The sequence below is a fragment of the Dipteris shenzhenensis genome, chromosome 23 (assembly GCF_047967505.1).
Source record: "Dipteris shenzhenensis isolate YYH24624 ecotype China chromosome 23, Dip_SZ_1.0, whole genome shotgun sequence".
Taxonomy (NCBI): domain Eukaryota; kingdom Viridiplantae; phylum Streptophyta; class Polypodiopsida; order Gleicheniales; family Dipteridaceae; genus Dipteris; species Dipteris shenzhenensis.
The window spans coordinates 52,010,517-52,082,605 of NC_141618.1; the positions used below are offsets into that span (position 1 = coordinate 52,010,517).

General features: G+C 41.8%; 1 protein-coding gene across 2 annotated transcripts; it reads right to left on the bottom strand.

Moving 5' to 3' along the window:
- Positions 1-16,506: 16,506 nt before the first annotated feature.
- Positions 16,507-59,597, bottom strand: LOC147887527 (uncharacterized). 2 transcript variants are annotated; one of them, XM_087394448.1, is made up of 12 exons: positions 59,275-59,597; positions 57,841-59,157; positions 55,189-55,293; positions 55,037-55,105; positions 52,832-52,950; positions 52,581-52,748; positions 51,925-52,038; positions 18,457-19,104; positions 17,977-18,346; positions 17,777-17,812; positions 17,408-17,670; positions 16,507-17,261 (listed from the first exon to the last, which is right to left on the bottom strand). In XM_087394448.1, the coding sequence occupies exons 1-12, from the start codon at positions 59,579-59,581 to the stop codon at positions 16,707-16,709; spliced, it is 4,071 nt and encodes a 1,356-aa protein (XP_087250574.1). In that variant the 5' UTR covers positions 59,582-59,597; the 3' UTR covers positions 16,507-16,706. The 2 variants fall into 2 exon arrangements, with proteins under 2 accessions (XP_087250574.1, XP_087250573.1); XM_087394447.1 differs by having other exon boundaries at positions 57,841-59,160.
- Positions 59,598-72,089: the final 12,492 nt, after the last annotated feature.

Here is a 72,089-nt window from a genome sequence, read left to right on the forward strand (position 1 = left end):
TGTATGATCATGGTCCTTTATGTGGACGACCTTGTCATAACAGGGAACCATGAAGAGAAGATCTCATAGACAAAGCATTTGCTAGGAAGAGAGTTTGAAATGACAGACCTAGGACTGATGCATTTCTATTTGGGGATTGAAGTTTGGCAAGAGCCAAACAGATCTTCATTTCACAACTAAAGTATGCTAGAGAGATACTGAAGGCATTTGCCATGGCTAAGTGCAAGACAGTTGGCACCCCTATGGAGGTTGACGTGAAGCTCTCAAATGAGGATTCATCACCACTGATGGACGAAGCGAAGTACAGAAGGCTTGTGGGCAGTTTGATTTACTTGTGCAACACACGACCGGACATCAGCTTTGTGACTGGTGTACTAAGCAAGTTTTCCAATAAGCCCCGGGAGAACCATTGGAGGGCAGGGATGCAGGTGCTAAAATACATCAAAGGCACACTTGATTATGGCATCATCTATACCAAGGGAAACATCTTGACTGGATTCTGTGACTCGGATTGGGCAGGAGATGTGGACAGTAGAAGATCAATGACAGGTTACTGTTTCTCACTCAGATCTGGAGCTGTGTCATGGCTCAGCAAGAAGCAACCTACAGTTGCTCTTTCTTCTACCAAGGTTGAGTACAAATCAGCATGCTTTGCTTCTTGCAAGGCAGTGTGGTTGAGGAGGATTTTAGGGGACATGGGTGTAGTGCAGAACAAGCCTACGCAGTTATCATGTGACAATTAGAGTTGCATGGCGATTGCAAAGAACCCTGTGTTCCACGCTCACACAAAACACATTGAGATTCAATATCACTTTGTACGCGAGCTCATCATGGATGGAGAGGTCGACTTGGCATACTGTCTGACTACAGAGCATCATGGATGGAGAGGTCGACTTGGCATACTGTCTGACTACAGAGAATGCTGCGGACATCTTCATGAAGGCTCTTGGAAGAAACTTGCTAGAGAGGCATCTTCATCGACTTGGCATTGGGCCGAAAAAGTAAGTTCACTTGCAGGTGGACATTGAGGGGGGGTGTTAGATATCAATGCTCCACTCTTGTGTAACTACACGAACTACACGGGAACCAGCTAACTCTACTTGTAAGCCCCCCATATGAGGAGAAGGCATTCGAGTAGCTTAGTTATCTGGTAGGTCCTGGTTTGGACACCAGATGGGAGCCATGTGTGGCCTGATGGCTGGACGGAGTTGGCATACTGCCAACTAGGCTACATGCAAGTGCAGGAAGGCATCCCATGACTGCTGACCGCACTGAGGGTAGATGGAGCATTTCCCGGAGCAGCCCACTCTCCGGTTGTAGGGCTCGTTTGGAGCCCCAAATGATCCCGGATGGCTCTGGGCCAAATGGTAACCATAGGTCTGTTGCTCTATTTTGTGCCACGGTTCTATTGTGTGGTCGGTGGCCTGACCCCCAGTCGACCATTTTGGGCGAACTAGTTTGGTCACCCAATTGGGTCTAATTGACTACTAGTGGTGGCTATATAAGGGCAAGCCCGTGAAGCCCATTTCATCACTGGCTATAGCAACCCTGATTCCTTAGCATCCAGCCTCCATCCTCTACTGTTTCCAGATCACCATCGAAGCTTCTTTCATAGGAGCGCAAGGTTGGGAGGCAACGCCATCTATTGTATTAGATCTATAGTAATCAAAATTTTGATTCTCCATACTATCTACATTTCTCTCTTGTGTACGAGATCCTCTTATCTGTTGAGCACATAAGTTGTATTGTTTTCTTACAGAAAGCATGGGGGGAGTTGCACATTATGCATTACATTGTAATCTTATCACCATCATAGCACTTGATTTATAAAAAGTTTTTGTTGTTGAAATGATGCTTGTCATGTTTGCAACATATTATTTATGCACACGGACAATGGTTTGTACAAAATTGGGGCCCTTTTTCCATTTGGAATACACAAGGCATGCAGAACTTGCACTATAGAGCCAAGGCAGCCTACTTCAAGAACTCAAGGCATGGTGGTGGTGTCACTCATAGCAATGCATTGCATGAGATGTTCGACTGGTTTTTTAGATGTTTACTAGGTAGGACTTTGAAGTCTGAAAATGCAAAGGCATCAAAACTTGCAAAAGCAATTCAAATTGTATCAAAGAATAGAAGCCATAGTGCTTGGAAAGCATCCATAGGGAGTCAAGGAGTCACACATTGGTTGCAAGCTAGAGTGAGAGAAGGGAGCAGATGGATCCAACCAGCAACAATAGAAACTATGGTGTAATTATATATAGTTATGAAATGAATATCTTGCTTATTTTGGCCACAATTTGTATACTCACTCTTGGAATCCAGGGTCTGTGTGAGGTAAGGAGGTTGGGGAAGGTGGGGACACAGTGAAGGAGGGGGAAGAGAAGGGAGGGGCATGGGGTTGGGTAAAGGGGGGGGTAGCAAGGGTAGGGGGGAGGGGGGTGACGGCGGGATGGGGGGTACGAGGGAGGGTGACAGGGGCAGGCGAGGGAAGTAGGGGCCCCAACAGGGGGAGGGCGATGAGGGTTGGGGGGGTTGGGAGGCATTAGGGTAGGAGTGGGGGGCACGATGAAACCCTAAACATAATTAAAAGGGATGTCAAAACATGATGGGCCTATATAAAGTTCCTAACTCTCATTATTCGATGGCACGAGTGAAGAACACTGCTACACCCACAGGATGCCGCCTCCACCCTTCCTCCTCTAGCTCCATCCCCTCCATGGCATGTGTGCACATGAACCTCTCCAGGTCCGGTGGCACCTCATCAAACTCTCGTGAGCCCTCCCCCAACTCTCATGAGACCTCCCTGAAGTCTCATGAGACCTCCCACAACTCTCATGAGCCCTCCCCGAACTCTCATGAGCCCACTCCCTAGTCTCATGATCCTTCTCCTCCGTAGTCTCGTGACCACTCCCTCATGTCTGGTGAGCCCTCTCCCAAGTCTCGTGAGCCCATTCCCTAGTCTTGTGAGTCTTCTCCTCCTCCCAAGTCCTGTGAGCCCACTCCCAAGTCCCAAGAGCATGAGCCTTCCCCTTCCCATGAGAGGACTCCCCCGATTGATTAAAATGTGTTTAAAAACCTCTCGATATCAAGAGGCTTTCAAATAGGGGTCAATAGACTGTAAGAAAGGGCACAATCTTCCCTCTCGCAGTGATAGCACCTGTCGTGGACATGGTTCCTGTGCCCATGCACAGGGTAAAGCAAACGCCAAGGAAGCCCCATCCCAAAAAAGATGAAAGCTCAAGTCATCCCCAAGAGGGGGATTCGGAGGAGGATCAATGTAGAGAAGAGTAGCGCAAGAAGTTCAAGGCAGACAAGAGACCGTGGAGCCATGTTTGGGTACCTATACAGCCTCTGCCAAGAGTCAAGAAGCCATATAGAGCAAAGCAAGGAGCGAGGGCCCTAAGGGAGATCCGATAGATACAGAAGACCACCGACAACCTAATCTCGTGTGCTCCCTTCCAATGTGTGGTACGAGAGATAGCACAGGGCTACAAGGACAATGTACGATTCAGCACAGGAGCTATGGGGGCACTCTAGGAGGCTGCAGAGCAAGTCACCATCACTTTGTTCAAGGATGCCAACTTGTGTGCCATCCATACAAAGCGCGTCACCATCATGGACAAGGACATGGCTCTGGCAAAGCGGCTATGGATGGACCCAAGTTTGAAGCCCTAGAATCTCTTGGAGCCCACCCTTAGGACTTAGACTACCCTTTCCCTTGAAGGCATAGTCTTGTATCTGAGGCCCAAGGGGCGATCTTTTTTAATAAAATATATCTATATTTTTAGACTATTGCATTGTTGGAAATTCTCCATATTTATGACTGAAGCTACACTTCATTTTAATGTAACTTTTGAATTCTATCAATTCTTGCAGGAATTTCACCATGGCGGAGAAGACAAAAGTGCGAGGAGCCCGAAATGCCCTAAACCCACCACGGCACAAATTTGGGCATTCTAGCAAGTCCAAAATGCCCAAATTTGTGCCATGGCAGGTTTAGGCATTCTAGGCTCCTCGCAACATCTCGGACACTTTTAACTTCTGTGCCATGGTGAAATTCCTCTAGGATTTGATAAAAATGAATTTTGGATACCCAGAATTGGTGAAAATCATACTAAATTGGCTAGAAATGCATTAAATTAACACAATTAAAAAGGATGGAGAAAATATATCATCAACGACTTAACAAAAATACAATGGAATAAATATTATGAATTCATGACGAGCAACAATGAATTAAAACAAATAAGAGAGACAATGTAGTCATTAAAGTCATGTATCCATTGGAATATATGTTTATAGTTACAAGAGGCCTCATAGGCTATCTTTCTTCTTAGCTAGTTCGAGTACATTGATAATAGGGGTCTTTGAATCCCCTAGCATACTCCTAGATATAAACCTAGCCACAATAGCACTAAGATCCTCCTCTCCTGCTACCAAAGACATAGTTGTGGGACTGATCTGTAATCCTCGATCCAACCCATTGATCTGCATCAAGTATGGATTATATACAATAGCATAGGTGCATGCTGAAACACTGAGTCTCCCCAGGTTTTGATATAATTGAACCTAATGATGTCCACTACACTGGGGCAGGGATGCACTGATGCATAGGCATCCTCGTTGAGATGAAGAATGACCTGCCGATCGAAAGAGGTGGTGATCGCTATATCCAAGGATGGTTGCAATGCGGCATGACTAAGTCAATGCTGGAATGTCCTATAGATTGATATACTAATCTAAACTACTCATGGAATCTATGTCTAAGGATGTGATGAGCTCCATATTAGAGGTGGAAGTATCAGCGATGGATACTAGAATGAAATCACCTAAGGAGATGAATGTGCCGTGGCATGTATCTCTGCATGCAGCTAGAGATGTGAGTGCCTCGTACTGAGAACTTACCTCTTGAATAACTTGATCACTGGTGAACTCTTGTTGCGTGTCTGCATCTTGTGTGACAGTAAATGGAGCCAGATCCATGCATGAATGTGATGGTTGTTATGTGTCTGCATCTGGTGTGATAGTAAATGAAGCCAAATCCATGCATGAACGTGATGGTTGTACATCACTGGAATCTTTCAATGGAAGATGCCTCATGGAAGGAGGGCTTGACACTCATGAAGAGACTAGCAGCACCATTAGCTCTAATACCATGATAGAGGAGGTGAGAAAGGGAGAGAGAGAGGAGTGCACATGATATAGCTACCTATACACTTAGAAGTTGTTGAACATGAACATGATGATATATATGTGAACCCCTTAGGGTTAAGGTTAGGGTTTGCCCCTAGTGCCCTAGAGGTATGGTGCAATTTACACCATCCTCAACAATTGTGCTTGGTAATCCTTGGTTGTCAAGGGCAAGAATGAAGCTGACTAATTTCTATTTGGGACCTTTTATTGGATTGCTAGTGTTCTCTTTCTCATTTGGAGTGTTTTTATACTGGCTTAGAAGCCTAAGGAAACCTTCGTTTTAAAGCTCTATGCTCTGTTTCTCTTTTCAAAGTTGAATATGTACAAATTATATGTCGATAATATAAAACAACTTACTTTTGCCAAAAAAAGAGAGAGAATACTACCATCAATGTGAGAAAAGTTACGAAGAGATTGCAAAGTGGAATCTAATAGATCAATATAGAAGATTTGTAAGGAACATAGAATATGTCTCAAAATCATCGCAATGTGATAAGGGAGTCCAGAGTCAAATGAAGGGGTTCTAATCGCATTGTAGTGATGGAATAGTGAATCTTAATATTACATGCAAATACGCAATTGCTTTCAAAAACGATGGTGTACATAATGGGAGTACATTGCATGCCAATTCATTATTGATTTCTATAAAAAATGAGGGTGTATGATGCATGCAAATTCATCATTGATTGTTGCAGCCATACTAAGTAATCATTCATTCATAGGCATGCAAAGAATGAGATAGAGCCCCAGCTCTTCCATCTAACTTCTACACTCTTTCCTCCCACCATTGCAAACTCCATCCTCTTCCATGACCTCCTTTACATGTGTGACACTGATCTCTATGTGCTCCACCCTCTTTCACGCTTCCTCTCCCTCACATATGTGACTTCCCTAAGAAAACATGCGTGCCTCAAGATCTATGAAGCGCTCTAAGGTGGATGAAACCTATGTGAAAACATGATGAAGAGCGTGCTCATGACATGTACCGCAAGTCAATTAGGTTCCAAGATAGGTTAGCTTGGACTTATAAATAGAATCTTGAGTGAGTGTGCATTTCTCTCTTGTACTCAACAATACATGATAGGCCTCTTATATAGAGAGTGCCCTTTGAATAGTCAACCATGTGGGATCCTCTCATCCACATCTCTCCTTGTGGATGTCCTCAATCCACATCTCCACATCATCTAGTCCACATCCTAGGGTGGCTACTTTAATTCTTTCCTATACCATACCTTAGCCTTTAATCTATGTGCTCATGGCACCATATCTCAACACCTCCCCTTGGTGCCATGATCCATTGGCTATTGCAAGGTGGTCATATGTGAGTTACAAATCCATCACCTCCCCTTAGTGCTTGCATTGCTAATTAAGGTGGTCAAGTGTGGCTTTTACATGTCAATATCTCCCCTGGGTGATTTCATAGCTACTCTCAGGTGGTCATGTGCCTTAATGCTTTATGTGTGGATGCCATGTTCTGTGCTATGGTCATCTCATGCACTTGTGCTTCTAGCAGGCTTATGATAGCGATGTGTGCATTCATGCTTTGATTTGTCATTTGTTGCAAAGGTCTTACCAATTGATTTCTTTCAATATTGGCAGTGTCTAATTGCTAACAATGATTCTGATTAGACAAGCGTGTAGAGCTAAAAAAGGCGATCACTTTTTCTTTTTGGAGCATGTGCAAATTCTTCTTGGATTGGAAGTTACACCTTGTCAAAATTTTGATTGACAAATGGGGCCATTGATGACATGGAATGGGGATTCATATGTTGCACTCACATTGTGCTTTAGCAAGAAGCTGTGTGCTTAGGTGGCACTTAGTGATGTGGCACAACTTTGAACAAATTGAAACTGAACCAACCAGGAAACTGAACCAAACCCTGTGTAACCTAACCAAACTCTTTGAACTCAAGGTTAGCTAAACTTAACCATAGTGCTAACCTGGGTTAAGATCTATCTACCACATGGCAAGAAACTCACCATGCGTATGAACCATAGGTTAACTTCACCTAACCCTGGTTAGATGCTATCTACCACATGTCAGGCAAGGGGGTTGCCACGTGTCCTAAGGTCAAGCCTTAGTGATCTTTGCAGGGAGTTGGGTTGCAGAGGCTTCATTGACGATGATGAGAGGAGCATGAAGAGCGACAATGAAAGTGGAAGGTTCCAGCCGTCGAAGGAGAGGCTATGGCAATGATGTAGAGCCCGTCGGATGGTGGACTGACTGCTACGGAGATGGCTAGCGAGCTTAGGCTATTGGAGAGGCTAGTCATCAGGCGTGTTTAAGAACTGGTGTTGTGGAAGCGTATTCGTGCAGGGTCATTTAGAGTGATGGTAGATGGTAGGTTGCATTATGTTGTGGGAGCTGCAGCCTGGGCATAGATCCATTGATGTTGTGCGGCTGGAGTCATTGGCAACTATGGAGTTGTGAGCAAGGTGGGCTTGTAGCCATTTGGAAGCATTTATGGTGGTCGTGGGCATTTGCTACTCCCAAGAGGCCATTGCATGCACGCTGTGTGGTTGTGCAAGTGCAGCCTGTTGGAGAGCAACTTGGCTCGTCGGATTGTGGAGCGTGGTGCTGAGGTAGGAGGTCCGTTGGCTGGATGGAGCTTTGGAGTTTCTGTTGCAAGGAGATAGAGCTCTTAGTGGTAGTAAAGGTCGTGAGGCTAGTTTGTAGCAGAAGGGCTGTTGTAGCAGGTGGCAGAAGCACTGGAGGCATCACTGTTAATGAGTAGACAAGGCGTTTGGCAAAGGAGCTTATCGTGGGAGCCGCTTTGTGCTTCATAGTTGTAGTTGGCAGTGCGCGTAGCTTGCTGGCTCAATTGAGCGTTAACTTGGATGCATGAGCAGGCATTGAAGGCGTTGTGGTCACTAAGGTGGAGGTCACCTTTGTTGGCTGTCTTTTGAATACAGTAGAGCTTGTAGTCAAGGTTTGTAGGGTAGGGTAGGACTGAGAAAACCTTCTCTCTCTCACACACAATGAAAGATTTCTCTCTCTTTCAGATCTTTTTTTCTCACAAATCTCAAAGCTCTCCCTCTCACACAATATAAATCTTTAGAAACCTCTCTCAAAGAATATGAAACTCTCTCACATGAGTAGGAATCTCTCTCTTTCTAAGGAATGACAGAAATAACTTTATGTGCCACAATGAACCTGCCAACTTACACATCCATTGATGTTACAATAAGAGTGACTTGTCTCTATCAAATGGACAGAATTTTTTTCTCAACGGAAGTCAAGATCACTCAAGAGAAACTCTTGATCTAAAACTAAAAAACTAACCTAGGAGAACTCATGAGTTCCTAGGGCATGCATATAACTAATCTAGGATACTAGACCTAAGCTTTGATACCATGAGAAAACATGCATGCCTCAGGATCTATGAAGTGCTCTAAGGTGGATGGAACCTATGTGGAAACTTGATGAAGAGAGTGACATGTACCGCAAGTCAATTAGGTTCCAAGATAGATTAGCTTGGACTCATAAACAAAATCTTGAGTGAGTGTACATTTCTCTCTTGTACTCAACAATACATGATAGGCCTCTTATATAGAAACTGCCCTTTGAATAGTCAACCATGTATGAGATCTAAATCAAAACTATATATCAGTACATCCCCTTTGGAAGCAAAAGGTTAAAGTAGTTGCTCTTTCAAAAAGTGCAATAATTTCATCCAAAGTCATGAGTGGAATGTTGAGAGCTATGGTGCCATGTGCACAAGAAAAGGTATCAGTTAAGGTATGAAGGCAAGAGTGCTGCACGGCAAGGAGGCGTTCTCACAAATGTGAGCAACAATACAAGTATGTACCCCATTCCTATAAAAGAGAGGTCATTTTCATGCAATCAAATATGCAAGCTCTCAAGTCTCTCTACCCTTTCTTCTTGTCTTCTTGCGTTTGCATCCTCATATCTTGTCACCCATCTTTTCATCACATCACTATTAAGCACACAATAGAGGTTGATACTATTATGCGACTCCGTGTCTATTACTTTGTTGCATCCTTTCCCTTGAGGCACAATTGAGGTCATCCTTAGGTCTTCATCATCTCTCCATAGTCGTGGGAGAGAGCTATTCACATCAACAAGAAACTCAGAAATATATACAAGTGACTCTTGTACCAACCAACCCTCGGCCATGCTACCTTTGGGTCTTGCATTTTGTCTCACGAAGCCCTTCAAGGTCTTCATGAAGCGCTCGAGGAAGAACAACCATCGTGCATATATAGTATCGCATATAGCAATCTCATCCACCAAATGCACTATAAGATGTAGTTGGCTTATGAGAATAGAACGTGGAAATGTCTCCTCCACTAAACAAACCACCTCCACTGACATAACTCGAGCATTCTCAAGCGTGGTGGAATCTATTTCCTTTGAGCTCACATACCTAGAAATGAAAAAGTACACCATATTAGCAATATGAACACCTTGCATGGAGCATTGATACACATCATATTTTGTATCATATAAAGTACCTCACAAGCTCGCCCATCTTGTAAATACAATCTTTCACGTCCTTCGATGCACTACGAGAAATGCTAGTACGTAGTATGAACTGAACCCACGAGGAGGTGGTTGATTAGTTGCTTATTATTATTCACTCACAAATTTGAAAGGAAAAAGATATTATGCACATAAAATACTTACTTGGAGCATCTTGTGCCAATCATGAGATTTCAAGCCATATAACTGCTCTACACCTCTTTTCTTGCTCTTTGTAAAGGCTCCCTTCAAACACCTCATGCATCCAGTGGGAGTATGAATTGTAGTAATAGCGCACTTCACCGCCGCCATCTCTAGATTTAATAACCTCCACAATGCATGAGGTAAAAAAGCATGCCCATTTGGTCTCTCTTGTGGCCAAGCTGTTGGGATATCTCAAGGTGTATGCCTCAGGCACACCTTATGTTTCTATGTGTGAGTGCTAGAGGCACAGTTAGGTGCCCACAAGCACAATTAGGTGGTGGAAGAGCCACATAGGATGATTGAGAGAATCTAGGAGCAGATTGAGGAGATGATTATGGAGCTCTGAAGTCATCAGTGATGTCAGTGAGCATGTATGAGGTGCCTACTTAAGGACCTCACTCTTCTTCATTCTACAAGCAAGTAATGCAAGTATTCTGAGTTTGTGTCCACTCTTTCTTTTCCTTTCAGCTTACCAACATGGTATCAGAGCCCTTTGATTCCCCTTGAGCCCATTTCTGCCACATCATCATCATCTTCTTCATCTTCTTCTTCTCCATTTTCCTCTTTCTTCCCAAAATCATTGAGAGCTTGGTTCTCCACCTACAAACGACCATTGCCCAAACCCTCTGAGCTGGAAACTCCTCTAGTATGGGCAAACTTCCACCTGCAAGCAATTGAAGAAAAAATGTCTGTGGTGGCTGCCATTCCCCAAACAGCACATTTTTTGCCATTTCTTCTACTGCTTAATACTCCCTGCCTGCTCTGCCATTGCCTGAGCCCTATTAGGAGTAGATGGGCGACCTCAAGACGAAGATTTAGAGCCATTTTTCAGCTCATTTGGTTCAGTAACGAGGGAGAAATCGTCAAAACTCAGGTTCAGACTGTAGCAACTCCCCCGGGCAAAAGTGCGCACCATTTCGTCCAACCTCTGTGCTGGACCCTCTCTGGTATATGAGCTTTCTTTTGCTTTAGAAAGCCCTCTTTTCCTTGCTTTGAAGAGTGAGCTACAAGCCCTCCAAGTTCAGCCTTTTAGTTTTGATAGTTTTGGACAAGTTTTTGAAGATGATGCTACATAAAATGCTACTCTAGCATTTCTAGTTTTTTGAAACTTTCAATAACTTCAGTACAAGTATGGCTTCAGTTTTGTTTTGAATTGCTAGACCTGGTTTTGATTGGAAAGTATTCATTTTAGCCACTTCTATGAAGCATGTAAGAAGAAGCATCATTGATTGAATATTGGTCACTAGTCTTTGCTACATAAAGTGCTCATATTTTGGAAGTCTTTCAGTTATTTTTTGCCTTGTAAGAGAGATAGACATTGCCCAATATCTAGGTTAGACCCTCTCATGGCTACCCTATTGAATCTAGAGAAGTTCAATGGAAAGGGCTTCCACACATGGCAGATGAAGGTGAAATTTGCATTGATGAGGGAGAACTTATGGGGACTTGTCAAATCGACTCCTACCGCTTCTTATACGGCCTCCAATGCTGGAGAATCCTCAACTCCGACATGACCGGCAAGGGATCCAGCTAGAGAAGAAAAAGCATATGGTATCATTGCTCTTGCTTTAGGAGATGATTATATTCACCATATCTCTGACTTGGAGTCTTCTTCAGAAGCTTGACATGATTTTTGGTGCTAGCTCTCACATCTCTAAACTATCACTTAAAATCTCTTTCTTTGAATTGAAGATGGCTAGTGGTACTACTTTGGCAGCTCATGTCAACTATATGCAGAGTCTTATGACTCAATTAGCTTCTATCAACTCTCCTATTACTCCAGATGATGCTATGGCAGTGTTACTTAAGAGTATGCCTGAAGATTATGATCACATAGTTAGCACTTTGAAAAATCTTCCTAATCCTAATCTTGAAGGTATTATCTCTGCTCTCCAAGAAGAAGAAAGGCATATGGAGCTCAGGAAAGGCAATGACACTGTTTATGTTGTAAAAGTCGAGAAGAGCAAGTATACCCCTTGCAATCACTGTGGAAAGACAAATCACCTTTTAAAGGACTGCTTCAAAATTAATCCATGCAAGCACTGTGGCAAGAACAACCATAATGAGAAGTTTTACAGAGCTAAAGCAAAGACAGAAAATGCAAATCTACTTTCAGTTGATAAGCCTCCACAAGATGAGGCATCCTTTGAAGATTATGCATTTTAAACATCTCTATGTATGCTCCAAATCTCTCTTTTTATGTCAAGGTACTCAGCCTGGATAGTCCTCCAAAATGAATGAAAATAAACTATTGTGTTTTGTGTGTTTTGTAAACACCTCTGGTCACCTTATGATGTAGGCCATGTGTATGTTTTGCTCCATGGCACCTCCTGCAGACATTGTGTGCATGTACATGCAGGGGAGATAACCATTGGAAGGTCTTTTTGTATCCCTTTTGTTTACCTTACACCCATGGGAACCCTTGCTAGCATGAGAACCTAGCCATAGATTTATCCTTGACCACCATGAGATGGCATGAGAAACTATGAGACTAGATGTATCCTTGACATAGCCTGAGGCATTCCCTTGAGGGGGGGTTTGTTGGGATATCTCAAGGTGTATGCCTCAGGCACACCTTATGTTTCTATGTGTGAGTGCTAGAGGCACAGTTAGGTGCCCACAAGCATAGTTAGGTGGTGGAAGAGCCACATAGGATGATTGAGAGAATCTAGGAGCAGATTGAGGAGATGATTGTGGAGCTCTGAAGTCATCAGTAATGTCATTGAGCATGTATGAGGTGCCTACTTAAGGACCTCACTCTTCTTCATTCTACAAGCAAGTAATGCAAGTATTCTGAGTTTGTGTCCACTCTTTCCTTTCCTTTCAGCTTACCAACACAAGCTTCACGCATCCTCCCTATGGTACATAGATCCTCCCTTATGCCTATGGAATCTCGTGTCCCATTCAAATGCTCCCAAATGGTAGATGCCACATTCTTGAAGATATGCATGGGATCAAGCAGGTGATTGATCTTGAGGTGGGACCAATATGGTAAACGATAAAATATGGAGTATCTAAACAAAAGCTGGTGTTAGCGGGCAATCTTTATTTCCAGCCAATATAGCACACAATAGTTACAAACCCTTACCGACTCATGCCAAGTGGTGGAGGAATCGTGCAACCGTCCCAAATTCTCATCCAATCTCCCGTAGTGAGTGATTGTTGGAGGACTTCATTCCAAGGGGCAACATATCTAGGATGATCAGGTGGGAGAAATCGATGGTGATTCTCATAGATGACCTTATTCAATGCGCTTGCTCGTGAGGCAACTAGCGAGGGACCACAAACAGGACATGCATGGTAACCCGATGTAGTGAGACCTGAACAATAGATGCAATTAAGACTTGAAGTTAGGTTCACGGTGCCACATCGGTTGCCTACTCATAATTAAAAGTGCAATGCTTACCTGAACACTCGCCATAGCCTGGAAAGTCATGCATCATCCACATCAAGACTGCTTTGCAGTTGAAGTCTCATGACGAGGGACGCCTGCTCACATCATGTACCTCGATACCTCTCCAAAGTATCTCTAGCTCGTTAATCAAAGGCTCCAAATAAACATCAAGATTTTTGACTTTATGTTTCCCTGCAATTAGAAGGGACAGCATAACATGTCCTTTCTTAATAGCCATAGAGGGTGGAAGATTATAATTCACCAATATCACTAGCCATACACTGTAAGAGGTGCTTTTGAGACCAAATGGGCTCACACCATCCATACCCAATCCAAGTCTCAAGCTCCTAGGTTCTTCCTTGAAGCTTAGCCATGTGTCTTCAATATGCTTTCACACAGGAGAGTTTGCGGGAGTTCTCCACTTGCCATTGGTTGATTGATGGGAGGAATGCCATGACATGAGCTCTGCAATGGATTTGCACTTGAACATATGTTGGATGTGAGGGATTATGGAAAAATGTCGCAGAACCTTATGAGGCACATCCAAAGTTTTGAGATCTGGTCTATATCTTGCCTCTCCACAAGTAGGGCACTCTCTTGCATCCTTATGTAGTCCACGAAACAAAACGCAATCATTGACGCATGCATGGATGCACTTGTAATCTAATCCTCCAAGGGAGGTCACATGTTGCCTTGCCATATCTCTTGAGGTCGGTAATTTATTCTCCCTTGGAAGCATTTTACACAATAGCCTACACGTGAAGACCATAAATGAGGAAAAGCATTCGAGTAATTGACCCACTAGCATAATTCACCATGTTTGCAAAATAGACTTTAAAGCTTACTTGAGTAATGCATTCAAACTTGCATTGCTCCATGGTTTGCAAGTTTAGTAACTCAAGGGAGGCACGTAGAATAGAGAATGTGCACCCCTCAAATAGTGGAGTCGATGCTGCGGTAAACAGATCGTCCTGCTCCATGCTATCATCCCTCCCTTCGGATTGATGGACACATAAATCCTGCACCATATCATCAAACACCTCCTTCATGGCTTCATGAGGTAATGGTGGAGGGCTAGTATCACCATCACTCCATGCATCCGTAATGGTCCCTCCTGAAGATTGATTTTTCATACATTGATATATGTTGTCCCTTGTTTACAGGCCCTGCACAAGAAGACGAGGAAGGAGGTAGAGAAGGGAGTGCAGAAGGGAACGTGGAAGGGAGCGAGGACATGGAGAACTTAGATTAGTCGTAGAAGTAGTGCTAGCTACTTCTTTTGTACTTAAAGCCACTAGCTTGTCTTCATGCCTCTTGTATATACACTCTTATTTTTTATACTTGAAGCCACATGACGTGGCTTAGCTTCGTGCTATATGTACATACAAGCACTTTTTGAGCTTTCAATTTTCTTGTGCAACGTTCTATCAATTAATGCCTTGTGAACTAACCGTTTTGGAGTTGTAATGTTTTATTTGGAATTGTAATTGTCGGCTATAGACGTGCTTGCAAGAGTGCTAATTAAAATGCGGTTGGCTGTAAGAATTGAATTACACAATATGGAAATAGGATTCCTCTAACTACATAGCATACACAACATACGCAGCATTCTGTAAATTTAAAAAATATTATGTAGCGCGTCTATCAGTGCGTTTATAAACGCCTCTATATACACGTCTGTCTGTTTGAGGAGCATCTATTTACGCGTTTATAAAAGCATCTATAAGACCGTTTATAAATGCGTCTATACATGCGTTTAACAATGCATCTATCTGTTTTTTAAATTTTCTAACAAAGCATCTATATGCGCATCTATATGCGCGTTTGTCTACTATATAGACGCGCTATTAGACGTGGGTCTCTAGACACGCAAATAGACGTGCAAATAGATGCACCCATAAGTTTTTTTTAAAGTTCAGTAAACGCGTCTGTGTGCACATCTGTAGGTGCTTTGTCTTATTGTGCATCCTCTCTAACAAGAGACAGGATTGATTTTGATAATGTTTGCTCATCACTCATCGAGTGTGTGTTGAGAACAACATGAGTAGGACAATGAGATCTAGACCACTACACTAGTATCATAAGGAACAAATAGCCCTGATATTGCTTCTGCCATATATGAAAGATAAAGTTATTCACAACCTCCTTACACCTAGAACATTCTCTCATTCCAAAAAGTTCTACAACTATGTCATAAAAGTAGACATTATGAGTTTGATTGATACGCCAAGATATATGACTAGGAGCATGGTTCATCTTGGAATGTAGATGCTGAACCATTAACACAACAATGCTCTAGCATGCACTATTACACACTAATTGTATCTCATGAATATATATATTCTCTTAAGAAATGGCCGATGGCCACCTATGTGACAAATTTTATATTATGATTTTCAACATTAAATAGAAGCACATCTGAAATAGTAAGCATGATTGTAGAACGTGCCAATTCATCTACACTTTCCGTTTGTCTGGGGGTGTTGGCGCTATCTATAGCCTAGAGCTATATAGCTTACCCTAAAGCTAGCCAAGGCCTCACCTATATAATCTGTGAGATATGGTGAATATACATGACTTCTCGAAGCAATCATTTGTGTCTTCATTGTCTCTTTCAAGCTCCCTCTCCTCCTCTATCTCTCTCCTCTTGCAAGTAGTTCTCATCAATAAACAAATGTTATATTTACACACACACTAGTTACACTTCCTTATGTGGACACTTCTAAGGGGCTTAGCACATGGGAAGAAATAGGATGGGAATGGGAAAAAGTGGTCCCATGCTATTTCTATCCTATTTCCATCCCACCATGTGCTAGCAAAAAAAGAACTAGGGATGGGTTTAGGAGGAAGAGGACACATGGCATCATTTCATGTGTTTAGGAGGTGGGGACCACATGGGGACAAGGACACATGGCATCATTTCATGTGTTTTTAAATCCCTAAAAAGGGGGAACCCATAATGGTTGCCAAGCCTAAAGGCCATGGGCTAGGATGGGAGAAAAAGTGGCTAGTAATGATGACAAAAAGATTCCCATCCTAAACCCATGCTAGCCCCATCCATGTGCTAAGACCCTAAGTAACAAAGGAGTGTATGTGCACATGAAACCCCCTCTAAAAACTTACAAGAACCTTGTTTACCTAAACAAACATTTTTAAAAAAGAATTCAATTAGAAAGCCCAATATGTCAATACATTTATGTAAATTTACCTTAAATTTTTGAATGAGAAGACGTCTCCATTTGAACCCACCCGGTACATTTATATATTTCTCCATTAAAATCCAAGGTAAGAGGGGCACAAGAGCTCGTGAAAAAGTACATAAGTTACATATATATGTATATATTTGTCCATTCGAACCCAAGGTGGTGTATGTAGAGTTTGATATATGTGAAGGGGTATGCTAGGTACTAAGGTGATGAAAATTAGTAATTAGTCTAAAGTGTAAGGGACTTGGAGGAAGCCGGCCTTGCAATCAAACCGAAAATGCTGAAAGGCTTGGATACCTTGCATGGTCACGTCATATTCACCCACCTTGAAAGCCTTCACCATTCTATTCCACTCTCTCTTCGACCTCACCCTTCTTCTTCCTGCTGCATTAAGGCTTATGCTTCCTACTTCTTCCGTTGCATCATCTCCAGCTTCTGTTCCCACATCATCTCCTGCTCGTTCGTCTTCCTGCTTCTCCAGCTCCTTGTCTTCCGCAGTTTCATATACCATAGAGCCAAATATCTTCTTTTGCCTTCTCCTCACAATCCTTCTGAGCGACGGGTACAACTTGTTCACCAACTCCCAGAATTCTGCATCACTTTGGTCTTCCAATTTTTTCCCGAACAGATCTGGGTTCTGTTCCAGTTCTTTTACAGTCTCCTGGTCACGTCGAGATTGAGATGAGCGTTCGCGATATCGCCATCTCGCTTCAACTCCGCCCTCACTGTTCAGTAGAAAGTTGACATCGGCTGGTATTTTGACTAAATCGGACCAATGCTGCAAAATTACACGAATATTTTCACATCAGCCACTCGGGGATTGAAAAAGCCGTGAGCAGAGTGAAGAGAGGCGCATGTTGTCGTTCTATGTGTTCTTAATAAACTCTCACAATCCCCTGATAGAAATTATGAGCATGAAACTACCTGGATAATATCATCCATTAACTCCCTCCATTGCCAGCAAAAGAATACCCATACTATCAATTGCCTTTTCCATCCTTTCAAGGTCGTCGTACGAGTTGGATGAGTCATGATACTCCGCACCAGACGGTGGTAATTCAAGAGTATCTTCCATGCTCGAGGGCTCCGATAATCCCCATATGCATGCTTTGCTAAGTGCTGGAATACTTCGACCTCACCGCTGGAATAATTTGTATCCAACACACTTATATTCATAGCTTTCCAGTCTGCAGGAATCCATTAGAGACGCGTCAACAGTACAGGATACCGAACACTCTAACTTCAATAAAGTAGGGATTTACAACACAGATTTTGAGGGTGTCGTGTAAGCACCTTTGTTCCATTCCTCAACTGGTCGCACCGAAGGCCCTGCGAAAACCATCGATGTCTTAGGAATCTTTGCTTTGAATATCAGTAAAGTTCGTTTAGGTTAGCGGTGTTGCACCTCTGCGGCACATGCAATGCTCTTGTCTTTGCTGCAAATAGTTGTTGGATACTGCTGCAATATATTAGATATATTACGATCCTCTTACCTTCCAGAGCTGGTGATGGCGGTAGCTCGCAGCAGACGTCAATAAGTTCAGTTGGCGGACTGCTCTTGGGGGTCACAGGGTTTGACGGGTTAGTCTGTGGTTCATGTTTGTCTGAAATATCCGAAGCCCTTCTAGGATTATTCAATTTCCTATCGACGGCTGGATCATTGAGCTCCTTCTTGAGGAACTTTTCATTGAGATGCTCCTTGAGGAATTTTTTCCTCAGCTCACGGATGCCTGGGTCAGGTAACACAATAGGTATTTGAATTAACTGACGTAGGAACTTCTCCCCAGCGACAATATCCTTGTCGATCGCCACCACGGCATTTATGTCGCATGAGGCCAGGATTAGGTTCAATGGAGCTAGGAGCTGAAACAAAACTGCAAGCTTAGTTACGCATTCATCTAAATGCATGTAAATTGAAAAGTAGTATTAGTAGAATTTCAGCTAAACCAACGAACAATTGACAAGAAGGGAACCTCCTCTTTGCTTCTGTCGAGATTGTCTATGAACACCAGGACTCGGAGATGGCCTTGTGACGGGATCCGTTTTAAGCACTCTGTTGCTTCCCCGTCATCAGTGTCAATTCCGACGAAAGCTATTGGCGTCCTCCAGAAGAAAGCAATCACTTTCCAAAACCAGAAATGGGACGGCTGCTTACACATTTGTTTCTTCACAAAATTGATGTCTCGGATTACCTCATGCTGATAGCCTAATTTCGACTGATGATCTGGCAATTGTGTCTGTGCAAGCAACTGTTGACTCACGGGCTTCACCACACCCATAATTCTCGATAGAACAACCCAGAAGACAGCAAATAGGCTGACCGGCAGGGATCCATACTTGAAATTGGCGAGCAGAGGGCTTGATGGTAAGGACAACAGTTTCCAAATTGCCCAAGCAATAAATCCACCAAGTAATACAGTCATTATAACGGGAAGGATAAGCTCCAGAAAGATTTCACGCGGCTTCATCAGGAATGAGTAGACCCAGCAGATTCGTAGCAATTGGGCAGTAGTCATGCAACTCTCCATCTCCTTTAAAATTTCAACCGCTAGGCCAGCCCACGCCTCGTCCTTGTTTTCATAGTGCCAAGCATCGTAACGGACTGTCAGCACACATGGTATCTGTTGAATAATCCGTTTGTTAGTTCGGATTTGGATTACGTAATTACAACCTTCTCTCAACAGCTATATTTTCAGCTGCCTTAAGCTTTACGATTGCTATCTCTTCTATACATTAAGGAGAGGATGATTGGAAGAAAATGGACCATTAGATTTAATAATATGAATGTGGGACGTTAGATCCAAACCAGTTAAGTTACGCGTGCATCTCCTTCTTGCTTGCAGACCCAAAATTTGAATTGTTGCCCATTTTGGCACATTGAATGTGGATAGAACAATCCAGTGTATCTGATGAGGATTCAACTAGTGGCAAATAGGGGTGATGCTAAATGCAGATCACCCAAGCTTCAAGAAAATCACGAGCGGGTGAGGGAGCGGTGCCACGTCCCCATGTCACTTGCATGTACTTGTCAAAATGGATTTTTGCAATAACATCAGAGCTTAGGCTGGTGGTGAGGACTATTCTCCGCGGGCGTGGAGGTCTTGGGTTCAAAACCTGGTTCTCGCTCGAGCACATGGAGATATCTCGGTACATGGAGTCATCCTAGCACATGGAGACATTTTTGGATGAGGACATCCTTGGCACTTAGTTTTTTTAAAGGGCTTATAGCCGCAGGAAGTGTAGCTCATCCGGTGTTTTTCGGGCCGGGAAAATGGGACCCATCGAGACAAGGTCATATAGGACAAGCTTGGGTGATCTAGATTTATCCTCGCCTGGCAAGTAGATGATTAACTTCGCCTTCCTTTCTCTTGCCTCGAAGGTAGTGGACTCACATGTGGGTAAGATCGGGGCAGTGGTAATGACAGTAGGCTGGGTGGACTCAAGAGTGGGTAAGATCGGGATTGTGGCAACGACAGTAGGCTGGGCACTAGTAGGGTGGAGGATCCACTTGTGACTTTAATAGTCGGGGTTGGGGTGGCAACGTGGTTGGAGATCTGTTGCCTGAGGATAATCTTCACCTTGGTGCATTTGTCATTTTTGAAGTGAGCCCACCTTTCAGCTGACCTGGACTTGCGGATGGGACCTCATGCAGTCTCAACAGAGCGAGAACAGAGCTCACAAAACGGGGCACCCAATGTGTTCTTTCATTCACCTTGCAGTGAATTTTTCTTCACCCCCGCCCTAACAATCAAAGGTTTCACTGCCTCATCACATTTATTGCCGCATCGTCGAATCAAATCTGAGAATGATACAAGTAGTGGCATTATCTAGATTTATGCTGGTTTATGAGAACGCTCTTTTACCTAGCCACATCTCAAGCGATTGCATAGGAGAAGCCATTGGTTTGCATTGCGCAAGGAAGTTAGAGGTAAGGGTATGCATATCGTACAGGTTCCTACCGGCCAGCACCATGGCAAAGCCTGTAAGAAGCTATCGGGACTTTCATCCTGTCTCCATTGTCTCTTGGCCTCCATCATTCCCTCAAGGTCGAGCCCATTAGTTTTAGCGTTTCACATATTTCCTCATCGTCGTGTCTTGCTCAAGCTCTAGCTCTTTTATCTGCCTTATGGATTCCAAGCATTCACAAGAGCTCTTTGGGCTCTAAGGGAAAATGACATAAAATTTGAGAGACATCCATAACAGGAATGTATCTCAATGTTGTAAGGGCTTCCATACCTGCAGTAGACATATGTCCAAGTTTGGCATACCATAAACTAATTGATGGCTGCTTACTAATCATAAGCATCTTATCCTGGACACCTGATACATGCAATGCATAAGAGAATCCAACCTGTGATCCTCTAGCCATAACCAGATTGCCTCTAGCAATCTTCCATGCATGATCACCCAAAGAGACATGATAACCTGCCTCAACCAACTGTTCACTACTGATCTTGCTTGTAGCAAGTCCTAGTATATGTCTAACCCTCTGTAGAATAAGAATAGAGCCACTAGGCATAACAAGGTGGATATCCCCATAACCATAGAGATCCATAGAATGATCAATGCCCATCAAACCACTCTCCACAATGCATTCTTCATATGCATTGAACCATGACCTATGAGGGGTCATATGACATGAAGCACATGGATCTAACATCTAATCACCAAGAATGGGTACATCAGTGGCCAAGGAGGTGTCAGACATAGACAAAAGAATGCCTTCATCACTGCTACTGTCAGTGGAAACCGTGGCATCCACGCCTTGAAGCTCAACATGCTTCTTCTCCTTCTTCCTGTCATTCTTAACCTTGCTCTTCTTCTTGTATTTTCTCAGCCATTTCCAGCAATATTTTTTCATGTGGCCATACTTTCCATAATAGAAACATCTAACACAAGTCCTGCAGCTTACACCGGATCAACTTACTTCCAAAAGCAAAGTTGTAGTATTTCTGTGAACTACAACTTTCCAGTTTGGCACAAAGTGCAATTTCGCACCAGGAAAGAGATATTCAGTCCTGAAAATGACTGTTTTGTCATAAAAACAGCAACAGCAGCTTGCTTGTATGTTTGCTGCCCTTTACAGCACTCATCTGCTCCGGCAAAACAGCCCCAAAAATGGTCAAAATACATCCAGCAGATCACCCCATATGGCAACTGCAACACCAACAAAATGGCAAGTACAATACCCAACCAAATCAGCCCCGAGAATGCTCCCAGATTAGCAATAAAATAGCCCAAAAGCACTGGCAAAACAGCCCCGAAATGTGCTCCAAACAATGCTAATCTGACATGATCTCAATACATCACCGTACCACCGTATGTATCCCAAATAGGCAAATAACCATGCATCCAACGAACTGTCAATGCATCTCAACCAGGCATGTACCACTGTCAAAGATATACAGTTTGCAAAATGGCTGTCTGCACACTGATCATCGAACTGTCCCTATTTTGGACAGTAAATAACTCTGTACTGTAAACTCGGATGACCGAGCTGTCAACAAAGAAAACGTAGCCCTTCCAAAGTTCTCTGACTCCTCTGTTGGGCACCGAGCCTAAATCCTTATGGATTTGCAAATACTTGCTGTCGAAAATGGCATTCTGCTCACTTTTACTGTCTGAAATACTGTCAGATTTCCAGACTAAAAGCAAAGAACTCACTCTTCTTCTCCAAAGTGGATGTTGTTGCTATCACTGGGTTGCTCTTCCTTTGCTCACGGGATGGAGTTGCTGCTAGTGCTGGGATGCTCTTGTTCCTTTGCTCACATCTCTTCTCCTATCTACTCCATCACAAGTTGCATATGCAGCTCTCCAGTGCTCCTTCACGGTCTCCTATGCCAAAGAAGTTGCTCACCAACCGACTTCTGGCTCACAGAATAGTAGCAGCAATTGCTCTTGACGCCTATATACTAGCTGCCCATGACACCTAAATAGCTGCCATTAAGCTCCTTATGACCTTAGCAACTCCAATGAGCTCCAAGGTGCCCTCGGCTACATGGGTGATAGCAAATGACTGGCTCCATCAACCTCACAGCAAAGCAATGGAATCTACAGCCCCGCCTTCAAGCAATTCGCCTCCTTCAACGAAGCACACAGCATGGGTTTTGATGCTTTCAGCATTCACATAACAAAGAACCCGACTGCTCACAACGGATGTATCAAAACTCCAAGCCGCTCCATAGTTGCCGTGATTCTTCCGACTCGGCTAGCAGCGTCGAGTGCCTTCATAGACCCGCTCAGCAAGCCTCTCTCCATCGACCAAGGCAAGGCCAACAAGACACTTCGTCCAACCGACCAGACTACAACAGCTAACATCTACAGACCTCCAAGCGCCAGCAGTCGAGATAACAGTACTGCCTCCTTCCTTATCCACCACAGCTACAACAACTGTAGCAATCGGTCGCTCCACAAGCTCAATGGCCAGCAGCTCTGATACCAATTGAGGGGGAAGAGGGAGCACTCAAGAAGGGATAAGGGACACTGTATAGGGTGGAGCAAAAGCTACTCCAGCTTATTCCTCTATCATATATATATGAGTATACATGGGCATTGTACAAGTGGGTGGGCACACTACCCTTTACCCCAACAGCATGTGCGTAAAGAATATGCTGTAAAGAAAAACATTGTATTAGAAACATAAACTGACTCAAGTTTAAAGCACAAAATTTCAACCTAAGGAGGATTACCATGTAATATATAATATGTGACTCCCCCCATGCTTCTACCATGAATGATATGAATTCTCCCAATGATGTTCTGAATCTCTCATAATAAAGCTCATCTGTTTGACCTTGTCTAAGCAACTTTATAAATGCATCAAGCTTTGTCCACAGTTTTGCTATCACAGTAGCAATTCACGGATGTGAAGCTTGATTCGTGGTGCACTCACACAAATCTTTCCAGTACTCCCAACCTAGGGTGCTTTGAGCCAATGTATGTTTTTCTTTATCAGCATTGTGGTTGGACAAGAACCTCCTTGCCTTTCCTCCACTAATGGACACTTTAGCATGAAGATTTTGTCTCTTTCTTGATTGTTTATTATCCTACTTAAGCTTCACATTGCCTCCGTGAAGTCCCATTAGTGAGAGTAGTTCTTTAGCTTTTGCAATGCATTGTGCAAATACTTGATGTGGCCTCAAATTCCAAGCATAAACTAGATGGAGATAGAGTAACTTATCAAGTATACACAATTTAACATGCAAAGTACACACCCTCAGATTGGACTAAGAAACCTTGCTCAACTTCCTCATCTCCTTGAGCAAAATGCAAGGCATCGTTCATAATACAAATGCTCACCCTCTCTAGCTTGTGCTCTTTTACCAACTGAGCTTCATCCATTTTTATAACAAATACTAACTTGCCATCTATATAATGAAAGATAAATTCAGTAAGGATATAGAAATCAGAAGAAATAAAGTTGAATGTGAAGAGGAAATTTCTATTACCTTCTTCTCTCATCCCATAGAATTTGACCATGGCTCTCTGCAAATTCTCTGTAACTTGTTTACATAGCCCTTTTTGTCTAGGGTCCTTCAATACTTGCATGACATCACTTGGCTTTATTAAACTTCTTAGAACATATGAAGGATCACTATCATCCATTTCCATTGTTCCCATCACATCCTCCATGAAATTCCTAAAGTAGAGTACAAATGAGTCTTAGTGGAAAGAATGTAATACCACAAATATTTTGGGGTAAGAAATTTCATTGAAAATTTGGGAAACTAACCTTGCAGCCCGTATTCTCCTCTTTCGGGCACCGCTATTGGTTGACAATGCATCCATAGATTGCAATTTCTTTTCCTCTCCTTCAATCCCAAAGGTGTTCCCTTTAACTTTTGTTCTCGTTCTATCGACTTCTCTCGTTCCTTCTCCATAGCATGTTGAACTTGGCCATAGATAGACCTTTCCAAATTTTGTTTGCTTTCAGCAAGCTTCTGGATTGATTCTTCCAATTCATGTCGCTCAAAGTCCAATGCATGTGCTTTGTCACTGAGTTCTTTGTTTTGCAATTGGAGATCCTGCATACTATTATGCATTGCCACAATAGTAATATTTCCCAAATGTGCAAGTTCTTCTTCTTGGGCTCTCTGCACCTCGCTTGCTTGAATAACCAATGTCTGAGAATGGTTCAATCGATTGCGATAACCGAGCAATCCAACATGTCCCTTGCCAACAAACCGAACAACATCATGCAATGTATGAAAAGGAGGACTCTTTTGGGTGGCAGGGTCTAAAGGATACAAGTTTCCATCTACCCAAAGGTCAAGATGCTTCTTCCCTTGCAATTGAAGACTGTGGAGCACACTTTGAGGAGTTCCACTATATCCCCAAGAGCGTGTGCTTGCATATTCTGCCTCCAGTTGTAGGTTCACATGGTACTTGTTGGATATGTCCTCAAATGGTGCCATGAGTACTCAAAGAGAGGTATCAATGATGCAAGCTAAAATGTAGGGGAGAGCTGGCAAAGATGGAGCAGTAAGAGGGAGAGAGTAGCAAGGAAGAGGGAGGAGGAGTTCAGCAGATGACGGCAAGAGGAAGAGGAGGAGAAGAGTAGGATGACAAGTGTAGAAGGGAGGGAAGGAGCTGCTGTAGAAGGGAGGAGGGAAGAGATGCTATAGGAGGGAGGAGGAGGGGAGAGATTCTGCAGGAGGGAGGAGTAGAGGAGAGGGATTCTGGGCGGCTGGAGAAGGAGGGGAAAGGAAGGAGGGAGGAGGAGCCAGAAGGAGGAGGAGGAGCCAAAAGGAGGAGGAGGGGAGAGGGAGGAGGGAGAGCAAGACAGAGGAGGGGAGAGGAGAAGGGAGGGGGAGAGAGGGAGAGGGAGAGGGAGGAGGAGGAGGGAGGGAGGAAGGGAGGGAGAGGGAGGGAGGGAGGGAGAGAGAGAGAGAGAGAGGGAGGGAGATTCGAAATTTGAAATTTAAATTTCAAAAAGTGCCCCCCTCCCCTCATTGATGGAGAGAGAGGTGGGCTCAAATGTGGGCTTAACCCACCTAGGTTGGGCTAGTTAGGCGTCTTTGGGACCCTCCAAACCCCTTCCATTAGCCCACTAAGTATTCCCTAATCCATTCCTTATGAGGCTCTTTTGAGACCCCAATTCTCCCCTAATGGGTGGTTTTGCAAGAAATAAAGAGGAAGGGGTCATTTAACGTCTAGCAGGTGCTAAATATATGCGAGTGGTCAGCCTTCGTGGTCACATGATTGGTTGTTGGCTTGGTTGTAAGGGTCCAAGAGTGGGGACTACATGATTATAGGTTCAAATCCTGTTAGGTGTCTTTATATATTTTGGAGGGTAGTGGGTTTGGTGGGCACCCAAGTTGCTGGCCTATCCACATGGTAGGCCAGCGATAGGGTGGCCTACTCTCTACCCACAGTACTTATGGAGCCCCACTTGCAAGACCCCTATTTGAACTTTTGGGAATGCCATAAATGCACCCCTTCTATACTTCTATAAAGTCTTCTATATCTATGCTATCTATAAAGTCTTGTATACTTCTATATCTATACTAATATAAAGGAAGGGTTGGCTCGGCGAGCAATTCTAGAGGTTCAGTAAGACAAGATAGAGCTTCGCAGGAGGTTCGGAGGTAGGAGGAGCTTCAGAGGTGTACAAGATGCGTCATCACACCACATGTCATATCTAGGACAGTGCAATCGTGCAAGAGGTACAGTCTGACACAGGTGGAGCCACACATGACACGAAAGCATGGAAGACAAGTGCAGAGCTGCAGCTTGGCGGAGTTGCAAAGTTGTAGAGTTGCAAGCTATAGTCAATGATCAGACTAATGGAGTTGCAGTCTGCGATCAGGCTCGCACAAAGTTGCGTCGTCAATGTGGAGTCACACGTTCACCATAATCATAGTGACATGGCATAGGATGCAGTCATACTGGTAGCTCACAGTGACAACCAATAACGTGGCATGAGTCACGACAATGTGGCAAGACATGATGATGTGGCACAAAACTCGATGACGTGGCGAAATCAACGCATGAGAGACCCAATGTGGCACAACTCTACATGATGTGGCGTAATAGACTACTGATGATATGGCATCACAGAAGAGTACCAATAACATGGTGGCCAGACAGATTGGTAGATGTGGTAGCTAATAATTCTAATTATAAATATTTATGTTATAAATAAATAAATAATACGCACACATATATATATACTTATATTTTTATTTAAATAAATATAAATATAAATATACACATATATATATATTCATATATATGAGTACATAAATATATAAATATAAATAGATATATTTATTGATTTCCACATGACAACATATATATACATATATACATACATACATGCATATATATATATATATATATATATATATATATATATAATATTAAGATTATAATTATATAGATTTATAATACTAATAAATAAACAAATATTTAATATTCACATGTGTGTGTGTGTGTGTGTTTGTTGATTTCCACATGACAACTAATGTATATATACATACATATATATATATACATATTTATATTTATATTTATTTATATACATATATATTTATATATATGAATACATAAATATATAAATATAAATAAATATATTTGTTGATTTCCACATGACGACTCACACACACACACACACACACATAGTAAAACATGAAATAAATAAATAATATCATATATATAATATCAAATTTCTCTCATCAAAATTAACTAAAAACTATTTAAAAAAGGATTATAAAAAAATAGATAAACAAAATTGTTGATTTCATCTCTCTCTCTCTCTCTCTCATATCAAAAGTAACTAAAAAGTATTGAATATTGAAAAAAGGATTATACAACATGACGAATGCGACCACCAACGATGCGCACGAGACCCAATGTGGCACAACTGCAGATGATGTGGCACATTACACTACTGATGATGTGGTGCTACGAAAGAGTACCAATGACGTGGTGGCCAAGTGGATTGGTAGACATGGCAGCTAACAATTGGAGAGAGAGAGAGAGAGAGAGAGAGAGAGAGAGAGAGAGAGAGAGAGAGAGGAGAGAGAGAGACTACCAATGACATGGTGGCCAAGCAGATTGGTAGACATGGCAGCTAACAATTGGAGAGAGAGAGACTTTAATAAATTGCCTCATCATAATGTGCTTACATGGAGCATGACGAACAAGAAGATATGTGTGTGCATGCGTGTGTGCGTGCGTGCGTGTATTTATACTTCTATTCTATATATTTGTATTAACACACACACACACTTTTTAATAAATTGCCTCATCATAATGTGCTTACACGGAGTCTAAGGTATGTCAAACAAGAAGATATGTGTGCGCGCGCATGCATGTGTAAATATAAATACAAATATATAGAATAGAAACACACATATGTGGCGTGTGGAGAAGCAATGGAAAGAGTTGATGTGGCGAGGCTAGAAAAAACACCACGAATTGTCCAATCAAATGCAACGTGGCCAATAATGACGAGAAAATTGCTGGAGTAGCCTACGACTATTAACATCAAGGGGTTGAGCTAATTTCAAAAGTATCAAACACTTTGTTAATCGTAGTACCCAAGGAGAATATAAATTAGTTGGGTGTGATCCTCAGATTATTGTTGTATTGTATGAGAAAATAAAATTACAATACTTTATATATGTACCAAAGAGATTTTTGGGTTTTTTAAAAACTAGGGTTTGGGTTGTTAAAATGTGCATACATTAACTAGAACTAACAATTTTTGAATTATTAATTGAATCAAAATGGAACCCTTTGTGTCGTAAGCAAGTCTAAAATATTGCTAGCTAGTAGATTATTATTTAGTTGCTTGAGTCAATACCTACCCTAGCCTGTGGGTTTGTAGGCAAATACTTTGCCTTTCATCAATATCAAATGGCCACTCATTAATCCGAATCATTCAGTTAACTATGCATAGGACCAAGCCAAGCAGTGCCTACAGTGGAGGGGGTCTTAAGACTTGAATTTTTTCTTGAAATTAAGTACATTTAGAGACCCATCGGAGCGTGTCTATAACCCGTCATAGATAGGTCATGCTACTCGTCCCCACAATTTGAATTTTGGGACATGTATGGCAGCACACGGTTCTCCCTCCCCCCTCTTGGTGGTTCACGGCATGCTCTCTACCCACAGTACTCATGGGGGCTAGACCACTTGCAACTCCCCTTTTGGACCTTTTGGGGATGCCATAAATACACCCCTTCCCCACAATTTGAATTTTGGGACACATGGTAGCAATCTTGGTGGTTTTCTTTTCCAAATCCATGGTATTCTTCCCCCCTTTTTCGAATTGCAACCACCTCTTAACTAAGCATAGTAAATGCCACATTCCACCTCAACATACCATTGCCCCACATCTTCTATAACTCTCATTGGTACACCTCAAATCTCTCTATGATCCCTTGAAATTAGGAAGCACTAATTGGAGGCCCTTTGGAGACCCCGAATTTCCTCTAATGAGTTTGACAAGTTTCAACATTTTCTTAGCCAATCCTAGATCTCAACCTTTCAATGAGTTCATAACATGGGAACGTCAGCTTCTCGCCTTCAATCTCTCGTATGTTTTCATACATTAGCAGCTTCAAAGCCTTCGACTCAACCACCATAGACGACCAATTCAATGGCCGCTAAAGCAATGTCTTGGTGAATCAAAAAACTAATTCAATCAATGTATATATCATACGTGTGTATGTATGAAAACACACACACAAAAGCCTAAAACATGGGTTCATGAAAGACAACTATCATTACAAACAACAAGGTGGATCGAGATGTTAGAGCAATGGCGAGCTCGTGTCTAGACTCAAAACCTATCATACATGTAGATGGGGGTTAAAAAAGAAGAGGGAGACAAATCAAAGCTAGTGAGGAGGTTTTGTTTAGTATAGTGGAACACACGATTGTGGGGGAAGAAGGTAAAGATAATATGCTTGATCGTTAAGCTGAGGGAACAAGGGTGAAGTATGCATCGTTGTGGCGTAGTCTAGCATGGAGGACTTTCGTTGATAATCAAGAAATGAAGCACTAGGGATTTCAAAACCCTTGAAGTGTAACAAGTGAAGAAGGGTTATTTGCTAATTCACCTTCATGTTCGATTTTCCATTTCCTACCTCCATTTTGTAAGCCGCGTTGAGAGAGGGAGGGTCCCGTGAGGTCGACCCCATGTCCATGTCCAAATCAGTAGAAGGTGGAGACCTTCCAAAAAAGACAAATGCAACAAGGTGAGGAATATCCTCAGGCGATGTTGTTTGAGGCACATTGATAGAAGGATCTTTTTGTTCCCCTGATACAATTTGCTAGAGGGTCTTTTCCTCCAAGACCATGCAAATTTTCCACTTCCATATCCCATAAGAGGGCATTTCCCTCATAGCACAGCTCGCCCACAAAACATTTGCCTTGATTCAAGCTGTGAAAATTGTGAGACTGTTGATCTGCCATGTCGATCCATCCATCCTAATCCATCTTTTTCACGATGCTTCCTTCATCTATTCTGTCTTCTTTGCTATCTCTGATCTGCTGTCATGCATCTACATGCAGTCTACAACAATCTACACCGTAGACGGACCTCCTCATTTTTAGGGCCTCCTATTATCACACCTAACATCAACAAACTCTACTACTCCTAGAAATATGGCGAATTTCAAGGTAATCTGCATAAGAACAACTCCAAATTGTATTTGCGAAGAAATAGGGAGTGCATTTCATGGGCATGGGAATGCCCTCTAATTGTTGATGCCTTAAAGTCGTTCCAGCACCCGAGAGTTCAAGTCTAGAGCTATGGGATCAAAAGACATGATGTTCCATGAAGGTGGAGATTTCGTGACCTGGGCAATAGAGTGAATGGAGGCGTGGTTCCCACGAGCCAAGACTAAGATTGAAAAATAGCTAACGATACCTGGGAGATTCTCCGTGATATTTCTTAAGAGCAAAATGTGGGAGGTGTCATGACTTTGCAATGACACCTTAGCAACCTTCCTCTGCATGAAGTAAAACCCGTAGCTCAGACAACTTACTGTAGCAAGAATGCTCGTTCCTCCAAGCCAAATGGCCTTCACGAGCTTAGGGAGTTAAAAAATTACAGTTCAGAATGTCACCAACTGCATGCCTCAGAAGGAATTCCAATGCAAAAATTCCTAAGGATCTACAAATCACTCTTTGATTAGAGGTCTTGCTCCTAGAGGACCAATCCCAGGCATCAAAAAAATGCTTTTACAATAGTGGCAAGATGGCCACAACCCAGACTAGGATTTCTAACAAGAGTTCTACTGGGAAAAAGGTATCACGAGACAAGAAGAAAGGTTATACTTGCTACTACTGTAATGAGGAAAATACTTGCTATTACTGTAATGAAGGCAAGCATTACGTTCGAGTTTGCTCCAAACATGCCAAGGACATGAAGATGCATGACCATTTGTGTCTTCACCTTGCACACACCAGTTATTGAGCCGACTCTTAAAGCTTTGGTGGCCACGCTACCAGGGAATGTGAGCCATTAACTAGCTATGGAGATTTCATTTGCATTCAAGGGAATGCATGATGAGGAAGGCCTGATTGACATTGGTATTGTGATTTGGGTTCAAGTTGCCAGGTGTGCTTGGACAGGCATGCCTTCTTGGCATTTTAGACTCTCACAACGAAGAAAGCCATCGTCATTGGTGGCCACAATGGCCACATCTCCATTGTTGGCCAAGGTTTTGTTCAAATTCTTCTCTCCAACGGGGAGACCACTAACGTCAACAATGTTCTATATGTACCAAAGCTCACCAAGAACTCTCTCTTTGTTGGGATCCTCAGTAGTCAATGTTTGACGATCCAATTCCATGGAGGCCAATGTGTTCTCCTCCACTAGGGCACTGTTTATGCCAATCACATGTGCACCGATGGGTTGTATAAGTTGAATGCCACCTTCTGCTATCTATCTCACACACCTTATGCACTTGCTGTCGTAGCTCTTGCTAGACACGATGCACTTGGCATCGTAGGTTTGGTCATGTCAATACACAAAAACTAGAACTAATTGCCAAACATGCACTTATGGATGGTTTTTACTACAAGAAGGGCCTTGATCCCCTTCTATACATTGGGTGTGTCTTTGGAAAAAACCACAAAGAACAATTCCATCGCCACTCCAAGACCAGAGCTATGGAACTCCTTGAGATGATCCACTAAATGTTTGCACCCCTTTCCTAATAATTTCTCTAGTAGGATCTAAGTACATCATCACTTTCATCAATGATTTCTCTTGATCCACTTTATTGCATTTCTAAAGCACAAAGATGAAGTCCTAGAGCGATTAAAAAAATTTAAAGTTGTGAATCTTACAGGATGATGCATCAAAAGATTGTGATCGAACATTGGGGGAGAATATCAGAGCACAAGCTTCAAACAACTGTGTCATGATATACAAGCATACCCTGAGAATACACCATCCCACAAACTCTTGAGTAGGATTCCATCTTGAAATGCAAGAACTAGTCCATCCTCGACATGTCTCATTCAATGCTGCATCATGAAGGTCTTCCATAGTTCTTGTGGGCTGAAGTGGCTCCCATATCAATTTACTTGTCACACATTTACGTGTGTTTGGATGCCACGTGTTTGTTCATATTCCAAATGGTCCACACAACGAATTGGATGCTCATGGTAGACATGGCCTAGGGTATGCCAACAATGGTTGAAGCTACAAAATATTCAACCCCATCACGACATCACCCACCAACTGTAGTTTTCGTGCAGCGTCATCTTTGTGAAAGATGACCAAATGATTGCCTCTACACAAGAAGGCACCTCGTGTCCAGCCATCAAATCCATGCAACTCCTATATATCACAAAGATTTGTCCAAATCAATGTCCTTGGACCACCTTCCAATGACACTTCTTCTTTGACACACATGTCCATCATGCAACTCAATGACCGTGATGCTAATGCACCTCCCTTGCCAGCTTCTCACACCTCCTCGGACCCTCCCTCTGCTCCATCTCGAGTTGTGCCACCTAGGCCATCCTCCGCCGATGCCCACTCGATGCCCATAGACTTGGAAAAAGTCCCAATGCACACGTCATCTATTGGTGAGGATTGCAACACCTGCATCGTCCATTTGGAAGTCGAGATAGGACTCACGAGGTTCACTTTGTATAAACCCCATATCACGTGCGTTCAAGGCCTATTTATAAAACCCCTTTATTTATAAGTTCACCATGAATAAAACACATCGTTTTTCTAGTTTACCTATGAATTACATGTATATATGATACCCTTTTGTATGTGAAAAATGTGTAAAAAGGAGATTTTAAAAACTCCTTTCATTGGACCCACATGCTCTTTTATGAGTGACTTCCCGAGAGCTAGAACCAATCCTTCCCAAGTCAATCCACTTGTGGCCACCCCTAGCTTGCTAGTTGATATAACTACCTTCACCCCCTCATCTTCCACCACCATTCGTAGATCTTCCTCATTGCACACGCCATCTCCCGTCATGCTTTGACAAGAGACTGTTCCAGATCAACGATTTGCCCACCAAACCACACTCCTTATGAGAAGCACAACACTCTGCATAATGGCCCCTTTGGGATGCTGCCATGGGAGAAGAACTGCTCTCCATTCAACACAACCACACATGGGACAAGACCATGGCTTTTCCATCTAGATGCACACCAATCGACAAATATAAATGGATCTATAAGCTAAAGTATGCACCAGATGGTTTTGACTGCAATGCCGACTAGTCGCTTAGGGATTCAGACAAATGGAAGGTATAAACTACCTAGACTTTTTTCCCCTGTTGTTTGAATTGCATCTATTTACATGTTGATTGCCTAAGCCACTATCATGGATGTTTTTATTAAAGGCACACTTATATTTTAATATAAAATCTTAGCAAAAGTATTATCAATCTAGTTCTTTCAGTTTCATAATATTGATAGAACATAGTGCATTTTTATATGTTTTCTTTTGAATTTAGAAGAAATTTAAGATGTAAATCCTTGCAAAACTTTAAATTTTTTAACATAAAAGTTTCAGACCTTGGCGAGCATTTCACACATTTATTTTGATTAGGGCATACAAACTTTCGACATAAATATAAAAGTTTCGCTTCTTAACAAAACTAACATGAAACCATCATCCATGGCCATGATCCAACACATGCACATCCATCAATTGGATGTCTAGACCACATTCTTGGATAGGGACTTGGACGAAGAAATTTACCTTTGACCACCTCTTGGGTTTGCTCATGCTAAGGGCAAGTCTGCTGATTGAGGAAACTCTTAAAGTATATGGCTTGAAACAAGCCAGCCACTCATGGTACATGAGAATCATAGATTCCTACTTTTTGAAAAATGGCTTCCAATAGTGCTACAATGACACGTTTGTATAAATGCACATCTACTAACTTATTTTTGGTCATCACATTATACATGGATTTGCAAATACTTGTTGTCGAAAATGGCATTCTGCTCACTTTTACTGTCTGAAATACTGTCAGATTTCCAGACTAAAAACAAAGAACTCACTCTTCTTCTCCAAAGTGGATGTTGTTGCTATCACTGGGCTGCTCTTCCTTTGCTCACAGGATGGAGTTGCTGCTAGTGCTGGGATGCTCTTGTTCCTTTGCTCACATCTCTTCTCCTATCTACTCCATCACAAGTTGCATATGCAGCTCTCCAGCGCTCCTTCACGGTCTCCTACGCCAAAGAAGTTGCTCACCAACCAACTCCTGGCTCACAGAATAGTAGCAGCAATTGCTCTTAACGCCTATCTACTAGCTGCCCATGACACTTAAATAGCTGCCATTAAGCTCCTTATGACCTTAGCAGCTCCAATGAGCTCCAAGGTGCCCTCGGCTACATGGGTGATAGCAAATGACTGGCTCCATCAACCTCACAGCAAAGCAATGGACTCTACAGCCCCACCTTCAAGCAATTCGCCTCCTTCAACGAAGCACACAGCATGGGCTTCGATGCTTCCAGCATTCACACAACAAAGAACCCGACTGCTCACAATGGATGTACCAAAACTCCCAATCGCTCCATAGTTGCCATGATTCTTCTGACTCGGCTAGCAGCATCAAGTGCCTTCATCAGAGACCCGGCTCAGCAAGCCTCTCTCCATCGACCAAGGCAAGGACAACAAGACACTTCGTCCAATCAACCAGACTACAGCAACTAACGTCTACGGACCTCCAAGCGCTAGCAGTCGAGATAACAGTACCGCCTCCTTTCTTATCCACCACAGCTACAACAACTGTAGCAATCGGTCGCTCCACAAGCTCAATGGCCAGCAGCTCTGATACCAGTTGAGGGGGTAGAGGGAGCACTCAAGAAGGGATAAGGGACACCGTATAGGGTGGAGCAAAAGCTACTCCAGCTTATTCCTCTATCATATATATATGAGTATACATGGGCACTGTACAAGTGGGTGGGCACACTGCCCTTTACCCCAACAGCATGTGCATAAAGAATATGCTGTAAAGAAAAACATTGTATTAGAAACATAAACTGACTCAAGTTTAAAGCACAAAATTTCAACCTAAGGAGGATTACCATGTAATGTACAATATGTGACTCCCCCCATGCTTCTACCATGAATGATATGAATTCTCCCAATGATGTTCTGAATCTCTCATAATAAAGCTCATCTATTTGACCTTGTCTAAGCAACTTTATAAATGCATCAAGCTTTGTCCACAGTTTTGCTCTCACAGTAGCAATTTATGGATGTGAACCTTGATTCGTGGTGCACTCACACAAATCTTTCCAGTACTCCCAACCTAGGGTGCTTTGAGCCAATGTATGTTTTTCTTTATCAGCATTGTGGTTGGACAAGAACCTCCTTGCCTTTCCTCCACCAATGGACACTTTAGCATGAAGATTTTGTGTCTTTCCTGATTGTTTATTATCCTACTTAAGCTTCACATTGCCTCCGTGAAGTCCCATTAGTGAGAGTAGTTCTTCAGCTTTTGCAATGCATTGTGCAAATACTTGATGTGGCCTCAAATTCCAAGCATAAACTAGATGGAGATAGAGTAACTTATCAAGTATATGCAATTCAACATGCAAAGTACACACATGTACCCGCTCCAATTGAATTGGTAGAATGGGATTCCACTTAGGATCCTTTTTGTGATGATCAGGGGCTGCACTTTGGTTGCAAGAAAGGATGCCATTTTTCCACTGTAGGCTTCCCTTTTGCATCTTCTAAGAGTGGGTGCAATACAAGCATGTCCATTTTGCATCTACACTTGTATCACAAACATACAAGTACTTGAGGGTCTTCAAATCACCAGCTAGATGCCATTCAACTTGAAACGTTCCATGCCCATCCACAATTCATGTTTGCTCTACCTCTTGTCTTCAAATAATCGACAAGATGCCGGTTCTCTCCAAAACCCAGTTCAATGTCTCGTGGCACTCCTTTGGGGTCTCAAAGGTTGCAAGCCACCATATGTCCTCAGATTGGACTAAGAAACCCTGCTCAACTTCCTCATCTCCTTGAGCAAAATGCAAGGCGTCGTTCATAATACAAATGCTCACCCTCTCTAGCTTGTGCTCTTTTACCAACTGAGCTTCATCCATTTTTATAACAAATACTAACTTGCCATCTATATAATGAAAGAGAAATTCAGTAAGGATATAGAAATCAGAAGAAATAAAGTTGAATGTGAAGAGCAAATTTCTATTACCTTCTTCTCTCATCCCATAGAATTTGACCATGGCTCTCTGCAAATTCTCTGTAACTTGTTTACATAGCCCTTTTTGTCTAGGGTCCTTCAACACTTGCATGACATCACTTGGCTTTATTAAACTTCTTAGAACATATGAAGGATCACTATCATCCATTTCCATTGTTCCCATCACATCCTCCATGAAATTCCTAAAGTAGAGTACAAATGAGTCTTAGTGGAAAGAATGTAACACCACAAATATTTTGGGGTAAGTCTTGATAAGTTACTCTTTCATTGAAAATTTGGGAAACTAACCTTGCAGCCCGTATTCTCCTCTTTCGGGCACCACTATTGGTTGACAATGCATCCATAGATTGCAATTTTTTTTCCTCTCCTTCAATCCCAAAGGTGTTCCCTTTAACTTTTGTTCTTGTTCTATCGACTTCTCTCGTTCCTTCTCCATAGCATGTTGAACTTGGCGATAGATAGACCTTTCCAAATTTTATTTGCTTTCAGCAAGCTTCTGGATTGATTCTTCCAATTCATGTCGCTCAAAGTCCAGTGCATGTGCTTCGTCACTTAGTTCTTTGTTTTGCAATTGGAGATCCTGCATACTATTATGCATTGCCACAATAGTAATATTTCCCAAATGTGCAAGTTCTTCTGCTTGGGCTCTCTGCACCTCGCTTGCTTACATAACCAATGTCTGAGAATGGCTCAATCGATTGCGATAACCGAGCAATCCAACATGTCCCTTGCCAACAAACCGAACAACATCATGCAATGTATGAAAAGGAGGACTGTTTTGGGTGGCAGGTTCTAAAGGATACAAGTTTCCATCCACCCAAAGGTCAAGATGCTTCTTCCCTTGTAATCGAAGACTGTGGAGCACACTTTGAGGAGTTCCACTATATCCCCAAGAGTGTGTGCTTGCATATTCTGCCTCCAGTTGTAGGTTCACATGGTACTTGTTGGTGGATATGTCCTCAAATGGTGCCATGAGTACTCAAAGAGAGGTATCAATGATGTAGGCTAAAATGTAGGGGAGAGCTGGCAAAGATGAAGCAGTAAGAGGGAGAGAGTAGCAAGGAAGAGGAAGGAGGAGAAGCAGATGACGGAAAGAGGAAGAGGAGGAGAAGAGTAGGGCGACAAGTGTAGAAGGGAGGGAAGGAGCTGCTGTAGAAGGGAGGAAGGGAGAGATGCTATAGGAGGGAGGAGGAGGGGAGAGATTCTGCAGGAGGGAGGAGTAGAGGAGAGGGATCCTGGGCGGCTCGAGAAGGAGGGGAGAGGAAGGAGGGAGGAGGAGCCAGAAGGAGGAGGAGGAGCCAAAAGGAGGAGGAGGGGAGAGGGAGGAGGGAGAGCAAGACGGAGGAGGGGAGAGGAGAAGGGAGGGGGAGAGAGGGAGAGCGAGAGGGAGGAGGAGGAGGAAGGGAGAAAGGGAGGGAGAGGGAGGGAGGGAGGGAGAGAGAGAGAGAGAGAGGGAGGGAGATTCGAAATTTGAAAGAGGTGGGCTCAAATTTGGGCTTAACCCACCTAGGTTGGGCTGGTTAGGCATCTTTGGGACCCTCCAAGCCCCTTCCATTAGCCCACTAAGTATTCCCTAATCCATTCCTTATGAGGCCCTTTTGAGACCCCAATTCTCCCCTAATGGGTGGTTTTGCAAGAAATAAAGAGGAAGGGGTCATTTAACATCTAGCAGGTGCTAAATATATGCGAGTGGTCAGCCTTCATGGTCACATGATTGGTTGTTGGCTTGGTTGTAAGGGTCCAAGGTGGGGACTACATGATTGCAGGTTCAAATCCTGTTAGGTGTCTTTATATATTTTGGAGGGTAGTGGGTTTGGTGGGCGCCCAAGTTGCTGGCCTATCCACGTGGTAGGCCAGCGATAGTGCGGCCTACTCTCTACCCACAGTACTTATGGAGCCCCACTTGCAAGACTCCTATTTGAACTTTTGGGAATGGCATAAATGCACCCCTTCTATACTTCTATAAAGTCTTCTATATCTATGCTATCTATAAAGTCTTCTATACTTCGATATCTATACTATATATAAAGGAGGGGTTGGCTCGGCGAGCAATTCTAGAGGTTCAGTAAGACAAGACAGAGCTTCACACGAGGTTCGGAGGTAGCAGGAGCTTCGGAGGTGTACAAGATGCGTCGTCACACCACATGTCATATCTAGGACAGTGCAATCATGCAAGAGGTACAGTCTGACATAGGTGGAGCCACACATGACACGAAATCATGGCAGACAAGTGCAGAGCTGTAGCTTGGCGGAGTTGCAAAGCTGTAGAGTTGCAAGCTATAGTCAATGATCAGACTAATGGAGTTGCAGTCTGCGATCAGGCTCACACAAAGTTGCGTCGTCAATGTGGAGTCGCACGTTCACCATGATCACAGTGACATGGCATAGGATGCAATCATACTGGTAGCTCACAGTGACAACCAATAACGTGGCATGAGTCACGACAACATGGCAAGACATGATGATGTGGCACAAAACTCGATGACGTGGTGAAATCAATGCATGAGAGACCCAATGTGGCACAACTCTACATGATGTGGCGTAATAGACTACTGATGATATGGCATCACAGAAGAGTACCAATAACACGGTGGCCAGACAGATTCATAGATGTGGTATCTAATAATTCTAATTATAAATATTTACCTTATAAATAAATAAATAATACACACACATATATATATACTTATATTTTTATTTAAATAAATATAAATATAAATATACACATATATATATATTCATATATATGAGTACATAAATATATAAATATAAATAGATTTATTTATTGATTTCCACATGACAACTAATATATACATATATACATACATACATGCATATATATATATATAGATATATAAAATATTAGGATTATAATTATATAGATTTATAATACTAATAAATAAATTAATATTTAATATTCACATGTGTGTGTGTGTGTGTTTGTTGATTTCCACATGACAACTAATGTATATACACATACATATATATATATATATATTATTTATTTATTTATTTATATACATATATATTTATATATATGAATACATAAATATATAAATATAAATAAATATATTTGTTGATTTCCACATGATGACTCACACACACACACACACACACACATAGTAAAAAATGAAATGAATAAATAATATCATATATATATTATCAAATTTCTCTCATCAAAATTAACTAAAAACTATTTAAAAAAGGATTATAAATAAATAAATAAATAAAATTGTAGATTTCATCTCTCTCTCTGTCTCTCTCTGTCTCTCTCTCTCTCTCTCTCTCATATCAAAAGTAACTAACAAGTATTGAAAAAAGGATTATACAACATAACGATGCGCGCGAGACCCAATGTGGCACAACTGTAGATGATGTGGCACATTACACTACCGATGATGTGGTGCTACGAAAGAGTACCAATGACGTGGTGGCCAAGTGGATTGGTAGACATGGCAGCTACAATTGGAGAGAGAGAGAGAGAGAGAGAGAGAGAGAGAGAGAGAGAGAGAGTACCAATGACATGGTGGCCAAGCAGATTGGTAGACATGGCAGCTAACAATTGGAGAGAGAGAGACTTTAATAAATTGCCTCATCATAATGTGCTTACATGGAGCATGACGAACAAGAAGATATGTGTGTGCATGCGTGTGTACGTGCGTGCGTGTATTTATACTTCTATTCTATATATTTGTATTAACACACACACACACTTTTTAATAAATTGCCTCATCATAATGTGCTTACACGGAGTCCAAGCTATGTCAAACAAGAAGATATGTGTGCGCGTGCACGCATGTGTAAATATAAATACAAATATATAGAATAGAAACACACATATGTGGCATGTGGACAAAGAAGCAATGGAAAGAGTTGACATGGAAAGGCTAGAAAAAACACCACGAATTGTCCAATCAAATGCAACGTGGCCAATAATGACGAGAAAATTGTTGGAGTAGTCTATGACTATTAACATCAAGGGGTTGAGCCAATTTCCAAAGTATCAAACACTTTGTTAACCATAGTACCCAAGGAGAATATAAATTAGTTGGGTGTGATCCTCAGATTATTGTTGTATTGTATGAGAAAATAAAATTACAATACTTTATATATGTACCAAAGAGATTTTTGGGTTTTTTAAAAACTAGGGTTTGGGTTGTTAAAATGTGCATACATTAACTAGAACTAACAATTTTTGAATTGTTAATTGAATCAAAATGGAACCCATTGTGTCGTAAGCAAGTCTAAAATATTGCTAACTAGTAGATTATTATTTAGTTGCTTGAGTCAATACCTACCCTAGCCTGTGGGTTTGTAGGCAAATACTTTGCCTTTCATCAATATCAAATGGCCACTCATTAATCTGAATCATTCAGTTAACTATGCATAGCAAGCAGTGCCTATAGTGGAGGGGGTCTTAAGACTTGAATTTTTTTTCTTGAAATTAAGTACATTTAGAGACCCATGGGAGCGTCTATAACCCGTCATAGATAGGTCATGCTACTCGTCCCCACAATTTGAATTTTGGGACATGTATGGTAGCACACGGTTCTCCCTCCCCCCTCTTGGTGGTTCACGGCATGCTCTCTACCCACAGTACTCATGGGGGCTAGACCACTTGCAACCCCCCTTTTGGACCTTTTGGGGATGCCATAAATACACCCCTTCCCCACAATTTGAATTTTGGGACACATGGTAGCACACAGTTCTCCCTCCCCAATCTTGGTGGTTTTCTTTTCCAAATCCATGGTATTCTTCCCCCCTTTTTCGAATTGCAACCACCTCTTAACTAAGCATAGTAAATGCCACATTCCACCTCAACATACCATTGCCCCACACCTTCTATAACTCTCATTGGTACACCTCAAATCTCTCTATGATCCCTTGAAATTAGGAAGCACTAATTGGAGACCCTTTGGAGACCCCAAATTTCCCCTAATGAGAGTTTGACAAGTTTCAACATTTTCTTAGCCAATCCTAGATCTCAACCTTTCAATGAGTTCATCACATGGGAACGTCAGCTTCTCGCCTTCAATCTCTCGTATGTTTTCATACATTAGCAGCTTCAAAGCCTTCGACTCAACCACCATAGACGACCAATTCAGTGGCCGCTAAAGCAATGTCTTGGTGAATCAAAAAACTAATTCAATCAATGTATATATCATATGTGTGTATGTATGAAAACACACACACAAAAGCCTAAAACATGGGTTCATGAAAGACAACTATCATTACAAACAACAAGGTGGATCGAGATGTTAGAGCAATGGCGAGCTCGTGTCTAGACTCAAAACCTGTCATACATGTAGATGGGGGTTAAAAAAGAAGAGGGAGACAAATCGAAGCTAGTGAGGAGGTTTCGTTTAGTATAGTGGAACACACGATTGTGGGGGAAGAAGGTAAAGATAATATGCTTGATCGTTAAGTTGAGGGCAACAAGGGTGAAGTATGCATCGTTGTGGAGTAGTCTGGCATAGAGGACTTTCGTCGATAATCAAGAAATGGAGCACTAGGGATTTCAAAATCCCTGATGTGTAACAAGTGAAGAAGGGTTATTTGCTAATTCACCTTCATGTTCGATTTTCCATTTCCTACCTCCATTTTGTAAGCCGCGTTGAGAGAGGGAGGGTCCTGTGAGGTCGATCCCATGTCCATGTCCAAATCCGTAGAAGGTGGAGACCTTCCAAAAAAGACAAATGAAACAAGGTGAGGAATATCCTCAGGCGATGTTGTTTGAGGTGCATTGATAGAAGGATCTTTTTGTTCCCCTGATACGATTTGCTAGAGGGTCTTTTCCTCCAAGACCATGCGAATTTTCCACTTCCATATCCCATAAGAGGGCATTTCCCTCGTAGCACAGCTCGCCCACAAAACATTTGCCTTGATTCAAGCTGTGAAAATTGTGAGACTGTTGATCTACCGTGTCGATCCATCCATCCTAATCCGTCTTTTTCACGATGCTTCCTTCATCTATTCCGTCTTCTTCGCTATCTCTGATCTGCTGTCATGCATCTGCACGCAGTCTACAACAATCTACACTGCAGACGGACCTCCTCATTTTTAGGGCCTCGTATTATCACACCTAACATCAACTAAATACCCAATGTTAGTAGAGCCCTCTACTACTCCTAGAAATATGGTGAATTTCAAGGTAATCTGCGTAAGAACAACTCCAAATTGTATTTGCGAAGAAATAGGGAGTCTCGGGGGGGTCACTCATCATATGTAACCCTATCACGTGAGTTCAACAGAAGGATATTTTTTATTTCTAAAATTTACAGAAATAAATATACATAAGGGACTATTTAAAATAGTTTTGGAAAAAATTTACAGATTTGTATAGAAAAGGGGTACATTTTATTAATGAAAAAATTTACAGATAAGAGATTTTAAATATAGGCCTTGAACGCACGTGATATAGAGGGTTTATACATAGTGACCCCCCTGAGTAGGGAGTGCATTTCATGGGCATGGGAATGCCCTCTAATTGTTGATGCCTTAAAGTCGTTCTAGCACCCGAGAGTTCAAGTCTAGAGCTATCGGATCAAAAGACATGATGTTCCATGAAGGTGGAGATTTCGTGACCTGGGCAATAGAGTGAATGGAGGCGTGGTTCCCACGAGCCAAGTCTAAGATTGTAAAATAGCTAATGATACCTGGGAGATTCTCCGTGATATTTCTTAAGAGCAAAACGTGGGAGGTGTCATGACTTTGCAATGACACCTTAGCAACCTTCCTCTGCATGAAGTAAAACCCGTAGCTCAAACAACTTACTGCAGCAAAAATGCTCGTTCCTCCAAACCAAATGGCCTTCACGAGCTTAGGGAGTTAAAAATTTACAGTTCAGAATGTCACCAACTGCATGCCTCAGAAGGAATCCCAACGCAAAAATTCCTAAGGATCTACAAATCACTCTTTGATTGGAGGTCCTGCTCCTAGAGGACCAATCCTAGGCATCAAAAAAATGCTTTCACAATAGTGGCAAGATGGCCACAACCCAGACTAGGATTTCTAACAAGAGTTCTACTGGGAAAAAGGTATCACAAGACAAGAAGAAAGGTTATACTTGCTACTACTATAATGAGGAAAATACTTGCTATTATTGTAATGAAGGCAAGCATTACGTTCGAGTTTGCTCCAAACATGCCAAGGACATGAAGATGCATGACCATTTGTGTCTTCACCTTGCACACACCAGTTATTGAGCCGACTCTTAAAGCTTTGGTGGCCACGCTACTAGGGAATGTGAGCCATTAACTAGCTATGGAGATTTCATTTGCATTCAAGGGAATGCATGATGAGGAAGGCCTGATTGACATTGGTATTGTGATTTGGGTTCAAGTTGCCACGTGTGCTTCGACAGGCACGCCTTCTTGGCATTTTAGACTCTCACAACGAAGAAAGCCATCATCATTGGTGGCCACAATGGCCACATCTCCATTGTTGGCCAAGGTTTTGTTCAAATTCTTCTCTCCAACGAGGAGACAACTAATGTCAACAATGTTCTATACGTACCAAAGCTCACCAAGAACTCTCTCTCTGTTGGGATCCTCAGTAGTCAATGTTTGACGATCCAATTCCATGGAGGCCAATGTGTTCTCCTCCACTAGGGCACTGTTTATGCCAATCGCATGTGCACCGATGGGTTGTATAAGCTGAATGCCACCGTCTGCTATCTATCTCACACACCTTATGCACTTGCTGTCATAGCTCTTGCTAGACACGATGCACTCTGGCATCGTAGGTTTGGTCATGTCAATACACAAAAACTAGAACTAATTGCCAAACATGCACTTATGGATGGTTTTTACTACAAGAAGGGCCTTGATCCCCTTCTCTACATTGGGTGTGTCTTTGGAAAAAACCACAAAGAACCATTCCATCGCCACTCCAAGACCAGAGCTACAGAACTCCTTGAGACGATCCACTAAATGTCTGCACCCCTTTCCTAATAATTTCTCTAGTAGGATCTAAGTACATCATCACTTTCATCAATGATTTCTCTTGATCCACTTTTATTGCATTTCTAAAGCACAAAGATGAAGTCCTAGAGCGATTCAAAGAATTTAAAGTTGAGAATCTTACAGGATGATGCATCAAAAGATTGCGATCGAACATTGGGGGAGAATATCAGAGCACAAGCTTCAAACAACTGTGTCATGATACAAGCATACCCTGAGAATACACCGTCCCACAAACTCTTGAGTAGGATTCCATCTTGAAATGCAAGAACTAGTCCATCCTCGACATGTCTCATTCAATGCTGCATCATGAAGGTCTTCCATAGTTCTTGTGAGCTGAAGTGGCCCCCATAGCAATTTACTTGTCACACATTTGCGTGTGTTTGAATGCCATGTGTTTGTTCATATTCCAGATGGTCCACACAACAAATTGGATGCTCATGGTAGACATGGCCTAGGGTACGCCAACAATGGTTGAAGCTACAAAATATTCAACCCTATCACGACATCACCCACCAACTGTAGTTTTCGTGCAGCGTCATCTTTGTGAAAGATGACCAAATGATTGCCTCTACATAAGAAGGCACCTCGTGTCCAGCCATCGAATCCATGCAACTCCTATATATCACAAAGATTTGTCCAAATCAATGGCCTTGGACCACCTTCCAATGACACTTCTTCTTTGACACACATGTCCATCATGCAACTCAATGACCGTGGTGCTAATGCACCTCCCATGCCCGCTTCTCACACCTCCTCGGACCCTCCCTCTGCTCCATCTCGAGTTGTGCCACCTAGGCCATCCTCCGATGCCCACTTGATGCCCATAGACTTGGAAAAAGTCCCAATGCACACGTCATCTATTGGCGAGGATTGCAACACCTGCATCGTCCATCTGGAAGTCGAGATAGGACTCAGGGGGTTCACTTTGTATAAACCCTAGATATCACGTGCGTTCAAGGCCTATTTGTAAAACCCCTTTATTTATAAATTCACATGAATAAAACACATCATTTTTCTAGTTTACCTATGAATTACATGTATATATGATACCCTTTTGTATGTGAAAAATGTGTAAAAAGGAGATTTTAAAAACTCCTTTCATTGGACCCACATGCTCTTTTATGAGTGACTTCCCGAGAGCTAGAACCAATCCTTCCCAAGTCAATCCACTTGTGGCCACCCCTAGCTTGCTAGTTGATATAACTACCTTCACCCCCTCATCTTCCACCACCATTCGTAGATCTTCCTCATTGCACACGCCATCTCCCGTCATGCTTTGACAAGAGACTGTTCCAGATCAACGATTTGCCCACCAAACCACACTCCTTGTGAGAAGCACAACACTTTGCATAATGGCCCCTTTGGGATGCCGCCATGGGAGAAGAACTGCTCTCCATTGAACACAACCATACATGGGACAAGACCATGGCTTTTCCATCTAGATGCGCACCAATCGACAAATATAAATGGATCTATAAGCTAAAGTATGCACCGGATGGTTTTGACTACAATGCCAACTAGTCGCTTAGGGATTCAGACAAATGGAAGGTATAAACTACCTAGACACTTTTCCCCTGTTGTTTGAATTGCATCTATTTACATGTTGATTGCCTAAGCCACTATCATGGATGTTTTTATTAAAGGCACACTTATATTTTAATATAAAATCCCAGCAAAAGTATTATCAATCTAGTTCTTTCAGTTTCATAATATTGATAGAACATAGTACATTTTTATATGTTTTCTTTTGAATTTAGAAGAAATTTAAGATGTAAATCCTTGCAAAACTTTAAATTTTTTAACATAAAAGTTTCAGACCTTGGCGAGCATTTCATACATTTATTTTGATTAGGGCATACAAACTTTCGGCATAAATATAAAAGTTTCGCTTCTTAACAAAACTAACATGAAACCATCATCCATGGCCATGATCCAACACATGCACATCCATCAATTGGATGTCTAGACCACATTCTTGGATAGGGACTTGGACGAAGAAATTTACCTTTGACCACCTCTTGGGTTTGCTCATGCTAAGGGCAAGTCTGCTGATTGAGGAAACTCTTAAAGTATATGGCTTGAAACAAGCCAGTCACTCATGGTACATGAGAATCATAGATTCCTACTTTTTGAAAAATGGCTTCCAATAGTGCTACAATGACATGTTTGTATAAATGCACATCTACTAACTTATTTTTGGTCATCACATTATACATGGATAATTTAATTGTCCTCTGTGACATCCCTCCCATACTTGAACTATTCAAATATGACATCAAAAGTTCCTTCTCAATGATGGATTCTAGCCCTCTACACTATAGTCTCAGTATTCAAGTGATTGGGACCTTGATCGTGGTAGCAAAACTTGGCTACACTAGACACAATACATTCAGCACATGCTAGAACAGTATCACATGACAGATTTCATGCGGATTAGCATGCCCATGGATCCAAATGTAAAGATTTCCAAAGAGGTGTGCCCTAGCATTGCTGTCGAACGTGTTGAGATGAATTCCTTCCCCTATAGTAGCCTTGTCAGCTCCTTCATATACTCCATGGTTTGCACTAGACTAGACATGTCTACAATGGTCATGAAGCTCGCATAGTTCATGACTAACCCCGGCATTCAGCATTGGAATGTTGCCAAAAGAGTTATTAAGTACCTCACATTTAGAAGCATTCTCGTGACTTCCAAGGTTTCACTGATTGTACTAGGTAGGAGATCTTGATGACCATTGATCTACAAGTGGCTTTGTATATCTATTCACTGGTGGACCTGTCTCCTAGATGTGCACAATGAAACGCTCCATTGGCCTATCATCAACAAAAGCGGAATACATTACATTTTGCAATGTGGCCAAAGACCATGTCTGGTTGATGACCTTGATAAACGAGCTCAACATTGTTACACACCAACCTGTTTTGTTCAACAATAGTGTTCTCCTAAGCAAAAATGGTTCTTTCAGTAAGTGAAGATAGCATGCTGATTGTAGTATCTTTTGTCAAGGACCTCGTCTAGAATGGAGCACTTCAACTCCAATACTGCCCACACAACAAATGTTAGTTGATTTATTCACTAAGGTTCTTCTCAAAAGACCTTTGTTGCTAAACGTTCATAGATTTGTTTCAAATTTTCCCTCATTTTTCCCAACCAAGATTTGTCGCTAAACAGTGGTAGATTTTGTTTAATGTTTCTAAAATTAGAGCACAAGGATTTAACATTGCACTAGAGGTTCCTACCTTGGAAATTTGTGCAATGAAATGTTTGTCTAAAAGTCAGGAGAGCCATGTTATAGATCCCCCTTAGAGAAAAAAGATAGAATTCACTTCGTTACTGCTAGTTACGATCTGACTACAACGTCTTGAACACTTGCATAGGACTTGACATCTTCTTGGAAGAGTGGTCACCTAAGGGATCCGCTAAACAAAAATTGTTATGAACATCATGCAAGTTTTTCTTAGAATAATGATGCTTTACAAAGACGATCAACTCCACAGCGGAGCACAAACTAGAATGTCAAACGGAGGTTCTTGCCCAAGATAATGGAGAAACCTTCAAAATGGATCACAAATGCCTCCCCTTTTTGTTGAGCAAAGCTTATGTCCTTTTCACTCATGTTGTTGAGTATTGTCTTGGTGACAGAGAACTTGATAATTTGAAGCTCAAGAAACAACCTCAAATGTTGAGCTCCCAAAAGGATGTAAAGATAGAGGAATGATCTATCTAGGATCATTGGCATTTAGCCTAATGATGCTTGCTCAATGAAAACAAACAAGAAATTAGGGGCCAAAAAATTGGTAGGTGTGGAGATAAATTTGGCAAACAAGTTGTGAACAAGATGAGATTTTGCTTGCAAAGGAGGAGACATTTGGGCCAATGATGGCACTCAGACTTGTAATACTTTTACTTAGTGTCATTGTTGCTCTAGTTTATGACGTTGTAATGACTAACTGATAAAGAGTACATGAAAGCTACAAAGTGATGACAAACTAAGCTTTTATCCACATTGATTCTCATTCTTGTATTTCCAATTATATGCTATGTTTTCGCTTGCCTTCTTGGTGCGGTTGGATGTGAAGACTAAGAGGCATATGAAAACCTCTAGAAACTACTCATGAATCAAACGAGGTACTAGAGGGGAAAGGTACGTTAGAAGTTCGTGGCTCATGCACGAGAGAGTTCCTAAGCTGTGATTGAAAGATGCAACAATGGAGGAGAGAGGTGGGGACTAGGGAATGTCCCAAGAGATGGATGCTCAGCTGGTTGCACTAGCGGAGGTGACAAGATTTGCCAGTGGGGCAACCGGGGATACCTCTATTGATAAGCAACCAATTGCGAGGACCATGCTTCTCAACATGACGGTGAAGGTAGACATCTTTTTTAGGACTCCTGAGTGAGTGATTCAATCATTCTCATTAGAAGCGGAGGGCTTAGAATGACAATTCAAATTGCAATATGTTTATACAATTAAAAGCTATGGCAATTTAGCAATGAGCAAGCAATCGATAATGAAATTCCCATGATCTTAGAATTATCAATTGATACATTTCTAACATGATTTTGTAAGTGGATCAATCATGTCGAATTACAAATCATGAGAAGGTTGGCCAATTCTAGAAAATAGCCCGAAGGCTTGAGCCAACTGTGAGCTTGAGACGTGTCATGTCACAAAAATCGAGTTGTGTTGGGAGGCATGCGGTGAGAACAATAGCAAATGTTTCTAGACTTGAGAGTCCATAGTCTACAAAAATGGAAGTGTTTAATGCATTGTGCTAGAGACATCAAGGCATGGGTGGATGAATATAGAAGTCTCAAATATTTCCCAATTTTAAAAGGTTGTGGAGGGATTCATGAGTGATGTGGCGAGCAGGTAGGGACTAGGAAACACCAAGAGGTTGGCCAACACAAGAAGCGAGGGTGTTGCATGAGTGATTGACATGTGGAGATGCTAATGGGATGCATGTAAGAAACTAATGGATCTAAGAAACCAAGTGCGCTATGGCACTGAGGAGGCATAATCTAATATCTATCTTCCTCAGAGCTTGAAAACCAACCAATCTCTCTCTTCTTATGGTCCCATCATCGTGTAAGCTGCACCATGGGAGGCAGAGAAGAGAGAAGTGGAAGGAGGAGGATGGGGGAGAGAGAATGAAGAAAATTGAGGAGAGGCCTCAAAGGTATAGGTAAGTGGGTTGAATCCTCCAACAAAACACAACACTTTTACCACAAGGTTAAAACCAAGATTGCAGGCAGGGGTGGCAAAAGAGAAGAAGGAAGTTACATGCTCAGTGCCAAAATCAAAGTTTGAGCTTGGAAGGCTAGTAGTGTCATGGGTTGTTTCATTTCAAAGGAGATGCATGAAAAATCTATGGGATAGGCCAACGAGCTCATCAATGTGAGCACCACCAACATCAATTTGTATATTCGATTTAAGAGAAGTGCTTATTCCTAGAGGCACGTGGTACACCACCCATGAGTATGCTGTAGCTAGGTAATCATCTCAAAATCCATAGGAGCTTTCCAATCTGGCTTATAAAATAGGCTGCCACTCTAATAAGTCTCCTATCTATTTAAAGAAGGTACCGGATTTGCAAACGAAGGCTTTTCACTCTAGCAACAAGTAGTTTTGTAGAGCATTAAATCAAAAGAATCAAGCAAATTTCTTTTTGTGACCATTAATTGTTATTCAATATGTTGCACTAACTTGAACAAATACATCAGCAACGACGACAATCAAATGGGCAATGATTAGGCTGATGCGCAAACCAAGGCTACTAGAAAAGGCACAGGTAGAGCTGGATGAAGTGGTAGCTCGTGGATAGTGTGTGAATGGATCTGACATCAAGCAACTCAGTGTTCTGCAAGTAGTAGTCAAAGAGACGCTCTTGCTACATACATGATTTTAGATGTGTGACTAGTGCATGCAACATATTCATTTATCGCGTTGCAGTACAAATATGAGTATTGACATTCAGGTAATATACCAATATGTTATCCAATCACAAGACTTATTCTTAGTGCTGATATTCTCGATGCTCAAAAACTCGATGCTTGAAAGGGTTCCTTCTAGCAAGGTCCTTTTTTTAGTTTAATAGCAAACGTATCCTCCAAGTTTTGACTTTGAATCCAATGATCTACCTACTAACTTATACCTAGAGTATTGATAAAAGCTAGGTTTTGCAAGTCCTCTGTCAATTTTGAATTTTAGCACCCTCATGTGCTTTGCTCATTTCCGATTTGTGGGTTTAGGTTAACATGGGAGTCCTTAGAAAGATGTGGGGCTTTACGGCCAATATACATAAATATGATTCGACTACTAATATCTAGGTATTCGCGAGACTTATTTTCGGTGCTTATATTGTTAGCATTTATATTCTCAGCAGTTAAATTCTTAGTGCACGGGGAAAGGCATGTTCCCTTGGATTATAACTCTTTGAAAAAGGAAGTGCACCGCGTCCTTGCCCAAACCATGTGGGTATAATAATTATGTATTGTATATTAATATCATACAAATATTTCCAATTGCTCGTCCATTCAAAATTGCTTGTTTTCAGTCAAAATTCTTTATAACATTCCTCTCTTTAGATGCATGTTCTCGATGTGAGGGAGCAAGGAAAGCCAAGCTGGATGCAAGATCGAAAGATATCGATACCTTTATTCATATGATTGTAGTCCATGTGACAATATTGTATAGACTACAATGAGGATTAGCTATCAGCTCTTGTGAGTGTGGTATACATCTACTTCAAAGTGGTCCTGCTAAGTCCTTCAGAGAAAGCTAGTTATTAAAGCATTCAGGCATCAACAAAAGCACTACAAGGTCTTTGCAGGAGGCGTTTAAGGTTGGTGCATGGTGGGCTTGTGCAGAAGGTTGGTGGTTAGAGTGAATGTTCTTATCTCTGTTCTCCAAAGCAGTTACTCATAAAGGCCAAACATATGTGTGCTCTATGGCACCCCTAACATTTCAAAGGAGGTCGAGGCCTAACGACCTTATGTCATGTCTAATGTCCATATTTTTACTCATTCGTTTTTTCCTTTTAAAATTTGATAAAATGCTAGGATTTAGGTTCCTTTTTGAGTCAGTAGTTATGTGCTCCATGACAGAAAGGCTGCTCGTCGCAAATCTAGTTTGTTGGCTGGGAGAGAGTAGCTCGCTAGAAGAACATTGAAGGCACTAGACTTGAAGTCACAGCCAAATGGCAAGTTGGGAACTGGTAGAGGAAAAATGGTGCTCTCAGTGCTGAAATCTGTAGCTTCCAAAATCTAGGTGCGAATTTGAGCACCAAAGCTGCACTGGTATCAAATTCAGGTGCTTTGCCTTTGAGTTTGGTCAAGGGCTGAAATTCGTGATGCTTTTGTCCTCTATTGGTGGGAAGCTGCCTTCGTTTTCTTCTTGCCCTTCAATTGGGGACTTTAGGTCGTTGTTTTATGTGTTTGTGTCCTTCATGGGGCTGTATCTTTGTCAACTTTGCACAAGGCCACCTTCGTTATCTTCATGCTACCGTCTTCTACCAACAATAGGAGTCGAGAGTTTATGGGAAGGTTGAAGCAGTCCTTCAGTATCCATTGTTCATATGTCCTCAAGGGATCTTACACAATAGTTCTTTTGTCACTTTTACTAATAGTTATTTTGCCCTTCCAATAATGTCAATAAATAATTATTTTGTGCTCTTTTGTATTAGCGGTACATTTATGGACCTAAATTATTACGTTGAAAGCGTTGAATCAGTCAACCCTTAATCACTAGTTCCAACCAAATTATAACGAATCAACGTAAATTGTTGGAGATAAACTCACTGGTTTTCCACCGTTAGCCACCGCCAAACGTTTGAATATCCAAGGATAGTCCTGTCTGTACTCGGATAAGAAGCATGTCACAATTTCCATTTTGCTTTTTGTCCCAGATGGAGCCTGTTGCAAAATATGGTTAACATATTCAATACTCTTATTCTTGAATGAGGGGGACGAAGTTCAACCCGATTATGTTCCTGATACGTATCATAGTCACTAAAGTTCAGCCATAACATGGGCAGAAAAAAGAAAGAGTTTCCACATTCCTTTTCGGAATTTACCTTAGAACGTTGTAAAGTATCCAAGAGTGAAATATAGAAAACAAGTTATAACATGTCATTTTAGCATATACTGCTACATTGATATTGAACTAGAAGAAAGAACCCTTTTCTTACAACTACGAGGTGGTTTCCACTTTCATTGCACGCTCTGGGCGTAAACACGTTTCTCTGTTAAGCATCTCTAGCAACGATATCTATAAATTAAATGTCGTGGAATATATGTTACCAAGACTGCATGATGAGAAAACTCTTGCAATTCCATGGACAGCGACGACGATGACTTATTAGTTTTGTGTTGGTGCAAATCTGCAATCGAAGGATCTTGCAGTTGATAGACACAGAGATTTTTGCAGAACTCGCTTTCCGTGATCAAAACCATACCTGAAGCCTATCGAGTTCTTTTGCAACTTCTCGGACCAAACTTTTTGCCCTGGCATTGACCCTCCCATCCAATTCTAATGCACCCGGGAATCGGTTTTCTTCCGGTGCCTCCACAGGTTTCTCTAATATTGCCTGTCGTGCAGCTTTTAGCAGCAGTACTTGTTGTACCTGCAAGACTAGTATATGCCATGTTGAATCATGTAGAACGACGTAGCAAGCCTCAGATTATACAATTCTAATATTCAGTTCACCTGAAGCATAAGACTGGACTTTCCCATCCCGGGCCCTCCGAAAATGCCAATTGTGATAGGGCTGCCCATCCGTTGGTTCAAGAGCACTGAAGCTATTGCATCTCTGATATATTGTCTCTCTATCAAAGCCAATTATTCCATGTCAAAAGTGTTTTCTAAAATTCTAACACTTAGTGCAAATAGGCTAGACGGTGAATGCCGCATGTGAGAAATCAGGCAAGATACAAACCATTTGAATTCTAGACACAAAAATTGTCATATTGTTGTTTGCTTTTCGACAAAAGAGAGATTCTACCATCTTCTTAGCGTGCACTACGTACTCTTGTTCTTTAGCTTGGCTCATCGTTTACAATTTTTATTCGCATTGTCTTTTGTTATTTTGAATTGTCGTCATTCTATGGCACAAAGGCCCATGGAGATTGCTCCAAGAATCCAAAAATCGCTTCATCACATGGCACCATTGTAAGCCCTACCTCACTACAAGGACATAATGCTTTACCTCGTCCGGGCCTTTAGTGTGATTTCTTTCTTCCCCTCTTTTTTAAAATTTCCCTCTTGCCTCCCCTCCCTTTTCGTATGCCTTCCCTTACTACTTTTGAAACATTTTCTTTACATATCCAAGCAAAGTTCAAGCTCCCAAAAATTAGATGAGCGAGAGGACTAGAGGTCTAAAAGGATAGAGTGTAACCCTTTATTCTCCATCTCATTTTACATCTTTTTATTGCAAGGCCCCTCAAAGTAGGGTTTAATAATGTGGTCTTTAATAGAGTCTCTCATTATCTCTTTTTCCACCACCATTGTTGTGCTTGATCAAAGTCACTTGGGCTTAATGGTCCACAATTGACCTCTCATATGGTTGCTAGTAAGCATGTAAACAAGGTCAACCTATTTGATTATTGAGTTGGCCAATGGCAATTGCTTAGATTTGTGCTTATTACACAAGCTCCATTAGTGGATTTATTCATCATGAGGATAACCAATTATCACTCTCCTATAGTAAGGCTAATTAGAATTTGGCCATAACTAGGACTTCAAGGACCTCATTAGTAATCAAGTTCTATCATGCAAACAAGTATGGATACTGGAGGTTGACTAAATATATTCCATTAGATGAGAGTTGATCACTGATTTGGCTTAAGACAGAAGGCTACACAAGCAATCAAAAAGAGTAAAATGTTGTGCTTCTATGTGCATCAAGGTCTTGTGCTAGTGTACCTAAGTTCATGTAGGAACTAGGTCTCAAAAAACTTGAACTACAAGGCAAGATGTAGGGAAACAATGAATATTAGTTCGAATCAAGAAATTGACACTCATAGTTCTACTCATTGGGATTCAATCAATTTGAACTGGGTGAATGAGTAGGTAGGAGTTACATAAATTTCATGGATACAAGAGTCAAGGATGCTTAATGATTACACTAAAATAATCATTGGCCATATTCTTCAATCTTCTTCATAAATACAAAAAATCGACAGTTGACCCTGAGGAGGATCTCTAAAAGGCAAAATGTATAATAGCTTTAAGAGAAGCCCCAGCCTCTATTAGTTAGCACCATATTGAATGTACAGTCCCACAAGCCCACATGCATCTACACATAAGCACGCTACACATTTATAAGCACTAATCCCCCACCCTACACACACCCACATCACATATGTGCCCTACATGGATGCCACTCAATTAGGCTTTTGTTCTTACCACACATCTTGGCAATTCTATGCAAATATTTGTGCATAGCCCTATTTTCCATAGCTCTTATATTATAGATCGTTTGCTTAATAGAAACATACATATGTGGGGCCAAGCTTAACTCCATAGTAGAAAGTTCAGTTCAAATTCCCACACACTACCTCTGCATGAGTAAGTTCAGTTCAAATTCCCACACACTACTCATATTACAACATGTGTTGTGCAACTATGGTCTCTTACCTTCAAGTTGGTTTCATGTTTGAGATCTAATTAGTCATGCTAGTTTTTTTGAGTATTCAACAAATAGACTTATAGTCCTTGCCGCCCCTAGCCCCACACTTCCTTGTCTCACAAATTTTCCCATCCCCCTTTGATGGTATGACCTATAAGTTTTGTATATTTAGCTTTACTCGACATATAATTTTTTATCAATAGCTTTACATTATTCAATTATGTGTTTATTTAGTCAAAGATCTTAAGGTTATAATGTGCTTGTGATGTGAATTAGTTTCTTACCTAAAAGATCTTCAGAAGATGGTTGATCTGTTGTTCTTGAATAATGTTGCATGAGAAGCTTGGACAAACCTGCATGTATGCCAAGTACCTTAAAATCAAAATGCTAATATCATCTCAATTTAGAAGAATGAAAAAAAATTATCACAACCAACCTTTATGGTCTTTCACTCGCTCGTTCTCAACATCAGCACCCCTATTTATCAACTCTATAGTCATGTCATCTCGTTCTAGCTTGAGTGATACCTCGAGTAAGTTACCTGTTAAAAGATTAGCCACAATCAAGTGGAGTCCCCAGTTTGAAAAAATGGTTGTTACGGAGGGGGAGAGGGAGGGGTTAAAAGGAAGAAGGCAAGGCCATGATTAAGGGGAGAGTTTAAATTAAATAATAATGAAGGGTAGGGTCATTAAAGAGGGAGGGAAATGAGATTGGGGAGGGGGGGTGTAGGGGCATTAAAGACGAAAGGACATCCCAAAGGGGGAGGGGGATGAAGGACCCTTTATAATATTATTATAGAAAATGTGAAACATGATATTACACTATAGCTAGTAGTAGGGCTAAAGTGTGGGGAAAACAAGGTTTTGGGTTTGAATCTTTTCTTGAACCTTTGGGGAAGCCCCTCCCCTCTTAGACATAGATTAACCTCATAAAATAAATTAACCCATGAAAAAACATACGTTAATTAGCCTTCATGCACCAAAAATAAATAAATAAATTGATTAGAACTCAAACCTTTTCCTGAACCTTTGGAGAAGCCCCTCCCCTCTTAGACAGAGATTAACCTAAAGATTAGCCTATGCATAAAATAAATTAACCCATGGAAAAACATAGGTTAATTAGCCTCCAAGCACCAAAAACAAATTTAATTAGTTGATTAGAGCGTAGGAGCCATTAGAGTCTAGGAACCATTAGGAATCATTAGGTTGCTACTTTTCTTGATTATTATTATGATTGATCTAGCTATACTAATAAAAATCCATAAATCTGATCTTAATAACATCATGGGGTGCACACAAATGGGTTTAGACTCTAATTTTCAAGAAAATATGATGGATCATAAATCTTTCCAAAATCCGCGTGTGATGAATCTCCCTTCTTCCCTTGCTCTCTAAAGTATCACTCACAGTAAGCTCAATAAACAGCCCACAAACATAATCTATTAATATTTAGTAAAAGGCAAAAGAATAGTTCGCTCTTTGCTCAACACGCAGCTTCCATAACATAATCCAATATTAGTGTGTTCTATCACGTGGATGGAATGTCATACTTCTTGTCATTAATTAAGCACAACTTATCCTCTTCCATGACATGTGGTAACGATTTGTAATTTTAGGCAAAGTCATTGGATGGTAATTGACCGATTGTTTTAGGCTTTTCTACAGGAACAGGATGGGGGTAAAATAAGAACGCACTACGTACCTTGGGAGATGCTAAAGGCCCCTAAATTGGAAGGTGGATTTGGTCTACCTAAGGTCCGAGTGAAGAACTTGGCTCTAATTGGGAAATGGCTGCCCAAATTATTTGCAAAGAAGGTCTGGTGGTTGGGCATGGTGAAATGGTTCATTGAGGAGGCAAAGGGTGTAAGAGGGCACATGGAACTTTCTTCATGGCATGACAAGCTATTCTATGATTTTCCCCTAAGAATCACTAGCTCAGACATGGTAGCTAGTTTGATGACCGCTTGGAAGAGAATGCATCTATAAACTCATATGGAGAGGGCGAGGAGGCTTAAGAGGTGAGACAAGTCTATGCGAGGGAATTTGGTGGAGTAGGGTGACTCTTGGTTTAGATGCCCCATTTGTAGATTTGATCAATGCACAGCTAGAAATATCAGCAAGAAAGGTTTGGGGATGTGGTCTCAATCTAGGATGTGCAAGGGTTAACTAGCTAAATGCCAAAGAGCTAGCCCTTATGCAGAATATATTGAATAGGGTATCAGATTATTGGCCCTCAAATTGCATAGCATCGAAAGATTAGAGAGTGAATCAAAGGTATCATAGGAAAACCAAAGTGAAGAGGATTACAACCACATCTTTGTATAGGAACCTCTTAGAGGTGTAGTCTATTTCAGTGCTCTGAACAAGAAATGGGAGACTCGTAGGACCCCGGGATGGTGTCTAAAACCATCCAAAAGGGATGTCAAACTGCTAAGTTTAGTTTTTTAATGTAGAAGCTAGCTCATCAATGGATGCTGGTAAGAGCAAAGCTAGCCAAGCATTTGCAGGTCAATAGGGACTTGTGCACTTTGTGGCAAGTTTATTTTGGTTTTAAATCGTATTTCTGGCACTACACGGTGGTGCATGGAGTTTGGTCTAGATTAGTCCTCTTAGCGGTAGGAGGCAAAAATGGTAAGAATTAAAGTGAAATAGCTAGAAAAATAGAGCTATAGCATGAATGAAGGGGACACTGGCGCTCCAAGCTATAAATAACATACAATTTAGAGGACATCCCCAATCTTTCACCTAAAGATACCTCAACTTAATCATCCTCACACCCTGCATAATACTCCTCAAAGCCCTTGACCTTAACACGGTGTAGACAAAACGAGTTCAATACAACATTAAAGAATAGACCTAATAGTGTTAAGAATTAGAGCACTAAGTCCTTAAAGCATACCTAGGAAACTCAAAACATCTCCATTACCATGGTCTCCACTAAGGAGCTAAAAAGGGTAGTTAAGGTGAGATTCGTGCCAGGGCATTCACAGCATTTAAAGGTCCGAGTTGCCATCTCTTTTAACACTATTGAAAATAAATTTGCTTTGATAAAAATCTTGTGAAGGCAAAACTTTTATATATACTCATACCTTGGGCCTTCATCCTTTCGTCTTTCAAGTATGTTTTCGCTGTATTATCTTGTGGTAGCGTTATACACTGGTCGGCGGTGCCTGTGTTTTCTCCGACAGCCCACAACAATAACTGTTTCTCTTCTTCATCCCCAGCTGCTTCTACGATCTTCTTCATGATATCCAGTTTAGTACTCCCCGCCGTGCCACCCGAGTTAACCTCACACATAGCGGCGCAATGCAACGGCGTCTTGTCATCGTAATCCCTTAGATGAACCAGTCTTTTTGCTTTCATGTTTGAATCGGCATCAAGAAGTACTGAAACGGCCTCCAAATTTCCCGATTTGGCGGCTACATGGAGTGCTGTTTGGCCTGCTATGTCTTGTTTGCACGTATAACTAGACCATTCGTCACGGTCTGGGAAACAATTTTGGAGTAACCTTATTACTATACCTTTTGTAGATGTGAGACTGCACGCCTTGTGTAAAGCATTTCGCCCACAGGAGTCCTTCGCCTCGATGTCAGCTCCAGCACATATCAGCAGATATGGAACCGGCGTTTCAACAGCTAGTGCGTAGTGTAGCGGCGTTTCTGCTCGCTTGTTTTTGGAGTTTAGGACTTGTCGCTTGCTGCCGGAAATATTATTGAATTTCAGGTTCTTCTGGTATGACTCAACAGCAATTTCTATTAGGCTTTTATCGCACTGCTCTTCTCCAAGATGCACCCATGGTCGTTCTTGTGGAAGATGGCAGCCGCAATGGTTTAAAAGTAGCTCCATGATTTTCGTCGATGAATCTCTGTCGATAGAGTATTTTGCTGCGAAGTGTAGAGCGGTGTTTTTCTTGACGTTGCCCTTTTCTATTTTGAGGGTCTCCGCCTTCAGGAGTTCTTCACAAACCTCTACCCAACAGTATCGGACAGCCAGCATCAGAGGGGTAGACTTGAAGTCCTTACTCTGTGAGTTGATCATATCCTCGTCTTCTCCCGTACCCCACCTTTCTTTCTGTTTGTCAAAGAGCAACAGCAGCTTCACCGCGTCGACCATTCCACGTAGCGCTGCTAAGAGCAATGGTGTTTCCCCATCCGTTTGAGCAGCGTGTGGCCTTAAATCAGCATTTTTGTGAAATGCGAGGAGCAATTCCAAGCATTGAAGTTTACCTTCCCAAGCACACAAGTGAATCGCAGTGCCCCCGCAAGGCGCACTGTTTCGCGGATGGAAGTTGAGTTGAACCGGCGGATTTAAAAGTTCTTTAGCTTCCTTCACATCGTCCGCTAGGCAAGCATAGAACAGTGCAACCTCACGGTCCTCTACGTTGAGGTCCGGAGGATCAATGCAAGCTGCTGCAAAACCTCAATCTAAATCAGATGGCTTGAAGGGCGACCTTATCACAAACACAAACGCTACGAAAGGAGAAGCACAATCGGTGGATTTATAAGATCTGCGAGCCGACTCACCAGGGACTGCAAGCTTGTCCACGACAAAGGCTCCTCCAAATTCTTTCCAAGCTAATTTCCGATCCTTATCAACAAAGCCATTCTTCAACCGGGTTTTGTCGTAGCCGGAAAAGCTGAGATCGAGGTAATCGAAATACCCACTACCGATATCCTGGATATCTGTACGACTGCCAAGCCGGATGCCGTCATAGCTATGGGACACGACTTCATCGACGGTTGCTAACCGATAATCCGGAGGTATTTCTTCATCAATCAGAAAACTCTTGAAGAGTGTTTCCTTTTCAATGCGAAAGCTCTTCGATGCCATAGATCACCCGATCGTATTTGTGTGTGTATGTATTTAAAAGAGAGAGAGAGCAGGGGAGGCTATAGTGGTGAAGAGCTTCCTTTCCCTTGCATCATGAGCTGAGCCCACACTTCAATGTTGGTCGGTGACCGTAGGTCACTTGCTCCCTTTGCACATGTGGCTTTTTCCTTGATGATTCTTTCCTAAATCGCTTTGTCCTTGATGACACATGTCACAATACATGGAATTATATTTCTGTCTCGTATATTATACGAGTAACTTGACCCGTCTATGACCGGCTAGAGACCCCTTCCGCTAAGTCTCAAAGTTCCGATCATACATTTCCTTTAATAAAATTTAAGGTTTCATTTATAAATCTCAAACTTTGAGGAATTTTAAGAAAATTTGTGAAAAACATATCCATACATACCAACACGCGTGCGTGCATACACAATCACAAATATTCAAGAATTTTCAGTTGTACAATAATTCAAAAGCCATTCATTAAACCAAACTTCTAAACACACACACACACACAAAATCTACATTTGGCAATTGGGATTCCCTTAGATCTTTAGATTTCTATAACAATCTTCTCTGGTGTGACATCCCTTCATAACTTTTTTCCAATTGCAAAGATTTTATATATATATAAATGAAGACCTCCCTCTCGCCTTGTTGCCAACCTCTCTCTCTCTCTCTCTCTCTTTCTCTCTCTCCTCATGCGTGTTAGCAACATTTCAGTGTCGCATTTACTCCCCCCTCATATATATATATATATATATATATATATGTGTGTATTTATGTGTGTGTGTGCGCGCGTGTGTAAATATATAAGTAGATAAATATACATATAACTTTTAAAAATATATACCTACATATAACACACACACACACATGTATGTATATATATACACTCCTCTCTCTCTCTCTCTCTCTCTCTCTCTCTCTCTCTCTCTCTCACTTTGTTCCTCCTATCTCTCTCTTAGTTTGTTCCTCTCTCCCTCCCTCTCTCTCTCTCTCTCTCTCTCTCTCTATATATATATATATATATATATATGTATGTATGTATGTATGTAATTTATTTATTTATTTATACATATACACATATATATAAATTCTCTCTCTCTCTCTCTCTCTCTCTCTCTCTCTCTCTCTCTCTCTCTCTCTCTCTCTCTCTCTCTCTCCGTGTCGCATATCTTCTCGAGGGCGGGGCGCTCGTCACGTGTCTTTTCGTCGCATCAAATGGCATCGTGCCATATGGTGGGTATTTACTACTATCACGCACCACTTGAAAGATTAAAGGTGCGCAGTTGCCACATGTCGTCGTCTTGTGCTCTTTTGCATAGTGGAGGTTGGAGCTCGTGAGTGTGTAGAGTGCCAGTACCAAGACTTCGCCACATGGCGATCACCTGAGCCATCAGATGGCCTGACCCCGTTGCGCGTCAGTCCACTACATGCAATCGTGCGGCACATGATGGATATCATCTGAATCATCAGATGGCTTGGGAACTGACCCCGCAATCAAGTGGCTGGCCCCGTCACGCATAGTCTACCACATGGCACGAATGGTGGCTCCTCTTGCGGTGGCTATTCGTCTAGCCTGCTTGCCATGTGGCTTAATCGCCCCTTTCTACTCCTCCCGAACCTCCCGTGAGCTCCCCCGAACCTCCTGCGAGCCCCTCCAGCCTCCACATACCTGCCACGTCAGAAGGTATGTGATTAGTCTCCTTAAAGAAGTTATAGATAATATAATATATTATATTATATTATATATTTATCTCTCTCTCTCTCTCTCTCTCTCTTATATATAATACTATATAATATATTATATATTTGTCTCTCTCCCTCTCTCTCTCTATTTGTCTTTGTCTCTCCTCTCTCTCTCTCTCTATGTATGTATACATATATATATATATATATATAAATTATTTATATGTTTATATTATATATAAAATGCCTAAAATATATAGTATTATATATAGTATATTTTAGATTTTATATAATATAGTATATTATATATTATATATTATATAATATAATACATAATATAATATAATATACAATATATTAAATAATAGTTAATATATATGATTTTCTCTATATACATATGTTTTTAATTTATCTATGCTAATATTTTTATATAAATTAATAAATAAATATATAAATATAAACAAATATATAAATAAATATGAAGATAAATAAGTAAATATATATATTTCTTATTTATTTGTTTGTTTATAACACCCTCCCCCTCTCTTTCTCTCTCCGCATCTCTTCTCTCTCTGCTGCTACTGCTGCTCTCTCTCTCTCTCTCTCTCTCTCTCTCTCTCTCTCTTTCTCTCTCTCTCTCTCTCTCTCTCTCTCCCTCCCCCTTGCCCTCTGTCCCACACTACATGGCCGATTGTGGTGCCTCTGCATCTACCATGTGAGCTGCCTCTCCCACTAGACTTGAAGTCATGTGGTGTGTACCGTGTCACACGCCACCACGTGGCATATGCACCCCCTTTCGGCCACCCTCTGCTCGCAGCCATGTGTCATTTGAGCGACATTGCACTCTCTATTCGACTGACTCCTGCTCTGCTATGCCACATGGCCCTTCTATCCCTCTGTCCACATGATGGTGCTTGTGCAATAGCCTCCAATTTGCCCACACTATACTTCCACTTCGCACCATGTGCCACTCATTTACTACCTCCATCTCCCGTGATGGACTGCCAGACTCTCTCTCTCTCTACCCCCTATTTTGTCCTTTGTCTTTGTCTCTGTCTATCTCTCTGTCCCCCGCTCTCTCTCTTCTCTATCTTGGCTTTTGTGCTGCATGTCTTCTTAGTCGACGGTGCCACGTGTCTTCGTTGCATGGAATGGTATCATGCCATGTGGTGGGCTATCTCAAGCATTTGTTGTTGTGTGCTACCACTTGGAAGGCTGGAGTCATCACGTCACGTGGCATCATCATGGCTGCCTCAAAACGGTTTGTCATCTGTGCTTCACAACCTTTGTAGTCTGAGCCCGTCTTCCAATCTTGCCACGTGGCTTAGTCTTGTCTGTGCCTTTGACCACTTTGTTAGTGCACATTGAAGGTAGGCCCACCGCCCATGCCTCTGCCTTTGTGCTGTGCAACACATGGCGTGTGGAGCCTTACCTCCTAAGCTGTGCGCGCATCGAGGAGGCATCGAGAGACCATATAGCCGATGTGGCCCTCATCGGACATCCCCATCTTGCCTACCGATGCACTGTGGCTCTCTGTCCACAACACTATCTACTCTCGTGCCACATGTTATCATCACATGCGCTCGGTGCTTCGAACCTTCTCCGAACCTACTGTGAACCTCCTCTTCATGCGAAACCTCCCTGTTGTGCCACCTGGCCCTTCTATCCCTCTGTCCGCTATCCACATGATGCTTATGCAGTAACCTCTAATCTGCCCACGCTATACTACCACATGGCACTCATTTACTGCCTCCATTTTCTACGCTAGACTACTAGACTCTCTCTCTCTCTCTCTCTCTCTCTCTCTGTACCCCTATTTTGTCCTCTCTCTCTGGTTTCATGCCACGTGTCTTCTCCGTCACATGAAATTGTATCGTGCCATGTGGCGGGCTATCTCGAGCATATATTATTGTACACTGTCACTTGGAAGGCTCACGTCACATGGCATCATCGGGAATGCCCTCTGAACCGTCTATCATCTACGCTTTGCACTCTAAGCGCGTCTTCCAACTTGCCACGTGGCTTAGTCTCCTTTGTGCCTCTGACCATGTTGTTAGTGCACATTGAAGGTAGGCCCGCCGCCCGTGCCTCTGCCTTTATGATGTGCGACACATGGTGCATGGAGCCCTTACTCACCTAAGCTATGTGCGCATCCATATACCATATAGCCGACGTGGCCCTCATCCAACGGCTCCATCTTGCATGTCAATGCACTGATGTGGCCTCATCTTGTGGCTCTCTATCCACAACACTATCTACTCTCGTGCCACATGTCGTCGTCATGCACAATCGGTGCTTCGAACCTTGTCTGAACCTATTGCGAACCTCCTCTTCATGCCGAACCTCCCACAAACCTCCCTCCTTGCCCATTTGGGATTAGTCTCAATATAGAATAGAATAAAAGTCTTCATTCTCTCAAATGATTCTTAACATAGTTCTTAAGATTAATTGATATTCTTAACACAAATGCTTGATCACATGGCTTTAAAAATGGAAGCCCCCCCTCCCCCCCTCCCCCGCTCTCTCTCTCTCTCCTACCTATATAAGACCTATACTATCTATATTGATATAGAATCCTGTACCTAGCTCCTTCCTTAACATTTCCAAATTTATTATCCCACTTGAAGATCCTTTTACTCTTTTAGTGTACTCAATTTTTTAGAAACTAAAATTATTCTTTTTTTGTATACTATATCTTTAATAAAGTAAAATTTATTATCTTCATGGATACCCTTCCCCAACCCCCTCAGCCTTTCCTTCACATCATGGCTCAGGGATCATACACCGTAATACTATGCACTTTTGGTAGGTCACACACCTTTTGATTTTGTCTTGGATTTTTGTCTCTTGCTTTTGTTGTTCCATTTTTGCATGTGGCTTTATCCTTGCTGATTGCTTTGCGTACAATCCATGGAATTATCTTTCTTGCTTTGGTGCTCCTAAATTGTAAGTCTTCATTCTCTCAATAATTTTTCTTTAATTAGTTAACATTCTTGGATGAAATACTCAACGGATTGATCACATGGGCATCGAACTTCACCCAAGTTTATAGTCAAATCTCTCAAATTAAAGTCCATCCTCCTAGCCCCTCCTTGTGTGTGTGCACATAAGTGCTCGCATGTGTCACATACATACATACATATGAATGCATGTATACATAGGCACATGTCTGTGTATGTATGTACGAATGTATGCATGTATGTATGTATCTATGTATACAAAGACACACCTTTATGTATTCTCTCTCTCTCTCTCTCTCTCTCTCTCTCTCATACCTACATAACCTATGCTATGAATATTGATATGAAACCCTCTACTTAGGTCCTTTCCTACACCAAGGATACTTACTATCTTGCTTGAAGGTTCCTTTTCTCTTTTTGTGTACTACATTTTTGGTAGAGTAAATTTTTTCCTCTTTTTGTGTACTCTATCTTTGATGAAGTAAAATTTGTTCTCTTTATGTCTACCTCACCCCACCTTCCACCAAAGAATATATAATTCACAAGTTACGTTCCATGTTCTTTTTAAAAGTGCGCTCCCCACTTGGAATGTTCTTTTTATAAGTGCGCTCCCCACGTTGGAGACCACATCATTCTATACAGGTCTCCATGATCCCTTTTATCCTTTGATATTTTTCATTATATGCTACATCATTAGCATTAATTTACTACATATTCATATATTTTATGCTTCAACAATAATTGAGGATGTCACTATCAATGAAAAGCCTACTATTTGTTCAAATGATCCATCAACATCACCAACTATTATTCTAAGGTTTGCTAGTTGTGTCTTTGAGAGACCTTAGGTAGATCACATATGTAGACCTATCATGTGAGTTCAACATAGGGATTTTGTTAACGTTTTTACATTTGCATTAACTCATCATTCATGAACGTCATGTTGATTCAAAAAATGTGTGAACATTACATGATCACATTGATGACTTAAAAATGCACTAGTGAATCGGATAAATATACTTACAATAATTATAAGTATTATCTCGATGATATTATTCATGATATCAATGGTACAATTCCATATATCTTTGGGTTTTCCAAAATCGCTAGTAGTACATATGTAAATACCATCGATATGATGGTGATGTACCGACATATTAGATCATCTACTAGCAATGTTTTGGGATGAATTTTCCACCCATTTTTGTCTATAAAGGGCTTGTAAGAGGCAAAAGTGCCCTTCATTGGATGAGATTATAGTCCCTAGATCCTACAGTAAGTGTCTTGGGGCAAGGTAGGCCACAATTGAGTCATGAGCACTGAGAGAGAGTGTGTTCATTGTGATTAGTGAAGTGGTCGACTCCTCCAGTATCTAGTAGTAGATTGGGGTAAGGGTCAACCGCCGATAATAAGGCAATGAATGCAAAGGGGATTAGGTGAGGTATCGTGATTTCTAGAGGATTTCTAAGAGGCTATTTTGCCGATTTTTTTAGATTGGAATCCTTTCTTTATATTTGTATGACATACCAATTGTATTTGGAGAGGTTTTGTTTATACATGTCTACACTTTTGGGATTTTTGTTTGAAAAGATCTAGCCTTTAAGTATGAACATGAGAAACTCATGAGAAATAGATGCATAGGTGTTGGTATCACAATGACAAAAGAAGCTTCAAGTAGGAGGTAGGTGTTACAACTCAAGCTATTGCACAGATGCCTCACTAAGTGTTGATGCTATGCAAAATGTGGTTAAAATGACCCTATGTTTTGAGCTATTAATACTAATGCAAGTCAAAATGAAACTTTGCAACCACAAGTAGATGCAACACCCTCTCCTCTCATAATGCTCATGAGAGTTCTATTCAACATACAGACAAAACGTCTATTGAGCCTTCTTGATTAACATGAAGGAGAGAAAAAAATATTGGGAGCGACAAACATAAGTCTGTCACACTAGAATGGGACTTTACAATCAATCTACAAGACTATTTTGAATGGAGATGCAAACATTGTAATGAGGCAAAACCTGGATGTGCCCCCCTTGTACAAGGGGTCACCTACTTGGATCACAAATAAATCTATTGCACTTTGCCATGGTGGTGGGACAATGGAAACTGCTCGAGAATTATGAGATGAACTAAACCCAAGTGGAAAGGTTTAAAAATAGCATTTTGCCAAGTTGTAAGCGATAGTTCCAATGTTGCATCTACAAACATTTGAGTAGAAGTTAGAATTCAACCATACAAGTTTCAAAAGGTAGTGATTCTACTCAAACCCATCTCATTAGTATTGCTTACAGCTACTCTCAACCTGATTCATTGCCTACGTGCCCTTTACACCCAATCATTTTGAAAAACATAGCTCTCATTCCCCTGTGTTTGGGGCTAGAGTTCTCTCAGTCTCAGCTTTTGATTGATATACCCAAAATCTATTGCACTTTGCCATGGTGGTGGGACAATGGCAACTGCTTGAGAATTAAGAGATGAAATACAGTGAAGTGGAAAGGGAAAAAATAGCATTTTGCCAAGTTATAAGTGATAGTTCCAATGTTGCATCTACAAATATTCGAGTAGAAGCTTAGAATTCAACCATACAAGTTTCAAAAGGTAGCGATTCTACTCAAACCCATCTCATTAGTATTCTTGTAAGCATGTCTCAATTATCAAATCAACATTTATACCATGTACAACAAGAGTTGCTATTGGGGCTAGAAATCCGATCATGAGGCACCATTGATTGTAGAGAGTTTTCAAACCCAATATCCAGAGATGGCTCAATACATCCTTGGTCAATTAGTTTTGCATTATTCTTATCCATTGGGAATGGTTGATAATGTTTACATAAAAGATGTAGGGAATTGCATTGCACGGTACGGTGTAGATTTCAAACCTCCTAGTTATAATGCCTTGTAAACAACTATACTAGACGAAGCATTGCACGATACAGTGCAGGTTTCAAACCTCCTAGTTATAATGCCTTGTAAAAAACTATACTAGACAAAGCATCTGCTGAGCAGAAAGATCACATCAACCATAATATTTTTTAGCTCTTGGATAAAATAGGATGCATATTCTTTTTAAATGGATGGAAAAATATAAAAAGATGCCCATTGTTGAATGTGATGATTGTATAACCAAGAGAAGATGCATTTCATAAGTTCTTGATTGAAAAAATGAAAGAAAATTTGAAGTTTGTGTAAAGTATATTGGAAGAAAAAAAGGACTATAGGCCTAGACAAAGTTGTGTAGGTCACCATGGACAATACAAAGGGTTGTACAAAGGCTAGTAGACTATGAGAAAGAGTTTCCCCAATTATATGCATCATTTTACTACACTAACTCCTTGACCATAGTGTTGAAAGATTGGTACAAGCATGTACTATGGTTTAAGGAGATTATATGTGATGCTCATGAAATTGTGAAATTTGTTTAATCACGTCAACAACTTAGACAATATAGAGTTCACAATAATGCTATGTACTTTTGGTAGGTCATATAGCTTTTAACCTTCAGTTGCCATTTGCATTTTGTCCTTGATGTCACTTCCTGCTGTCGTTCCCCTTGTGCATTGGATTTGTCCATCATTTATTTGCACACAATCCATGGAATTATCTTTCTCTCTCTAATGTTCCTAAAAATTAATTTTCATTCCTTGAATAATTCTTAGGCTTAGTGCCTACAATTACTTGACAAGCCCAATGAATGTAACTAGGTGGGAAACATTAAAACATCTAAGCCAGTGGGTACTCCTTCAAGTTTGTGATTTTGGAATTCTTTCCATAGGAGGTACCTCAATTAATCTTACTGGTTATTTAATGCTGATTGTTTCCGTGGACAATTATGGTGTGCCTTGCAATGTTTTAATAACTCTTGTAGGTACCTTAACATGAGCCTCCCCATGATTTGGCCACTTCGGTTGACCCCTCGCGCATTGTCCATGCCCATTATAGTGGCAGCTCGCTATGTTGTGGGTGTTGGTCATGCATATCGCACACCATTTCTCGTTGAGCACACACTCCATTTGCTGAATGCCTCGGATTGCGACAGTGCGTGCACCATAGTCCTTTCAAGGCTTTGCCAGTCGAACCGTCCGTCGGAAGCCCCTAGAGTGACCTTTCCTTCTTTAGAGATTTTCGGGTCTTCTTCTCCACTTCTAAGTTAGACTCCTCACTGTTGCTGGCCTCCTTAGAACTATCTTCGAAACTGACATCCTCCGAATCTTGATCTTTGTCATTTGACTTCTTGGCTTTGGCTTTCGAGGACTTGTGATTCTTGGAAACTCGGCTGTGAAGGGACTCTCCTGCTTGCACCACTTGCTCCACAACAACTGGGAGCGCCGTATTGACTCAATCCAGTATAGCCAATGCCATTCGCAACTCATGAGACAACCTCGAAATGAAGTAGTTGTTCAACACTTCTTGGGCGGGGGCCATTGTGGATGAGGAACACATTGCAAAAGCTATCAAAAGTGGGCCACATAATCCTCTATCTCTTGATCTCCATGCTCCAACTATTGCAGCCCTTCCAAAGTTTGCGGTATCGTTTTCTCCTTACAAAACCGTCTCAAGAACGTGGTGCGGATGAGATCATATGTGGCGAGATGGTCCACCACATACTCTGCAAGCCACTTTGCCTCTTTGCCCACCAAGGTAGATTTGACCACTGCTTCCTATTGGAGTGGCACCATGGGTTGCGGGTTGTTGATTGCATACAATTTCTCGAATTGCCTCACATGAGCATCGGGTTCATCGCTTTTCTTCCCCAAAAACTTGCTGTCCTTGACTTGGTCTGCCATTTGTCTCCCTCTTGCAGGTGGAACCACTCATCCACTCACTCTCGATGTCACTACACCCCCTGCTAGGGAGGGGTGTCAAGGTGCAAAGCCCGAATAAATTTCGTGTGGCTGTAGAAACCGTTGTCGAAGAGGATGACACACTCGGCGTCCATCCAATGAGGCTTGCACATGCAAGATTGGGTACACGTGAGGTGGTGTGAGTGTGAATGCGAGGGCATACCTTGGCGTCTTTCAAAACCTCCAAGGGAGTGGTCGTCTTCATGATCGGGATCGCTCGTCCTCCGAGGTATCTGTGTCGTTGGTGTCAAGGGATCAAGAGGACCTTGCAATCGTGTATGCATGCATGCCTACTGTGTTGACAACAGGTGCATAATACACTCCTAGGACCACCGAATGATGTTGGTCAAGGTAGTCACCGCCCATGCATCACCGTATAAGTAGGGTGTCATGGCTCTGCTTCCATCGAATGGATTGCAGCTTGAAATTACCGAATGTGATGTCTCACTACTGCAATCTCCTCTTGCACCTCTGCATGAGTGTGTGCAGTTTCCTGCAAACTCCCATGCGATGTTCCTACGCAATTGCAGTAGGGCGAGGATGACATGCGAACCAAAGAATCCCTACAGAAGATGGACCACATGCCAGATCGTGACTTTCCTTTGCGTGTGTAGTAAGAATGCGCATCGTGATGATCACCAATGTGTAGCATCACTATACCGCACAGATGCTATGGGATACACAACAGAAATACACAGTGAATCATCTATGAAAAACACAGAGAACAAGGAAGAGATAGATCACCATAACACTACATAATGCATATCTTTGATATCAAGAATGGAGTCGGAATGCGAGTAATAGCATTCGTACAAGACAATGGTTGGGAACCATCGGCAGTTACGTCTAACCTACCCACACACACCCCTCAGATCATTGCTGCTAACCCACATAGTTTTTGCTAACCGGCATGGTTATGCAATAACAGTACCCAAGGTACTTAGTGCAACAAGACCATCTCCATCATCTTCAAGCAGCAACGACAATGTGCTAAATAAAGAGCAAAAGAACAAATTATAGAGGCCAATGCCTTTAAAATCATAATCAACAATAAATGAGAGAAAAACATCCAATCAAAGCCTACCAACTATGAAAAATCAAGGCAAATATCAGAGAGAAGAACCACAAGAACCTACCTTGAAAAAGGTAGAACCACAAGGAACTACTCACAAGGACAATGGGAAAGTGTCAATAAAGGAGGATCACACACTAGGGATATCCTCTACCTCTTATCGAGTAGTTATACAAGAACTTGTCTCAAAATAAGAGACAGTAACACAAGAACCTACTCGACCACCAGTCTACCAAAATGCCTTTGAATTTACTGCATCCTCTTCAAGGCAAATGGCCATTACACAAGAACTTGTCTCCAAAAAGAGATAATAATATGTCAAGAACCTGCCATGAAAAGAATGGAATCTACTTTGGAAGCTACACAAGAAACTTCCTTAGTAAGAAATTGAAATTAAGCTTTGTGACAGCTACACATCTCACACCAACCATGCCCGACACAATGGAGGTCACACAAGAAACTCCCAATGAGAATGATGATTATTTTCATTGGAAACTTTCTCCGAAGCAACTTGGGCTCAACAAAAGCAGAAGATCTTTGAGACACTATGGTCCAACTCACATTTTCTCTAGAGGACATACATCACTTTATTACGATGAGACAATGAAAGTTGAACAAGCTAGAGGATGTAATTGATAAAGGTACCACAAGATGGAATCAGGAAGGACTACTGCAAGCTCAAGGATCTTACGATGGCAATGTGGATCCCTAAGCATCATCAACACGACAGCCCACCTTCTCGTTTTTGTACCATGGTCAACGTCACCCCTCTAGACCCACAAAAATCAAAGGAGTGATCTAATAGGTTGGAGTCTACAACAGCAACAACCAAGGATACTCTGGCAGTAGCTACACAAGAACCTGCTCCTAAAAAGGTAGTAGTAACACAAGAACCTACTACAAGATCCACAGGCAAGGCAACAATAGTTGAAGGACTTGAAGGGTTTTCCCACGAGGAAATACAAACGCATTTGTTGGCTCTTTCCTATGGCTTCCGTAGGAAGAGCAGGGTATTCTCAGTATGCAGGGTTTCGAGGCTTTTTGTCACCTACAAATATATTGGGGTTGTCATTTGTAGTATACGTGTAGCTTAGGACCTTGAGTCGTGTTCCGATGAGAGACGTAGGCTTAAGTGTGGTAAGCAAACATAGTGCATGCATGTGTAAAAGGAACGTGTATCATCATGGTTGAGGTAATGAAGGCTTTCGCCTTCTTTGGGGGTTGCAGGGTTTAGGAGGAGTTTAAGGGTTAGAAGGAGGTTCCAAGGTTTAGAAAAAGGTTCCAAGGTTTAGAAGAAGTTCCAGGGTTAGAAGGAGGATCCAAGGTTCAGACGGAGATTCCAGAGTTTAGAAGGAGATTCCAGGGTTAGAAGGAGTTCTAGAGTTTAGAAGAAGTTCTAGGGTTAGAAGGAGGATCCAAGATTCAGAGTAGAGTACATGGTGGAGAACTCGTCTCCCTCGTAGATCATGGAGGTTAAGGGTTGAGGAACTAAGGGTTTAGGGGGAGCATAGGAGTGGGAGAGGAAGAAGGTGTAAGAGCATGGGGGAAAGAAGAGAAAGGAGAGAGGAGGAGGAGGAGGAGGGAGGAGGAGAAGGAGGGAGGAGGAGGAGGAGAATAGAGGAGGAGAAGGGAGGAGGAGGAGGAGGAGGGAGAAGGAGGACGGGGGAGGAGGAGGGAGGAGGGAGGAGGAGAAGGAGGAGAAGGGAGAGGATGGGTTGCAAGGTTGAAGGAGAGGGGAGGAGGAGTTGCAAGGCTAGGACATGCTTTTGGATGTGGAGTGCAAGGAAGCATGGACACTTGAGACAATTGCTTGGAATACCAAAGTAGAACTCAACACAAAGCCCCAAAGAGTGTGGGCTTCATTCCATTATGGGGCATTTATACAAGTTGGAGAGCTTCTCTCTCTACATGTAGGAATTTTAAGACATTGTCTCT

Coding starts and splice junctions, on each gene's coding strand:
- LOC147887527 (XM_087394447.1), bottom strand. CDS start 59,581: ATGGCATCGAAGAGCTTTCGCATTGAAAAGGAAACACTCTTCAAGAGT. Junction 52,951..55,036: donor ATCTTCTGAAGATCTTTTAG/GTAAGAAACTAA, acceptor TGGCTTTGATAG/AGAGACAATATATCAGAGAT. Junction 17,671..17,776: donor AGTTGAGGAATGGAACAAAG/GTGCTTACACGA, acceptor GGATTCCTGCAG/ACTGGAAAGCTATGAATATA.